Here is a 60,948-nt window from a genome sequence, read left to right as displayed (position 1 = left end):
CGTTGAGGAGGAGCTGGCAGAATGCCCACACCCTGAGGGGAGCAGAGACACAAGCAGCTACTAGGCAGCTCCTGGTGGTCTGGGGCAGCACGTGCCGCAACCTCTAATGGACCTCTCATGACCACGCCTTTCACATTCTCTCTCTCACAACTCCAAGTCCAATGTCAAGAGATCTGCAGCAAGCAAATTGCGAGAGATCCGCAAATACCTAACCTCGACATCAGCTGCCACTTTTTTCCAGGGAAGGAAACCTGAAGGAATTCCTTGAAGGTAGAGTCAGCTGAGTTTTTAAGTTACTGTCAACGTGCCTGTTCTCGTGCCTATCGTGGAAGACAAGCTGGTAACAAGCCCCTAGTCCTGACCACTACTGATTCCCGGTGGTTACCGTGGTAGATTCCCTTGTGACATCTTCCTTCTTGTACAGAAACTTCAAAATTGGAAATCTGATGTTTCCAAATAGGAAGTTAAAAAGAGAAAGGAATTTACACATTTTATGATACATGATTTTATTTACACAACTGAAATTATTCTCTTAGTCACCTTGATTACAAAAACAAATAATATGGTATGGTTTAATACCTTTCATAAATAGATTTTACAAACTTGAATAACTGACAAGTTGCTACTTAATACTGAGTAATACTTAATACTTAGTCACTCTTCACACATGTATACAAAAATTCCATCTGATAGAACTAATAAGTATGCATACTTTTACACCTCAGGGTAGACAATGGGATTATCAGTCAAGGGTTAATTCCCATCACTGGCTCAGCAGTGTAGACCCAGAGTTCTCACCCCACTGACAAACCTGTTGCAGCAATTTGTACTTACTGCGTAGTTTTTAATAATTTGTGAGTTTATCCTCATTTCTGCGTTAAATAAGACTATCATTAAGTGAATCTGAAAACCAAAAGCTTTACCAAGTGTACGGATATTTGCAAAAGAACTTATCACAGCGTACCTGAAAAATGGCCCAAACGACAGCCACGTTCCACATCCAGTAGCATTTTTCCAGTACTCTCTGGGTGTGCACACATGCACACACTCGCACTATGTGGCTCTGTCACATACTCATTCAAGCCTACTTGGCCACATAAAATGCCATAATTGCACTGCTTTTGTGAAATGTCTACAAAATACAGTATTTTAATGAGACTATTTTAAGTTTCATCACAGTGATTTAAGTCTGAAGACCAGGCAGTGTTTTGGTAACCCGACCCTTTCCTGCAAAGCTCCACTGCCGAGACAGCCAGAAGAGCTGCTGGGACTTCCCAAAAGCCACCCCCACAAGACTGGAGGAGTGTCGAGTGTCTGTGACCACAAACAAGCAGTGAAGAATGACCAGAAGCTCGTGAGTCATGGTCAGAATCTAATAAACAAAAACATCTTGCTACAGCAGCATTAATTCACAAACAGGAAGAACTGATACATGTGCCTTTTCACACAAGCTCTATAAGAGCCAAAACATTGCCATTTACAGGTCAGAATTATAATCAGAGGTATAGCAGTCCTTGGTCATTGTCAACGCTTCTCCTAACACAACTAGCTGATCTGTCCCTTGATGAGCAAGCTGATAAGGTACAAATTAGAGTGAGCACCACCCCACCCACTCCTCATGGGTAAGGTGAGTTGCTGCTTTTCCTCATTGGCTGGGTGTGCACCGATGGCTGGCGGGGGGTGGGATTCCCAGCAGCGAGCCTCTGCTGTCAGCAAGCGTGGGACTGCAGGACACTCCATGTCAAATGCCCCCTTTCTTCATACTGTTGTGGTCAGGGGGTGGCAGTCACTCAGTACTGACCCCATGAGGAAGATGCTGTGGGCCCAGTATGAACGAGTGTGTCTTGTGAGCCCTGCTCCCTCACACCACCAACTTACATGGCAAATACGACACCACATCTCTCCATTGTGCTAAATCTAAGAATCATCTTAATCATGATAAAAACTGAATGTCTTCCTAAGAAAAGGTTACATGATTTTTAAAAAGCCATTCTCAGGATCTCGAACGCTGAGCTGAGGCCTGTCCTGAGGTCCCCCTCTTCCCCTCCAGCCCTGGCCGGGCTTTGACACCACCTCCCAGGCCCCACTGGGCTCTCATTCTGAAGAAGGACAGGTCATTTTGGCCAGTTTTTTCCTGCTGCCTTTTTTGGGTGTGTGTGCTTCATGTGTAAATCTTGTTGCCTTGTTGGTGGCAACCAGAAAAATCAAACAGTTCAGGTACAATTTCTTACACAAGGTAGTGAGTGACAGACCCACACACATGAACACAGAGCACGTGGTGGTCACTGATGGATACAGACCGACACTGGGCACTGCAGGTGCTGAAGAGAAAGGAACACGGTACTTAACCACGGAGACTCAGAACTCTCAGCTAGTGTGGCATGTCTGCTAGGAGGGAAAATCACTGGCTATTGCAAGAACAACCACTTTGGAAAGCAGTTACAACAAACTACAGAAAACAAGTCTGCCACCTGGGAACTCGGCTTGGCCAGTGTGATGTGCACAAAGAAAGGGCTGGGGACTTTCCATTCTCAGCATGTTTCTTCCCCTTGTGAGTCCATTACCTTTCACAAAGAAATGTTAACTATCAAACGTGTCCATTAATTTTGCCGCTGAGGGTGAAACCATCCAGTTAGCATATACACTATCATTTGCATATCTTGGAAACCCAGTGTTAGTGCCATCGGCTCTCGTGAGTGGTACAGGACTCTCTCCAGGCCAGTTCGGGTCTGACATGCCTAAAAATGAAAACAGATAATTTGTTCTGCACTGAAGAACCAAAACTTCATGTGCAGACAGTAAGGCCTTGGCAAAACTCCCTTTGATGTTCAAACCAAACTCATGGCTTCTGTGTCAATTACATTATTGGTTTTGTGCTCCAGGTTTCCAAAACACTGTTATAGTTAGGGGAAATAGCACATGCTCGTTTAGTAAATGTAACTTAACAGAAGCTATCAATTTTGACTTTTCTGAGATTCAGACTCTCCAATCTGATACATACTTGTTGAACTGTTTAGCTCTTTCTCTAAGGCATTGTAAAGTATCAGCACATTGCTGTACTAAATGGCTTACTGCAGCAGAAGCATGCTATAAAACATTCTCCAACCTAAGGGAGCCTATTCGTCTGTCGTCCAAGCCTACAACGGAGCAGAGGACCTTCCAAACCAAGGGCACACGCAGGCCGGCCCCACAGCATCGGCAGCACAAATGGAGTGTCACACTAGACCCAAAGTCAGTGAGAAATCGGTAAGTCAGGAGGCATGCGAAAGGAACAATCTCGGCTTGAAAAAGGCTAGAGACACCAAGATTTCAAAACAATCACTGATGAAGTTAGAAACAGAAAAAATCTCAAGTGTTTAATTGAAGACAAAATAAGGAGTTTTGGCAAGAACCGTATTTACTGTCCATTGCAAGACCATAGCACCACAGACTATGTTCTTTCAAAAGTGTTTGCTCCAGCTTTTAGCACTGACTTCTTAGGTGACAACCGTCGAGACGGTGGGAGTATAAAGGATGTGAAAACAGCAGTATGGGTGTGTCCTCCCAGGGCCTGCGGGGCTCCTGCTGTCTCACTGCCCCGATGGTGGACACGCAGCTGGGACTGCGGCCTCCGAGAGGTGTCCGCCCACCCAGGGGCAGTCTGGGGGCCTTGGCTCTGCTCTCAATGCAGGCTGGGTGGTGTTGGACGCTCTTCTCTAAATTAAATACATTCCCAGATTGGGTAAATTTATGCCAGTAGTTAAATAAAAGTACTGTGACTTGATTCCCACCCCAGAGATGACATATCCATCACTTTCTCAATATCCCCTGAGAGTTCTACCCTGATCCATTTCCCCTCTAACATCATAAGTTGCTGGGTGATATGGTAATTACACTTATTTTCACATCCTTTTAGAAAGACAGTTGCAAAAATGCCTGAATGTAAACTGGATGCAAAGTCAGACATTTACAAATAAAAAGGTTCAGAGCAGACTTTGGTTTCGTTCAGACCAGAAACTCTCTTAAAAAGCAGTACAGAGAGTAAAGATAGTGCAGAGGGAACAACGTTGCTAGAATCTAGTAAATGCATGTGAAATTCTACCATAGAGTTTGTTTTCAATCCATGTGGAAGGGAGGGTTCGAGGGAGGGGAGCACTATTACAGTCCACCAGGGGTGTCTCCTCTTCTGAGAGGCCATCGTCATAAAGCAGGGAGTCAGATGGGGTGGACGCGGCAAGGTCCAAGTAATCCTGGAAGAGAGAGATGGCCGGTCACCTAGGCCATGGGCCACTGCTGGACACTTCCCCAGCCCCTTGCCACTTGCGGGACAGAGGTCCTGGCCAGCACTGGGTTCCTGTGGCTCCCGCCTGGCCTGGTCCTGCTCCGAGGTTCTCATTGCTCCCCCTGTGTGTTTTCTATTCTGTCTCTTTCCCTAGAAGGTCACCTACGTGGGAGCAGAAATGTGCTCCCTCAGTGCCCTGTCACCAAGCCCTGGAGAGCAGCAGGTGCCACGCACCACTGGGGGGATGCCACATCCAGCCGAGCCCGGCTGCCCCAGAGAGGAGCACTGGGGAACCAGTCTGTTCACAAACCCTCAGGTGCCGGGCAAGCGTGTGCAGCCACATTACTCATGCAGAAGCAATGCATGCAAGAAGCTGCTGCAATGTGCTGCACAATTCTCAGCTTCCCTCCAAGGGAACCCTGTCATCTAGAACATTCGTCAGAGCTCAGAAATCTGAACACGTCCCTGATGTTGACTTTGCACAGGATGCTGCTACGGGCCTCAGCTCCCAAGCAAGGCCATTCACACGTGCAGCTACTCCCACTGCCTGCTCCAACACGTGCAGCAGGGTCCCGTGCTTTCCCAGCAGTTTCCTAGCACTGTTCTAGGAAGGCCGGCTCTCTGGGCATCAGCTATGACTTCTGCTCAGGACAACCACCACCCAGGGGCAAGGCTGGAATTCCCCAACTCCGGTACTGACTCTGCTCTTAACCATCATCTTCTCCAGGTCTTTGCTGATGTCGGCAAACACCGGCCTCTTGTCCGGTTCCTGCTTCCAGCACTGCAGCATCAGACGGTACCTGGTGGGAAGAGCAGATGGGTGGTTTATGACCTACAGAACAGGGCTGCTCAGGGGTGGGGAGGTAATGGGTGCACCTGCCCCCCACAAGCCCAGTGTGTCAGGGTCAGAAGAAGGCCACCAGAGCAAAGCCCACTCACATCTCCTCACTGCAGTTGTCCGGCCTCTCCATCCGGTGGCCAGTCTTCAGAAGGTTGAAGAGCCGCTCAGGAGGAATCCCAGGGTAGGGGTTGCCCCCGAGGGTTACGATCTCCCACAGCAGGACACCAAAGGACCACCTGTGGCAGGCAAGTGGACCAGTAAGCATCTTCACCTGCCCCCTGTGGCCCCTCTGCAGAGTCCAGAAGTCCACCCCAGCAGCTGACCTATAGGCCCTCAGCACAGACAGCAGCCAGCACTCACAGATGTCAGCCCACGTTTGGCTGCAGAGACGGCCGTGGCATGCAGGTGAAGAAGGCCTGTCTGCCTGGCCCCCACCCCGTGACACTGAAATCCCTGCCCAAGCCTTTGCCATTGGAGCAGCCACAACCACAATGGGACATGCTGCTGGCACTCAAAGGAGCGAGAACCTAGGCAATGGGACTTGGGTGCCCTCTGAAATTCTTCCACCTCCTTTCTGTGTGCTTCGAAATTTTCAGAAAATCTTAGAAGAAATAAAGTTATAGAAAAATATTTAACTGTGAGGGAAAACTTACTGTGAGGTGGGAACAAAATCATATCATAAAACAGCGTGCGATGTGAGCCCACTTACGGCAATAGGGTATAGACATGCACACCATGGAAAGCACTAGAAAGCTACACCTGCCAGGCCGGCAGCTATGTGGGGTGGTGTGATCCAAGTGACTTATGGTCTCTTCATTATGCTTTTCTCTGCATTTTCCAATTGTCCTACAGTCAACTTATGTACCCAGAAAAGTGGTATTAAAAATTGCTCAATAGCTGCCTTTTCACAAGCTCACGTTACTCAAGAGACACATGTCTGTCAGCTGCAGAAAACTTTAGAAGCAGGTGTGCTGTGTTTTATAAAAGATATCAAATCCTGTCATTTGACTTGGAAGAATGGGTTTTGGCTCCCACCTCCGAGTGGTTTAGGGTGCATTAGCCTACAAGCTCACACAAGGCCGCCTCCGGGTGGGCAAGAGTCACGGGTGCCCTGTCTGAGCCCAAGCCCCTGCTCTGGACCCATGGCGGGGGTCACTGCTGGGCTGAGCCTGGGTGTTGCTAAGAGGCCCAAAGACTGGGAGGAAGGTGCGGGGAGCGGCAAGGGGCAGGGATGGTTTTCAGCCACCTGCTTTGGCTCTCACACTTTTCACTGGGGCTCTCAGAACCACTGACTGGGCCCAGCCTTTTGCCAAACAAATACATGAAGGCCCCTCAGTGTGGAGGTCACTGAGGATGGCTGGTGCTGCAGACGGGCGCTCGGTGCCCGTGTGAACACAGATGCCTCTGATACCCCCAGTCTAGGAAGGCAAACCCACACTTACACGTCGCTTTGGGTGGTGTAGATATGGTCGAAAAGGGACTCGATTGCCATCCACTTGACTGGAATTCGACCCTAAAGAGAGGGTGAAGAAAGATGTTAATGTTACTTTGAGGCCCTGGGAATGGGGTGGAGGTCAGCCAAGTCTCTGAGGAGACTGCTGAGTAACCAGCCGGGGCTGCAGCCTGAGCGCACCGTGGAGAGGCCAGAGGCCCACCACAGCCACACGGGCAAGTTTGTCACACGCCTCATCCCTAAGAAAAACCCCAAAGAAGAGACCTAAAACTCTGGAGGAGTCCCAGGCTGCGCTGGGTAGGGCACAGCAGTGCTTCCCAGCCCACAGGCCAAGAACATGGTCCAGCAAGACCTTTCCTGAAGTTCTGAGGGCAAATCTGTTTGGGAAACCAACATCCAGCATTTCCACCTTGGGGATTTCAGATGCCAACGAACACTAAAGGCTCTTTCTTCTGAGAAGTCTTCGGGGAAGAAATCTGTTTACATGCCTTGAGGCCGGCGTTTCTAACATTGTCCTGGGGCCCTTTTAGCATTTCTGAATGACTGCCCCCACCCCCCAAACAGTGCTGGGTCTGATGTAGCAAATCCTTTCCAATACAACTTGAAAAACAACTTTTCAGCAGGTAAGTCTTAAGGTGCAAATCAATTTAAAAAATGCATGCCTTGAATTTTAACATGTTTACTGTAATTTCTTTTTCTTAAAAGTATTCTTTAAGATTTATGCCCTTAATGGCACGTATCTTGGGTTTGTGTTTGTAACAGTGCTGTCTGTAGGGTCCCAGCAGCCATGCTCGGCGGATTGCATGGCTTTTGTGTGTAAATGCCTTGCCCTTCTCCCTGACCATGACACAAGCCCTCCCTGGAGGACAGTGTGTCAACAGGAAGGCTCTGCCCACACCCTCCACAGGGCAGGGGGCGGGGGTGCCAGCCCCACCACTTCCCCTTTGTCAGTTCTGAGACCTGCTGTCGCAATGGAAACCCCAGAAGACACAAAACATGGTCCTCACAGCCGATGCTACACCAATGGCTTCTCCCACTCCCTCGAGCAAAACTGAATTGTATGAGGTTGCTTTTCTGTTTTTTCCTTTTTTGAGCAGGGTCTCCTCTGAATGCCTGGTCAGCGTGACCCTTGGGCAGCCCGCGAATTTGTCCGGCTGGGCTGTTACAGGGAGGCTGCAGGAGAGGGGCTGAGATGAGCCACAAACTGAGAGCATCAAGGCAGTTGTCATGGGAACAGGACAACGTGGGGAATAGCTGACCCCAGAAGGGCGTTGACCACCTGTTTCCTGGACTAGGAGAAAGCTCCTGAGACCCCTGAGCTGTGTTTGATCGCATCTCCAGGGGTTCCCAGGCGCCTCCCAAACTCACCCAGCCCAGGGGTCCCAGTCCCTACCCTAAGGAACCCCCACTGGTAAAGCAATTCACTTCTTTCTGCAAAGAATGGCCACCAAGCTCCTGTTTATCTCATTTCGCTCTCCTTTGAGTAGACTGCTAAGGTTCCACCACAAGGAAGCTGTGACCTTTTCTTCTATAGAAGAAGAATGACTGTGGAGAAGAGGACTGTTATACCTGCAGCATCAGGGGCCTTTGAAAGTGATGGAGATTTAAAGAAAGAAAGACACCCCGTGGGGCCTCAGGTCCGGCTCTGAAGGGGAGGGCACGGCCGGTGTGTCCTCAGGAACTGAAGGAACAGACGTGGAAGAGTCCTGAACTGGGCTTCCAGGGATGCAGGAGTGGGAAGGATTTGGGGCTAGAAATTTAGTGCTCTGTAATCCACTTTACCTTTCCCTGTGGGTGCAGCTGTCACCCCCACCCCAGGAGCTTCTACCCGGCACACCCAGGGAGAGGGTACCTTGCTCCTCTTCACGTAGGAATCCTCTTCGTAAACATCTCGGGACAGCCCAAAATCTGAAATCTTCATCTTGCGCCCCTCAGCTACCAGGATGTTTCTGGCCGCCAGGTCCCGATGGACGAGCTGCCAGAAGAAAAGAGCAGGAGGAGGCGCTCAGGCCCGGGGCGCGGGGGCGCGGGGGGCGCGCGGGGGGCGGCCGGGGGGCGCACCTTCATCTCGGCCAGGTACTGCATGCCCCGGGAGATCTGCCAGGCGAACGAGATGAGGTCGCCCATGGTTAGGGCCCGCTCGTCCGGGTGGTCCAGGGAGCTGGAGTTGCGGCTGCCTCCGCCACCCACGTAGCCGGGGCCCACCTTGCGGCTCTCGCGGAGGAAGCCCCGCAGGGAGCCGTACTTGGCGTACTCCACGATGAGGAGGAGCGGCCCTGCGGGACAGACGGCCGCCGTGGGGGCCCCTTGCTCTCCGCCCCGTGCGCTCGGGGTCAGGGTCGGGCCAGGCCTTCTCCAGGTGCCGGAGGCGGCGGGCGGGCGGCCACGGCGCTCAGCCCGCCCCGGGAGCGCCCCCTGCCGCTGGGACCCCGTGCCTCTGCTGCAGCGCGGGCTGGGGAGGGCTGGTGGAGGCGAGCGGTCTGTTCCCGGTCCCCACCTGCCCTCGGCCCAGCCCCGAGCCCTGCGGGTGCAGACCGTAGTTCCCTGCCCCCTCTGCACCCCTAACACACACGCGCGCACACACGTCAGAGGCCCCTGGGCAGCAGGGCGGTTTGGAAAACCAACAGACCCGGCCGGTCTCCTGTGTCCTTATCTGTGAACTGGTGACAATGATCCTGCCATGCAGAGCCGGGATGGGGTCACCTGAGTTCAGAGCACACCTCATACCCTGTGGGTGCCCAGGATGCACCATCCATTCCTGGAGATCCCCCCAGGGGACTGGCCTGGAATGGGGTGCTGACAACTGGGACATCACACAGGAGACTTCTGAGCTGCCCTGGCATGCCCAGGAAGTGCCACCAGCATGAAGCCCTTGACAGGAAGTGCCAGCTGGGCCAGTGGACACGCTAGAAGCCAGACACAAGCTCCAGGCTGGGGCCAGAACTAGAAGCCTAGGCTTCCCAAAGGAGGGAGAAGGGGAAACAGGAAGGAAAGGACGGAAGAGGAGAAAGGAGCCCTGCCTTACCGTCCTGGCTGCAGGCCCCGTACAGCTTGATGACATGTGGGTGGTTGACCTGCTTCAGGAGGTTGAACTCCGACAGCAGGTCCCTCAGCTCACTCGGGGACGCATTCTCTGAAATGCAACACAGAGAAGGCTACAAGCCATCCCTCCTGGAAGCCCCTTCCATGACCATGCTGGGTCGGAATGACCATCATTTCCTCATAGACACCAGCCCAGGCTCAGACAGGAGGCTTCTCCCAGCCCACAAGGTCATTTGACAGGACCCCAAGGAGCAAGCTTCCAACCAGAGGCTGGATGACCCTGCATCGCCACCTCCAGAAGACCCGAAAGAGACCCCCCTCATTAATCCTTCTGGAAAGGTGAGGGAACTCCCTGATGTCTCCACACAGCCCTTTGAGGGGAGAGGACCTGGAGAAAGGTGGGGAGCCCCCTAGGGAGGATGCACACCCTGGACCACCTCCCTCACTGCCTGTCCCCACGAGACGGCTGGCCCGGAGCCCTGTGGGCATCTCACTGCTTTTGCCGTGCTCCAACACACGGTACCAGTAGCTCATGCTCAGAGAGATGCCACAGAAAACACACCTGAGATAGGGCAGGGTTACCAGTCATGGCACACCCGTGTACTTGGCTTAGGACTTTCTATAAGAACCCGTGTCTGGCGGATATAAAGACAGCAGACTTCACAGTAGTGGCCTGCTGAGCACATGCATCCCGAGGGTGGCCAGAGCCATGCTCAGACTCCTCAAGGTGCCAGCCGTGAAGGTATTTTAAGAGTCAGAAGATGTGGCTAAACAATTCCCTGGCCAACCGCCCCACTGCCCACTGCCCAGCTACACCAGGCCACCTCTTCTGTCCCACGGACATGTCTGGAAGGGAAAGGACAGCTGGGAGGACTGGGTTTTGGGACCCATTGGACTGGGTGTGGATAGCCTGGGGCTGTGCTCAGCTGCACTGGGAATCTGAGGGCCTCACTGTGCCCCCTTAGAGCCTAGGGTCTTACTGCCTTGGATGTGAACCCAGTCTGAGAGTCTGGTTACTTACACTCACCACCACATAGCTGGGTGGCCAGCGGGTGCCAGTACACGGAGCTGGAGCCCAGCTACTGTGGTGGGCCATCTGTCCAGTGCAGTCACCAGCCTCTGCTCAAAGCCATGTGTGAGCATGCAGGCAGATCTAGTCCCAGCAAGGGTGGGGTGGGGGTGGGGCAGGCCCACTGGGGGGTCTCTTTGCCAGGACCCCAACAGATGCTTGGCTGAGAGGAAGAATGCAGCAGACTGGGGTGGGGGCCACTGTCAGCTCAATATCAAAGGGCTTTTTAATTTTTTTAAGCCTTGGGTCTCCACTGACACTGGTGCACAGTCCTCACCCCGCTTCTCCAGGACCACCTGCCCGTGTGTCCATGGTGGGAGTCCCCAGACCAAGAACAGCAATGGGGGCTCTTTTGGAGGTTCCACCGGGGTGCTGTGCATAAGCCTGGACAGGTACCTTTCAGCATCTTCACAGCCACAGTGGTGTACCCCGCGCGGCCCTTCAGACGGAAGGCCGTTGCCTTGACCACTTTTCCAAATTCTCCTTCTCCCAGAGTTTTTCCAAGAACCAAGTTCTTTCGAGGGAATTCCCACTTTGGATCCTCCTACATTGGGGTTAAAGGAAGGTGGAGCAGAGGAGGGGGAAGGAAAGCGTGAGGGCAGCAGAAGAGGACGAAGGTGAGATGTCTCTGTAACAGTGCCCGGGGATGGCTCCAGCAGGAGGAGAACCGGCCATCTCCCAAACCAGAGGCAGCGGTGCCCACCTCCACGGAGGGCAGGGCCCACCGCTGGGCCAGGCCGAGAGCCCCAGTGAAAGGCAGGCGTTGCCACAGAATGTTGTGGACTCAATGCCCGACCCTCACCACCCCGTCTACTGAACGCACCCTCACAAGAGGGGTCCAGGAGCTGTTTGGCACCCATGGGGCTCACAGGGAGCACAGCCTCCTCCACTTTGAGTGCCCAGGCCCAGCAGACGCTGACCGGCCTGCTGTCCAGGTTCCCATCTGCCCTGAGGGCCCCAGAGGACTGAATGGACACCAATGGCCATGGCCCAGCCTGCTCCCAGCCCAGGACCCCCAGTGACCCTGAAAGCATCCAGGGCAACTTCCCTGCGTGGCTGCCCCTGCAAAGAGAGATGATCCTCAGGAAAACACCACCTGAGGTGTGAAAGCAGCTGCCCTCCCACACATGCTGGCTTGCTGTGCCCTCCACTTGGGCTCTGGCCAGTATAACCGCACCCAAGTCCCATCCATAAGTCAGGTCCTCTCACGACCACTCGGGACCCTTCCCAGACCCCAATCCTGGCCCTGTGCACTTGAATTCCGACTGGGCATGCCAAAGCTTGCCAGGAACCCACCTTCCTGTGCCAATCCTGGGGGTCCATGACCCCATGTCTCCCTACAGCTGGGTGTGGGTGTGCAGCCTCAGGTCGGGGTCCTGCTCACAACGGCCCTGCCAGGCTCTCCCAACCTTTGGGATGGCTGGGGACCCTCTGCCCGGGCCAGGGGCCACCCTCTCTGACTTCTGTGTGTGCATGGGGGGATAGCCTACTCTCAGCCATGGCTGTGACACCATCCAGCAAGCCTGGGCCATCCCGCCTTGTCTCCCATTCCTGAGAACCCATGGTTGGGGTCAGCACGGACAACACCATTATTGCCATCCTCCTCTCCTCAGCTCTGTGGCTGGCACTGGAAGCCCATTTACTGTGCACCTGAGACTGCACCATTCATGTACAGATGGCATCAACCTGATCCTCTCTAAAACAGGAGAGGTAATCAGTCTCCCCTTTTGTGTAAAAGAAAATTGAGGCCGAGCGCTTGAGTTGCGTGTCTGAGGGCGTCGGGCCCTGTTCTGGAGCTGACTTAGGGTGAGGGTGGGGCGTGCCCACCAACAGGAGCACCTGGTCAGCACCAGCCTTCCTGCACAGCCTCGCCGCCCACCACCAGGGCTTGTGAAACTGAGTTGCCACCAGGGACGGGGACCACAGGCTAGGAAAGCTCGAGGGAGGCAGCAGCAGCAACATCTGGGAAGGGCCTGCTTGGACCAGACCCTCACACATCAGGCCCCAGGGCCGAGGCCCCAGGCTGAGCTCTCCTGTGGAATGGGGCACCTCCTAGGAACCGCAGGCCACCTCCCAGCCTGAGATGGGGACAGCAGTGCCTGTGGCCACTGGTGCTGAGCTTTCTGCCCAAGTCCCCCGCTGAGGTGGACATGCTACAGCACCCCTGCCCAAGCTCCGTTCACAGGTACCCTCGGCTCTGACCACTTTCCTCAGTTCCTCCTAGCACCCACTTGGCTTCCAGCTCCTCCGATGCAGCTGGCAGAAATGCTGAAGGGGCAGGCCCGCCCAGCAGGAGCTGGCAGAGGCCGCAGCACAGCAGGCCCAGGGAGACCTGGCCAGGATGGGAGGCCCCAGGGCCACCCGCTGTAGCCTGCTGTGAACTGCAGGCCAGGCCCACTACGGGGAAGGGGGCAGCAGGAGTCTTTGGGCTCTGGCTGGTGCCCTTGTGACCCAGGCCACAGGTCCCCCAGCCTGGCTCCTCAGTGCCCCTCCCTCCACACCAGCAGACATCCCCGCCCCACTGCTGCTGCCCTGGCTGGGGACCCCCACTGCCACCTCTTGCCTGGATGGGGACAGCACCTCATCACAGGCTCCCACTGCTGCCCCACCCCACAGACTGTCCCTGCAGAGTGGCCTGTGCAGATGAAGGCACAGCAGCGGCTCTCTGCTCACCTCCACCTTGGGGGCCATACTCTGAGAATGAAATCCACAGGCTTTCTGGGCCTTTGTGACATGGCCTCCCCCAGCCTTTGGGCCTCTGCACTGCGGTCCCCTTCCTGCAGTCCTCATAGCCCCAATCCTAGTCTGTCTAAATCAGCGCCCGCCAGCCTCTGCCCACTGCCCTGGGCAGGGCCGGGTCTGCCCGCGCTGGGTCCATGAGGGCTGAGCCCAGGCTGTGAGTGTGCAGCCCTGTACCCTCTCCCACCCTGCCCCGGCCCGCAGGGAACCTCACCGGGATCTTGAAGGCGTCCACAGAGACCTGGTTCTCCATGGAGTCCAGCGAGGGCCTGCGGGCGCTGGACGAAGAATAGCTGACCGGGAAAGCCTGGGAAGGCCGGCAGAAGGTCATCTCAGCTGAGGCAATGGGCGGCTTGTGGGCGTTCTTGTGGTAGCGGTGGATGCAGAAGGTAGACAGAAGCACCGAGACGATGAAGGAGAAGAGGACGGCCGCTGCGATCACCGTGCGGCACAGCTCATCACACAGCGGGTCTGTGGGCATGGGCGGCCATGAGGCGCAGAGCTCCCAGAGGGCCCCCACCACAGAGTTCTGCAGCCTCACACCCACAGCAGCTGGGGAGCAGCCGCCTGGCTGGGGCTGCTGTCACGAAAGCACACGAAGGCATGAGAAGTCCTGCAAACACGCCGACGGCCCAGACCGGTGCAGGGACTGCATGCACCTTTCCCCCTAGACTATTACCCTCTCACAGATGGAAACAGAGGCACAGAAAGGCTGAGCGGCCCACTTGGATCCTCTGCTGGGAGGGTGGGTCCTGGCTGGACAGTGCCTGGGGCCCAGTGAGGGCCCTGCAGAGCCAGTCGGATCAGACAGTGAGTTATTTGGCAGGAAAACTGCTTTTCTGGCCCGACCCTCATCACAGAACTTGGGGCCAGAAGACACTTTACAGGGAGCCCAGGCCCCTGTCCCAGGCTGAACCAATGGAGGAACTGAGGAAGGAGGACAGTCTTGGGGTTCATTTGTCTTCCTGCAATTTCCTCCCTTGGTGGGACCTAGAAAGTGCTGCCTGAAATCCTCTGTGGGGCCCAGGGGGGTGTGGGAGCCCCAAGAGGAGATCCCAGCCCACCCACTCACCCTGGCTGTCTTCTGGCTCGCAGAAGCACTTCTTCTCCTCAGGGAAGCAGTTGCAGGTGCCGTAGCCGGCTCGAATGCCCCGGCGCTCCCCCGGCTCGTGCCCCCCAACAATGCTTCCCCCTGAGGACAGACGCAGCCCACTCAGCCTCATGGGGCAGCCTGACAACCCAGCGTCCCAGGATCTCAAGGGCAGTGTCCCAGGGAGGCAGGAGGCCCCTCCCCACCTGATGTCAGCAAGCTCAGGCCTGGGAGGGCAACAAACTCAGAAGCCCAGCTCACCCGGGCAGGGGTCTCAGTCATGATGCCCCTGGCCAGTTCCCTGGCCATAGGGGAAGGGAGAGGAGGGAGGAACCCACAGTCTGCCCAGGGCCCTTGCTGAGGTCCCGGAAAATGCCACACGGTTACTGTTACTTTTCAGAAGCAGAGAAGGAGCAGTGGGGTAACCAAAAGGGGAGGTTCAACCCTGAGTCAGCAGAGTGGGCGACACTCCATGAGTCGGCCAGGGTGACGCTGGAGAGTGCGGGTCAGGCCTACAGTTCTGGGGGGCACAGCCCTTTGGTCAAGTGAAATGTGAAGGGAGGCCGGGCTCCATGTGTAACAGCACCCCATGCACTGTTGCGGCGGAGGCACTGGTGGGAGCCCAAGCCCCTGCAGCTAACCGCCCCCACCTGTCCCTGTGCACTGACTAGCACCACCACCACAGGCCGAGCTGCTTACGGAGGCAGTCCTGGGGGCAGATGTTGGGGTTTCTGCTCTCCACAGCGTCACAGTGGCTGTCGGGGCAGGTCTTGGTGCTGGGGGAGCAGGTAGAGAAGTTCCTGGTGATCCCTGCAACATGGCACACAGCAGGCATCACCCCACGGAGCGCCTGCTCCGTCACCCTGCCCCACGGCCTCCCAGGACAACCCTGTCCCCAGGGAGGGCAGACTGAGGCTTGGCACAAAGCCCAGCCAGCAGGAGCATGCCTGAGGAGTTCTAGGTGTGGTCCCGAGGCACAGGCAGCCTTACATCAAGCAGGCCAGACAAGGCTGGGACCCTCTCAAGGCTGTCCCAGGAATGGGACCCCCCTGGCCTGGGACCTGTCGGGGAAGTGCTACTCATCCCCCACACATCCCAACTTTGGCCCAAATCTTCCCAAGCCCAGAGTGAGTCTGGGCGGCAGCTCTGGCCTTAGGCCCTCGGGCCCGCAGGCTGCACTAGCGCCCACGCTCTCGTGCTCTCCCCTTCACGAGCCACATGAGGGAGTGGACGTGGAGCAGGGAGGCCGTCGCAGGACCTACCTTTGCTGTCTCCCTGCCGCCACTCGCACCTGCCTGTCGGAGAGCCCAGGCCACCACACTCCTCACACTCGGGCCGCCTCTTGCTGACCGCACAGGACAGGGGGCAGCCCACCTCCTCAGCCACGTCTGGAGGTGGCAGACAAGCAGGGTCACAGGGGCTGGCCCATAGACAGGGAGCAGCAGTGGCCCAGTGGCCCCTGCACTCGAGGTGACTCAGCACAGGGTGCAGGGCAGTGGGATGGGTACGCGGGACACAAGGTGGGGGCCACTCCCAGGCTGCGGTGAGCATGGAAGGAGGTGAGGGTGGCCAGATTCAGCAAACAATACACAAGACGCCCAGGGAGACCAGGATTTCAGACAAATGACGAGTCCCTGTGTTGCATATGGACGTCCCTAAGTCACGGAGATGCTTACACCAAGAAACGGCCTGTTGTTTACCCAAAAATCAAACTTAACCAGGGTCCTGTGTTTTACCTGGCAGCTCTAAAGCAAGTGCCACATACAGGATATGTGTTGACGGTGGTGACGGGTGGCAACTGCTTACTGCCGGTCGCTTGGGGTTAAGGGGTCCTCATTCTCCCCACGCCACCCTCAGCGGGGCTGTGTGGCATGCTGCTGTTCTCATTCACAGGGAGGGAGGCTTAGGCTCAGGGAAGCCACCAGTCAGTTAGCAGAGCAGTGTCAGGCCCCACCCCATCCCCCCTGGGAGCCCGGTACTCACACGTCCCCTCCACGGTGACGAGCAGCGGGGCCTGCGCCTGTCTGTGGGTCTGCCGGTCAGTGGCCACCACTGTGTACTGCAGCTCGGCACACTCAGGCCGCTGCAGGGCCTCTGTGTCATTCACGAACAGGGTCCCCGAGGTGTCCTCAGCTGAGGTGGCCACCCCTAGGGCGCTGCAGTTGGCGCTGGATGGCAGCAGCTTGTACTGGACATGGATGCCGCTGAACTCCCGGCAGTTTTCCACACAGACTTTCCCAATCTAGGCGGGTGGCACAGGGAACACCTCAGCCAGGAGGCCAGAGAAGCTCCTGGGTTGCTCGAGTCCTGGAACAGTCCCTGACTCTCCTGGGGATGGCAGCCCCCTGAATGCTCGATCCTCCATCCACTGGAACCTGTACACCCAGCCTCTGCCGCAGCCCTGCCCTGCCCATGCGAGCTGGAGCTGCAGGCAGTGGGTGGCTCTGAGGTTTGGTTTAGGAGAAGACCCAAGGCACGCCCTGGGGAGGTGCTGACACCTGTCACTCAACTGAATGCCTCCTATGCACCTCCTGGCCTCCCTGTGCACCCCGCCCCTGGCCACCTACCAGAGCACTGCACCCCACCACATGGCTTGTGTAGCGTGGACATGTGGGACCAAGGGGACTCCCTGGGACTTTGGTTGGAACCCCTGAGAGAGAGGGACCTCTTCTCCCAGCTGTCGCCCTCACTGGGCCCTGGAGCCGGGCAGTGAACGTGCCTTTTTACCCATAATGTGAGTTAGAGCTGTAACTGCAGTGGTTTGAAGTAGTTTGAAACCAACAGCTCAAGCTAGTGGTGGGGGGAGGGGGGTGGGGGGTGGGAGGTCACTGCCTTCAGCTGTGTGGCTGGTCCTAACTCGGCCCGCTCAGGCCCAGAGCAGAGCCAGGCTTCTCTGTCACCCCACACCTGACGCCATACCCACGCCCGCCTCCTTGCTTTCCCATATGCGGCGCACTCACTTCCACATGCTCATGTTGTCACCACAATTGCTCAGGGTCCCTGCCTTGATCTACAGCTATCAAAGCTGAGGGGGCGAGCAACCACAGTAGTCCAAGGCTGTCATCCTGAGTCTGACAGGGTGCAGTGACCCCCTCCAGCAATGCCTGCTCCCACCCTTCCGCCTTTGAGACCCCCTCAGGCCCCTCTGCCCGGTCACTCCCCATGCTTGACCCCTCCCCCATAAAAGGCCTGGGGATGAGTAGGAGGTCAGGGAGCTTGGATGTGTCCAAATTTGGGGTCTCTTGTGTGTTGGATCTGGGTAGCTGCCAGAAGCAGACAAAGGCAGAGAACCAACCTCAGGAACTGGTAAAACCACTGTGACAATAGGAGACAACCCTAAGCATGACCTTCTGAAGAGGACATATCCACATGCTGCTCCAGTAGGGGAGGGCAGTGTGGTAAATCCTGTCCATGCTAACACCGTAAGTAAACATCAAAAAGTTTAACAAAAACATTCAGGAAAGAATTGCACTAAAATACTAGCCACTGGTGGATATAAGGTCAAGGGATCACTCCTCCCTATTCCTCTTTTTTAATGAACACTTACCATTTTTACTTTTTTCCACTACGAGCATTATTTTCCGAAGACAAACACAGCATAAGCTCTCTCAAGCTAGCATCCTTATGGGAATTAAAAAGTGGAACTGCTCCCTGCCATTCCCGCCAGAGGGCGCCACTGTCAACCACCGGCTGCACATTTGCCAATTCCCATCAATGAAGACTTGATTCTGCACAAGTGGAGTCACATGAGACCAACATTTCTGCAAAACACTTTTTCACTCAACCCACCAGGAGCGTCTTTCCAAGCCAGCATGTGTAGGTTCACCCAGTGTTTCTCTTATACTAGTGTAAAAAATGTTTTACAGATCCCAAGAAGGGAGAGAGCAAAAACAGAAGGGGCCAAGCAGCCCCTAGTGCTGTAAGCTGTCTCAGACCTCCCTGGTCACAGCCTCCCCTGGCCCCATGTCCCTGTCTCCACTGGGTAACCCTGCACTGGTGAGGCGAGGGAGGGGGGATCACTCACCCCCAGCCCTGCCTGCAATCTGCTAAACAGTGGTCCCCACACCCCTCCTCAGGCAAGCAGAAGACTGGGCCTCACCTGGGCAAAACGGCGGGCCCTCCTGCTCATGGAGAAGGAGTAGGCAGCAGGCAGGCGCAGGTGGACGGGCAGCACAGTCACATTGAAATGCAGCAGCAGGACACCTTCCCCCGGGCCCTGGAAGTCTGAGTCGTTGACCAGCACAGCCAGCTGCAGGGCACGGCTCTCTGAGATGGGCAGGCTCCGGTTGAGAACCAGCCCTGTGGGTAGGGACATAGCAGTGACCACCAAGCTGCTGTGGGCCGCTTTGCCCATGCCACGGCATGACTTCCACACACACATGTGCAAACACCTACTTTCACACACACGGTGCCCCGATAACAGTAAATGTTGCCGTCATACTGAAATGGAAGCCCAGGCACCCTTCTCAGCTGGGAAGCAGCCCCAGTGTGCGTGGTGTGGGGGATGAATGTGGCAGATGTGAAATATGTTTACATTTCATGTGTATGCAGTGTGTATGTGGGATGTGTGTGTACAGTATAGTGTGCGTATGCATGTGGGGGGCGTAACGAGGAAGGTAAAGATCTTCCGCCACTGAGACCCTGGGAAGAATGTGCTGGAGCCTCCAGACAGTCCCAGAGAATGGCAGAACTCGGCACAGCAGCAGCCCCTGGGGACCCAAACACTCAAGGGCCCTGCCCCTGAAGCTCCCATGTCTGCGCCCCCACAGTGCACTGTGGCTGCAGGTCTAGTTTAGCCAAAGCAGACTGATGGGAGGGATGCCCCTGCACACGTGGCTTTCACAGTGCTGCACAACAAGGCCATCTCCCCTCGGGTGGGGGCTGCAAAGGCATGGTGGGTGGGCCGAGGACTGAAGACTGAACAGGACCAGGCCAGGCAGAAGAAGTGAAGGGCACCCCTGATCCTGGATCCCCCAGAAGGAGAGCCCAAGTATGAGTGGTTTATTTGGAAGGTGATGCTGAGAAACCCAGGCCAGGGTGGAAGCAAGGAGCCAGGCAGGACAGTGGTCTCAGAATCCCCCCAAACCAAGATACAGGCTATTGTAAACCAACCTCTGTTAGTAGAGAGCTGCTAGGTGCAGGGCAACAGCCCCTGGGCACTGAGACCACCTCAGGGGCAGCACAGCAGGTGCCCAGGTGAGAGGAAGGCCTCAGGTGACAGCAAGTGTGTTCTCAATGGAGCCAGGTATGGTGAAGTCAGTGTGAGGTGTGCTGGGACCCCACCAGGGCCAGCTGTGGGGCAGCTTGGGAGGAGGACAGATTCTGAAAACCCACCCGGTGGCTGACAGTGAGCCCAGCAGACCCGAGGGAAGGGTGGGGGCCTGGGGCGGCAGAGGGCCACGCCAGGCATGCATGCGTGTGGCTGCGGCCCGTCCAGGAGGAGCAAGTGCCGGGTTTCCTCTTACTGTAGTCGTGCATGGTGGCACGCACGAAGCTGCCGTTAGCCTGGGCCAAGGTCTCATTGGGCGAATGCTCCACGCGGAAGGTCTGCAGGGCCCAGGCATCCCCAGGGAGCACCGTGCTTGTGTACCGCCTCACGAGCTCCCCAGACGCCGGCACGACATCTGCATCGAAGACGCGCAGTGTGGCCACCACAGTGCCCTGCAGGATGCAGAGGGCACCAGTCAGAGTGGGTGAGAAGGGCCCTGGGAGCCCCAGAAGACCTGGGGAGGCTGCGTGCCCTGGCTCAGTCCACAGATGGGCCAAATGTGTGCTGTTAGAGCCGGCTCTGGGGATGGACTGACTTGGGTTCGAGTCACCATGGGGCCATTTGCCAGCCTAGCCCAGTCATCTTTCCTGAGCCACTGTGCCTCACCTATGCAACAGATATGACAGGCATCTACAGATCTTCTGTAAGGACTATTAAAGCAGATGCCCAGGCACTGTGCTGACAGCTCTTATCCAGGTCCTTGTAGAACAGAACTAGTCATCTCTGCTCTCCCCTGGGAAAGCTGGGCCCCACAGCATGAAGGTTGGCTTAAAGTCACACAGTGACAGATGGTAGGGCCGGGACCCCAGCCCAAGTGTGCACCAGGATGTTCTCCAAGCATGTTCTGTACACCAGGCTGCAGGGGGCTGTGAGCAAGACACGAGGCCCCTGGGATCGCTCTGCTCACCAGGCCCCCTGCTGTCACCCCAAGGCAGCCCGGCCAGGCTCACAGGGCCTCTCCCACAAGGTGTGATTTCCCCTCCCCCCCGCCCCCTACCATACCTGCACTTGGGGTGCCCAGGGAAGCAGGGGAAAGCAACACCACCACTCCCACCCTCTCGTTGCGCCCAGGGCGGGCCGAGCCGGCTGCAGGACCTCCCGCGGCCAGCAGATGTCAGTGTCGCTCCACCTTCGCGAGCCGGAGGGAGGCGGGGCCGGGCCGGGCAGCGAGCAGGGAGATCCCTGCCGGACCCTCCTCCCTGTCTGTCCCCAGTCCCCGCTCTTCTCAAGGACCCCGGTGAAGGGCAGGCGGTGGAGGGAGTGCCCTCCTGGCAGATGTCTCCCGGGCAGCGCCCCGGACACCCCCTCGGGTCTCGTCCGCCAGGTCAGACACAGGCTGGGCACCCAAGGCTCCGGCCTCCCGGGACGCGCCGGCGGGACTGGCCTCCCCCTCCGCCGCCGCCCTGGATGCAGGCAAAGAACCCCGACCAATGGCCGGCTGTGTGCGGACGACACCCAGGGATAAACGGCAGACGGAGACAGACACCAAACGGACGACAGACAGACAAGCACCTCCTTCCGCTTGAACTCCACCTCGGCGGTGGCGGTGTCCACGCCCCCGGGGAAGGTGGGCGCCGAGTCGTCCTCGTCGTACACGGTCACAGGGAAGGACAGCACCACGTCCTCCTCGCGCGCGCCGCTGCGCACCGTGCACACGGCCACCAGCTCGTACTTCTCCCGCTGCTCACGGTCCAGGGCCCGGCGCGTGCTCACCTCCAGGCTGTCGGCGGCGCAGCGGAAGGGCAGACTCTCACCTGCCCACCAAGCAGACCGGGGACGCCGCGTGACCGCCGGGCAGGGGCAGGGCGAACCGCCTTCCTCAGGGACCCAGCGGGAGTGCACGGGAGGGGGCTCTGTGGTCACATGGCGTGCCGGCCACGGGCCCTGCACGTCCCCCTCCTTGGGTCCACAGGGGAGCACAGTGCTCCAAGCACGGGTAGGCAGTGACGTGCGCTCATGCGCTTTGCTGAGGCGCTCACTCCTGATGATGGGGAAGTGGGGACCAGGTGCCCTCATCACCCAGGAGGGCCTGGGGCACCCCTTGCCCACCTAGCCTCCATCTGCAGTGGCTTGTGTGGGCAGGGGTGGCTGCAGGTCCCCTGAGACTGTAGGCCCAGAGAACCAGCTCTGGGCACTGGCTGGCTTTTTAAAAATGTTAGGATTTTTTTTTTTTTAATTATGGAAGCAATATGTGCTCATTTTAGAGAATGTGAGAAATAAATCCACAATTTTACCACTTGAAAACAAGCTCGGTAGACATTTAGTGTATAATTTAACATTAAAACCCAAATATTTCCAACTGCCTGTGTGCATCCCTGCTCCACGCCTCCTGGCTGTGTGGCCCGAGGTTTGTCATTCCACCTCTCGGTGCCTCAGTTTCCTCCCCAGAAGATGGGATGGTGAGGGTGGAAGTGCCTGCTCTGCTCCCGGCACTGCTGCATGTGCTCTGCAGACAATGACCCTCAGCGCCCCGTGAGGGCAGGGTCAGGGACCACAACACACTCTTCAACTCTAGAAATCACCCAGGAAGGGAGAAATGCTGATGGCTGCAGCGTCAACACTGAAGACCCCCACAGCCACCCACAAAGAGGGGAAAGCAACTGCACATGCCGCCTGTCAGAATCACGTTACACATGAATTACACATGTGGGAAATGCTTATCACATAATCTTTTCCTCTATCATTTATGATTACAAAAAACTCGCTAGACAGAATTTAACTATGTAATTTTTATCAAAAAAGGGCAGCATGCAAAACCATGTGCTTTGCCAATCACCAGCTTCAAGGACATCTACTCTCCCTAGGGAGAATGAGGATGTTGCGGAACATGAGAGACGGCTTCTCCTTTGTTTAGCCTTTGACATTGTTTCCATGTCTGTGTGGTGGACCTGGTTGGAATGTGCACAGCTCTGTGCCCTGGCAGAGCCCTAGCTCCTTGGCCTTGAAATGGCTGAATGGCACCTCCAGGTGGCCACCCAGCTGCCTTCTCTACCTCCACTGGGATGCACCTCTCCCTCGGCCTCCCCAGGGTCACCTCCAGGCAAAGCCCGCTGTCCTTGCTGTGGCTCAGGCAGAGTCCCGTTCAACCATGCTTGATCCCCTCCTTCCCGCAACACCCCCATCCAGCCCAGAAGGAAATTCTGTGAGACCTTCCGTTGAGGCATGGCAGGCAGCTGCCTGCTTTTTGTGCCCCTTTGCTGCCACCCTCATCCCAGCCCAGGGGTTCCTTCTGTAGCTCTGATCGTTCTCCTACTGCCACCCTAAACCTTCGCCCCACAATTACGCCTAACACAATAGTCTCACTAATCCTCCGCCATGCCTCCCATGGCTCCCGGTGTCCCTCAAGGTGAAGCCCTGAACATCACTCCTAGACTTGTCCCCTTCCCAGGGACTCCTTGGCCCCCAGGGGCCTTGACTCTCCTAAGCTGCTCACTGCACTTCAGCCACATGGAGGTCCCACCTTGACACCCTCCAGGGGACTACATCTGCATGCCTGGTGTCCTCCCACCTTTGCTCTGGTGCCCCCGCCCCAACCACCCAATTTAAGACATCGTTCGCACCACTGCACGTCCTCCCGGCTTCCCTTCCCACCTAGCTCCTTCCAGAAACCACCCGATTTCCTCAGCACATGCACAGTCGCATCTCCCACGGGAACGGACGCTCCAGGCAGGCAGGACTCCAGCCTATTTTGCTCACTGTTGTACCCTTAGCTCCTAGAATAGTAGCTGGCCGCTGGCAGGCACACAAGAGTATTTCTGGAACACTAAGTGAAAGGAGTAAACCAGGCAGCTCATGTCACGGGCTTGCAGCACCACGCCTGGTGGCCCACGAGGTCGGCACTCACCTCCCAGGAGCCTGTAGGTCACGCTGACGTTGGGGCAGAGGAACTGCACAGGGAGCAGGCGGAACTGGTGGAAGGTGCCCGGGGGCCTGTTCTCCCGAATGCGGAAGGAGAGGCCTGTCTCCGGGAAGCAAAGCTCCTGGGGCTTGAGTGAGCTGCAAGCCGGGAAGGAGGTGTTGATGAAGGAGAAGTACACGCGGGCACAGCCCGGCCACTGGCACTCGCCCTCACGCAGGGACGCGGGAGACAGGAAGACCTGGAGGTAGACGGTGAGCAGGGGCGAGCCACCTTCTGCAGAGAGAGGAGAAGTCGGGCCCTGTGGGGATGTCGGCCACACCTGCCACGTAGTGGGGACTGGGGACAAGCAGGAGCTCCAGGGTTCATCGTGGTCCACAGGGCACCACTGGGCTCTCCAGCTCCTACCCACCATCTCCCCATCCCTGCCACAGGGTCTCAGCTCCAATGTCCCCTTCCTCAGGGAGGTACCCTGGGCACGGGCCTGAGGCTCCCAGCCCTGCAAGTGGACAGCTCCTCCAGGATGGCTCCTGCAGCATGTGGTGCACAGAAACACGCCCTGCCCACCACGCCTGTCCCAGGCAGTTCTGTCATGCTAGAGACAGACCTCCCCAGCACCGAGGGGGCCTTCCCAGCAAGTTCCATCCTCGAGGCACCGCCACCAGTTTGTCGGGGTCTGGGGCTCTTCCTGGGCTCTCTAGCTCGGCCCCAGGCTGGCGCTGCTCCTCACACCTGCTCTTCCTACATCCATCCTACATGTCTCTGCTTCTCACGAGCCTGTCCTTTGTCTCTCCCATCCCGGGCCCGTAGTTACTAATTCTTTTTGCAAACTTTCCCTGCTCAGACGACTGCGGTGCATGAAGCCTCTCTCAAGTTGAGGAAGGCTCAAGCTCTGGGGAAGGCTCAAGCTCCAGGGAAGGCAGGCCTGCAGCAAATCCCACCCAGTCCCCCAGGCACTCTAGTTCCCCGGCCCCCATTGGGGGCTTGGAATGGAAACAGTGGAACTGCATGTGTGAAGCCAAGGCCATCTCAGATGCCACCTCCTCCAGGAACTGTCTGGGCTGCCCTGACTTTATTGGCAGACAGTTGGTAGGTCTGCCCTGGCTGGATAGTGCCATTTGTGCTGCATCCATGGCACATGGCCTGCCTGTCACTGCCAGATGGGGACTCAGGGATGTGGTGCGGGCCAGGCAGAATTACTGGATGTCCCATCACCATTTCATGCCACTAGGTGCCCCACTCCACCCCCACCCCACGTGGTACCAGGGTCATGTGTAGCTTTGACCTAGGCTCTGACCCCTGCTCCATGCAGCTGGCCAATCCTTCCTTCTGCTCCACTCCCCCCTGGACACCCCGGACTAGCCCGAGCCCTCGCAGGCACAGGGTGGCTATGGCTGATGGGGAGACAGGCTACCCCTGGGAACTGCTGCCACTCCAGCTAGTTCAAGGTCATTTGCTGAATCAGAACCTTGGAGCTGATGCCTGGTTAGCCCCACTGAAAAAGACGCCTGGGTGCGGCATGGAGATCACCAAAACTCTCCGAAATCCCCATAGTCTCAGGAAGCTCAGGGGCCACCAGCAACCCCCACACTTGTCCTGGCTCCCTCGGCAGGCTGGACCCAGAGGCAGGCCGGCCTCTCCTCGCTCCTTATGCCCCCACACTCCAGCAGTTATGGGGATGCACCCCCGAGCCTCGGTGGCAGTGGCTGTGATAAGAGCGGCTGAGGACTGGGGATGGGGTGCGGGTGGGGATCAGCGCTGCTCCCTTACTGCGGACGCTGAGCTTCTCCCAGGAGCTGTGGTCCAAGCTTCGGTTAAGGTACAGAAGGCCGGTGTCCTCCTGGATGCAGATCCAGTCATTCTCATGCAGCCGCGTGCGGTAGGTGACATAGAGGTGCTGGCCCAGGCGGAAGCTGGGTACCTCCCCAGGGGTGTCCCGCAGGGCATGGACATAGAGCAGGGGCGTGCCAGCCGGCTGGTCCACGTACAGCTTCTCCCAGTAAGCATCCCTCGAGAAGTAGAGGCCCAGCGGAGCTGCAGAGGCAGAGGAGTGTGTGAGAGGGCTGGGGATGGAGGCTTCTTTGTGGACCAAAAAAAAAAAAATCATTAATTTGAAATTCTGATCTTAGTAGGAATTTTTTATCTCTAGTGCTAAGAACACGAACATACAATTATTTGCATAATAATTATTTGCATAGCTAAACACATAATTATTTGTATAGCTAAACACTGGCTGAAAACAAACTGCTATAAAATAGAAAAAGAAAAAAGAGGAACGAAACAGGTGGCAGTCTAAAACAGTTGCAAAATCATTCTCAGTCACCCAGGTTTGATAAGCACCTCAACCACACAGCAGGGGCCTCACACGGGCTTCTGAACAAATTGCCTGGAGCCCACGTTTTCAAGGGTACGAGATGCAGCCAGAGAAGCAGGGCAGGCAACAGTTGCCCAAAACAAAGAAAGCACTTTATAAGAAAGTGATAATAAACCTTCATCTAAACATACTCCTACCATGCGACCCAGCAATTCCACTTCACTTATCTAAGAGAAATGAAAACATATGTCCATCAAATGACTCAATTGCAAATGGCAGGATTATTCACCACAGCCAAGAGCAGAAATAGCCTAGCAGCCCTTCAACGGGTGGATGGATAAGCAATCGGGGACACGTCCACACTATGGACTCCCACCCAGCAACGAAGAGGGATAAGCAACTGACACACACCGCAGCCTGGATGACCGCCAGACACCACGCCACGTGGAAGCAGCGTGCAGGAAGGAGTACCCATAGCATGGTGCTAGACTAACCTCAGGTGATGAGGCACACTGGTTGCTTGCTGGGTGGGGCTGGGCCAACAGACTGGAGAGGGCAGGAAAGAACTTTCTGGGAATACAGAGGGCCCATATACGATAGGGGTGCAGGTCACTTGGGGTTACCCATTTGTCAACACTGTACAGCTAAGATTCATGCATTCCAACCTACTTAGGAATTTACTTAAATTTTATCTGAAAACTGAAAAACTAATCATCAAGGGGGCTGTATCACTTCCACGAGGAGAGTTGGATATTGACCTTGGCTGTGGCTGGCTGAGTCATGCAGGAGCTCACGGCACTACTCCACTGACTCTGTGTATGTCCAATGTTTTTCACAATAAAAAGTTTTTTAAATACTAAGAATTTTTGGAACTCATGTGCACTGTTGGTGAGAATGCAAAATGATATACTTGCTGTGGAAAGTAGTATGGCAGGTCCTCAAAGAGTTGAACACAGAATTACCATATGATCTAGCAATCCTACCTCTGGGTATAGATCCAAAAGAATTAAAAGCAGGCACTCAAAGAAATATCTGCACACCATGTTCATAGCAGCATTATTTGCAAGAGCCAAAACGTGGGAGCAGTCCCTGGTGTCCATCAACGATGACTGGATCAGCAAAATGTGGTCTCTCCATACCATGGGACATTATTCAGCCTCAAGAAGGAAGGAAATTCTAACACATGCTATAGGATGGATGAACCCTGAGGACCCTAAGAGAAATAAGCTAGCCACAAAAGGACAGATACTGCATGACGCCACTTACATGATGCTCCTAGAGTAGTCAAATTCATAGAAAGTAGAAGGGGGGTGCCAGGGGCTGGGGGAGTGGGGAATGGGGTGTTAGTGGGGATAGAGTTTCAGTTTTACAAGATGAAAAAGTTCTGAAGATGAGTAGTGGTGATGGTTGCACAATAATGTGAATGAATTTAATACCACTGAACTGTACACTTAGAAATGGTTAAGATGGAAAGATTCACATTACATGTATTTTTCCATAATAAAAAAGTAAAATTTTTTTAAAAAGATGGATAAATAGGCAAAAAATGCTTAAAACCCACTAAAAACCTGTAAATATACTCTATACTGCACAAAAAATGCCCACACACAAAGCACACATTAGGAATACTGTGCTGGTATCTGACCAGTTGCTCTTTTCTGTCAGTTTGTCCCCAGATCCTGCTTCCCTGGCAGCTGAGTCTTGCTCCCCCCAGCCACCTGGTCCTCCAGGGAAACAATCAAGAGCAGACTGGAGTCAGGTGATGGGAACCTGCAAGACTGTGTGGGGTTTCAAAGTGGTAAAACAGGAAACTAAAAGGTTTCCTGCACTGTGCAATGTTTCCGAAGGATGACTTGGAAAGGCAGCTGGCTGGGAAGGCCACCTGGAGGGAAGCGAGCATCTGGTCCTTCCGCACCCAGCGTGGGTGCTTCCCTACCCAGCAGAGAGGGACAGAGACAGAGACAGAGACAGAGACTCTGGCCAGAGCCAAAGGATGGAGGACAGTCTCTGGAGAGGGACCCAGAGTGCTCTAGTGCGGGGGAGGGGCGGGCTAGGACCTCCTCCGGGAGCAGGCCTGTACCTGAGCCCTGGCCTGCAGCCTCTGCAGGTGGGATCACCCAGAGTGCCACACTGAAGTGGAGGGGCAGCTAAGAAGCCCCATGAATAAGTCACACTGGGGAATTCTGGGGAGGGAGTCCCAAGAGCAGACAAACCCCTCTGCCCCTTCCAGGGACCATGTGCCACGCATGGCAGAATGCCGCCCTCCTCTCCCCAGTGGCCCAAGAGGACGAAGGCTGCCCTGCAGAGGCACTCAGGTCTGATCTCTTTGGATTCAGTAACTGAACCTGGAAGGGACAGGTGGGCAGCTCAGAGGGCTGTGGCAGCCCCAAGTCCCCAAGGCCAGCTTCCCTAGGACCCTGGCACAAGGCTCATGACCCTCAGCCCCAGGGGAGGCCCCATCAAAGAGCAGCCAGTGGCACCCAGCTCCTTGATGTGTCACGGCTGACAGGTCCCCCACGGGTCTGTCCCTGCAGTCAGGGTCTTCTCCAGAGACTGCCAAGAGAAGCCCCCCCCACCCCCACCCCCAGTCCAGGGGTGCCCAGAGACAGTCCCTAGAGAGGGGGCTCCTCACCGCTCTTGAGACAGAGACAGGAGCACTCCCCATGGGTGTCTCCCGCCTCCCTGCTGCTGCACACCAGGATGCCCACCACTGCCAAGGGGTCCCTGATGGGGCTGTGTGGCCACCTCCCATGAAGCGCCACCTGGCAGAGTAACCTCAGTCCTGCCCCAGTCAGTGGGACCTGCCCTGGTCAATGGGGTCACCCAGCCCTGCTTGGCGCTCACCAAGTGCTACTGGCAAGTCATGAACACCAGCTCCTGTGGACCTTCACAGCATAAGGCAGCGCCCGTCTGTTGAGAACTTGCATTTCTGGCCACAAAGAGGACAAGAGACTAACTCACAGTGGCCTTGCAGGGCATGGCCCTGGGGCAGCCCAGACATGGGAGCTGGGAGCCCCCTCCCCACCCAGCATGGCGTCCAGTGCCGGGCCTGCCCCAGGACCACGAACTCTTGTATACACAGAGGGGTGGGGTCCACGTTCTCACCCCCGAGTACAGGCGAGGGAACGCTAGGACGAGTGAGCTCCAACCTGCTGTGGGAGCAGACCAGCCTGGGAATCCTGCAAGGCATCTCCTCTGGGGTGAGGGGCTTCGTGATGCACATGTGTCTTCAGTGGTCCAGGGGCTAGGAAGTGGCACAGGCCCAAGCTCCCCAAAGCCCCCACCACAGAGACCACATGTGCAGGGGAGCAGGGCCCTCCCGCTCTTGTCTCCCAGAGCCTGGCCCTACGAGATTGCTGCTGCCAAAAGGGATTTGTGGGTCGGGCAGTGATTGTGAACAGAAAGGCTTAAATGCACTTAAAATACCTCCCAGGTGGTCGCTGCAGTAGGGAACAGCTGTCTTAATGCTCCTCCTTGTCACAGACACTTCTAGATGGAAAAACACATGGTCCAAGGCGGGGACTGAGAAGGAGGGTATGGGTCTGGCCTCGGGGGGTGCAGCCTGGGCAATACCCCTAGGCCCCATACTCAGAGGGCTCACACTTGGTTTAATGCTGTGCTACCACCATCTTTGACGTTCTTTATCATTCCAGAACAAGGGGCCCCATAAATAATGTGGACAATGGCGGTGGGTGAATGAGGGTCAGGAAAGAGCTGTTGGTGTCTGGCACCATAGGCTGCGTGGCCTCTGCAGGGCAATGGCCTCAGTTTCTCCATCTGTGAGCCGGGGAGAGCATCTGTGAGCATGCGGAGAGGAGCAGCCAGTACAGGTGCAGACAGGGCCTCACCTCTGCACAGGTGTGTATTGTTACAAGCCTCTCACTGCAGACTCACAACCACCGCATGCAGATCTTTTCACAGTTCCATTTCATGGGTAGGAACACTGAGGCCGGGAGGTCAAACAGCTGGGCTCTTCCTGGCATTTGGTACAATGACCAAGAATGCAACAGTGGGAGGCAGGAAAGGGTAGGCGCCAAGTCCACTGGAAGGCACCCCAGCTCTGGCTCCTCAGGTCAGCCCATGCTCTGGCACCATGCAGGACAGGTGAGGCCACCTGCTCACAGAACAGCTGCCGAAGGCCCGAGTCTCTGCTCACATTCGGAGAGAATGCAGGAGCCTTCATGGCCTGTGTAGTGTGTGTGCACTTGTGTGTGTGACGCATGAGTGCATATCTGTGCATGCACTCTTGCCCACTGGCATGCAGGAGACACACGCAGATGGAGACAGAGACACACCCACCCAAGAGCCATCTGCTCCCACCCTGCTCCATGCAGTGGGGTGAAGTGCTGTCCCTCTGGGGCAGGGCCTCCTCCAAAATCACCTGTTAGCAGGCGCTGATGATGCCATTCAGGGCATGCAGTCACCCAGCTGTGGTTTTGCTTCTCACTTGTGCCTGTTTTTCAGCCTGCCAAGACTGTTTCCAACACTCCACACTTGGCTGGGATGTTCAACTTCTTTGTATTTAATTGGTTAAAATTCATAAATTTATACAATTTATAATTTATTTAGTTTATTCGTATCTGGATGCAGATGGAACCAGTCCTGAGCCCCCTCCTCCCACAGGTGTGCTCACGCACTCTTACACTCCTTGTCACACGCTCTGAAAATGTGCGCACACTCTCGGGTCCACACTGGACCCTGAGCATCCTCCTCTGCAGGCAGCACAGTGCTGAGCTTCCTCGGTGGAGCAGCTGGAAGGATGCTGCAGACAGACCAGGGCTTATTCCTGCTTTGGATGGTTAGTCTTGCCTTTTCTGGCTCTTGCTGCCCAGGCAGCCAGTGGGTAGGGGTGTGGGACACCCAGGGTGCTTTGCCCCAGCTGAAATCCATCAGCACCTGTGCAGCCCATTCCTGAGCCTGGTGGTCAGCTTCCCACAGCCCCCAGATGTGGACCCCTCTGTGTGCCCACCCACAGCCTTGGCTCCCTCTGCCCTAAGGGTTACCTTCTGCCAGCCATGAAGCTGCAGACCAGCTCCGGCCCCAGCAGCCCAGCTCTCCAGTGGGCTCTGACTCCAGCTGGGGAGAAGGCTCCTTCCCAGGTGTCCCCAGCCACAGTGCCCCGCGGAACTCTTGCACAGCTCTGATTGCTCCTCCAGCAGAGCGTAGCACCTCTTGTATTAAGTGCTCCCGTTCCAATGACCGGGGCTGCCTCCTGGTTGGACCCAGACTGACACAAACCTACCATTACACACTACTGTCTCACACTCGTTCTTTCATACACAAGCACACGCATGCTCGACATGTGCTCTCACACTGCCAGTCTTGCTCTGACAGACACACACATTCTTCCACTGCTGCACACTTTCTCATATACTCTTTTGCACACTTGGTGCAGACACACTAAGCATGGCCCGGCCCTGTCCGTGGGCCCTGAGCCTACTGGGCTGCCCCTGAGGCTGGGGCTCCCGTCACCCGCTCTCCAGAGGGTCCTGTCTGCCCCGGCCGCCTGTTGGGAGCCACACCCAGCTCACCCCGGTTCCTTGCACCTCATCACTGTTATTCTGCGGTGGACACACTGCCCTGACCACTCAAGTGCAAGCTGGGGTGGCCCTTCCTGGCTACTGCCCTTGGCTTCTGGCCCCACCTCTGCCGTTCCCCAGCCACTGAGGAGCACTGTGAGGTCACATTCACCTGGCACAAGGAGACCCTGCCAGAAATGCACATGGAGCCTCAGACAACCAAACATCTCCCCAGGACAGCAACATGAAAGCTGGGATTTGGGACTCCTAAGAAGGAAAAAATTCGCAAGAGCCAGAAGGAATTAGCAGCAACACCGGGGCCATGCACAAGGCAGGCCTCTCCCGCTGAGTCCCTCCTGGGCTCCAGCCCTGCGCCTGCCTCTGACAAGTGGCAGATGAGGCAGACAACAGTTTTATTATGGCTCAGCAGGATCTCCCTGACAGACGGTTTCCTTATGCAGTCATCTTCCTGAGAACGGGAAACAGACCCAGCAGCTCCTCCCCAGGGGCTGGGGTGGGAAGACGTGGCCGCCTGCATTAGGCCAGCTGTCCCTGCGGGGGTCCCTCCAGTCCAGGTGGGGGCTCGGCCACCCTGCCACTCCCCTCCCACTTCCCATCCATGCTTTCTTCTCTTCATTGCGGCTGAATATCTGACACAAAGAACCCATCTTACAGAACACTTACATTGAGCGAACACCCACAAGCCACGGCGCAGGTGAACTGGACACTTAGCAAGGCCACTGCCCCATCCCACATCCCACCTTCCCCAGCACCCACACAGCAACGGGAGCCTGGGTCATGCCTTTCTCTTGCCTTGTTGTTGTTTAAACAGCTTCACCTCATCCTTGGGAGGTACTTTTTTGCTGGGAAGACAATTGCGTATGGACAGTTATTTTCTCTCAGCCCCCAAGGACACAGCCCGTCTTTCTGCCTCCGCTGCAGCTGTAGGCGCTCTGTGCGCATCCTACGGCCGCTGCCTGGTGTCCTCCCTCCTATGTCCCTGCCCTTGAGCCCCTCTGTCTTTGGTGGCTTCCAGCATCACTACGACTCTACTAGCTGAGCAAGCTCACCCCTTTGCTGGTTTTTGCCTCGGCCTGTCCTGCAGCTGAGGACCACCACCCCTCCCCACCCAAACCTGCTACCTGTGCACACCTTCCCCACCCTGGCACAGCACTGCCCCACCTAGCTGCTTGGCCACATGCTCAGAGTCACCCTGTGCCCTTCCTCCTCCACCCCTCACAATGGCTACTGACCCCACCGCCAAGCTCCCCACCCACACGACACACCCCTCAACCCATCTCTGGAGCCCACTCTCCACCCACAGCCACCTGCCACAGAGCGGCTAGAGTCAGCAGGCCATGGCAGCCTCTGCGTAGAGCTCTGTATTAACTGTCCCCTGCCTGCAGAATAACACACTGCACGTCCCCAGGGCCTCCAACTCACCTCCTCCCCATGCTCGCCTGGGCACCCACCTCCCAGCTGTATCTGCCAAACTCGCTATCTATGAGCAGAGAGAATGAACGAATGCCTGGAGTAAGGAATGAACCAATGGATGAAGAAACTAACAAATAGATGGTCTCAGGAATAGATCACATTTGGGAAATGGTCAGATTTGGGATAAGAGCAGGGTAGCAGTCAAGCATGGGGGCCAGGTAGGTGGGTGAGACTAGCCCTAGGCGTGGTCTCACAGGCGCTGGGAGCCACAGTGGGCTGTCGGTGGTGGGACGGGACCGTGTGGACACCTCTCCTGTGCTCACAGGCAGTGCCCTATAGTGCACTAGCCACTGGCATTCAGGTGGAGAACAAAACACTCACCTCTAGCTCGGGAAATGATTTACGGTGACTGAGGAGCACTGCCCACTGTTGCTGTCAGCCAGGATGGGCTTGGGCACAGGGGGAGGACCTGCAGTACACCACAGACCCTGTGGTCCCTTGGCTCTGTCCCAATGGGAAACTGCCTTTGCACAGGACTGTAATCTAGTTTTGCTCTTAGGAAAAAAAAGCACAAACCAGGGGGAGCTCTATTGCAAATAACAACTTTAGAGGAGTGTATAAAGGGGGATCCCAGTTTTGAAAAAGTGTTTCAAATTGTGGTAAAATACACACAACACAAAATTGACCATCTAAACCATTTTTAATGCACAGTTCAGTGGTGCCTTGGGTTAAATGTCTCCCCCCAAATTAATCCCCATTGTAACTGTTGAGGGTGGGAAATCCTATTATGGTAATTGAAAGATGTGGCCTTGAGGAGGTGATTGGATTGTAGGACTGTGCAATAGTGAATGGATTAAAAATGGTGGTCAGGGGTGTGGTTCTGAGGGCTTTAAAAGGAGGGTGCATGAGGAACTAGCTCTTTCTCTGTGCTCCGCCATTTTCTGCCATCTGAGACCCCTGGGACACTGTCACTACCACCGAAGCCTTGTCCAAATGTGTTCCCTGGACTTTGGACTTCCCAGCCCCTGAAACTGTAAGCAATAAATTTCGTTTTCTTATAAATCACCCAGTTCCGGGTATTTTGTTATAAGCAACAGAAATGGACTAAGACAAGTGGTATTAAGCACATTCGCACTGTTGTGCAGCCATCACCACCAGCCATCTCCAGAACTTTTTCATCTTCCCAGACTGAAACTCCATATCCATTAAGTGATAACTCTCCATTCCTCCCCTCCCCCCAGCCCCTGGCAACCCCCATTCTACTCTCTGTCCCTAAGAATGTGACTACTCTAAGCAGAATCATACAGTGTATTGTCTTTTTGTGATTGGCTTATTTCACTTAGCATAATGTCCCACAAGTTTCATCCATGCCGTAGTATTTGTTAGAATTTCCTTCCTTTCTGAAGCTGAATAAAATTCCACTTGCACGTTTAAAGCACGTTGTGTTTATCCATTCATCCATCGATGGACATGTGGGTTGCCTCCACTTTTTGGCTACTGTGAACAGCGCTGCTGTGAATGGGGGTGTGCCAGTATTTCTTTAAGATCCTGCTTTCAATTCTTTTGGGTTTTCAATTCCTCTGCTGCTCAGAAACAATACCCAGAGGTGGGATTGCTGGATCATAGGGTAATTCCACATGGAGGAACCACCAGACTGTTTTCCACAGAGGCCACACCATTTTATGTTCCCACCAACAGTGCGCGACAGCTCCAACCTCTCCGTGTCCTCGCCCCTTGCTATTTTGGGTTTTCTGACAGCAGCCACCCTAACAGGCATGAGGTGGTGTCTCACTGCAGTTTCGATTTGCATTTTCCTAATGGTTAGTGGTGCTGAGCATCTTTTCATGTGCTTGCAGCCATTTGAGTGTCTCTTTTGGAGAAATGTCTATTCAAGTACTTTGCCTGTTTTCATTTTCGTGTTTTAAAATTGGAAGGAAAAAAATACATATAGTAATAAGGAATATATGATAATAAAGTGGCCTGGATTATATTTGTCTTCTACCAACATAATTGTAAGATACAATTTGATTTTTGGTCAGGGAGGGGACCCTGGCTCATGATGTGGCCCTGACTGGAAAGTCACGTGGGTGGGTGGTGGGTGCCTGGGCCCCCAGGAGGACCAGGCTCACCACAGGGCCCGCAGCCCTGGGAAAGCAGGGACACACTGAAGCCCAGTGAAGGCAGAGCCCTCCCCTGGCCACACCTCCTCCCCACCTTCCAGGGCCACACTGCCCGGAGAAGCAAGACCAGCCTCTATGTCAGCACTTCCCCAGATGCCCTGCCTGAGAGCCAGAGGAGGGCCATACTGGCCAGCCTGTGGTGACACTGAGCAGGCAGGGCTGACCGTGTGCTTGGTGCCTCCCAGAGCACGTGGTACATCTTGCAACTGCGGCTCCCCGACACAACGTTCTCTGCCCTAGCACAGGGCAGGAGCAGCCTGTAAGTGGACCCCAGCTATACCTCTTAATGTCCCCTGGGATCCCAAGAAGTCTGTTCCCCACGCCTTGGGAGAAGTGACCGCCAGCTGGTCCTGAGCACTCCCCTGAGCAGCAAAGGAAGCAGCCATCCTGGCATCCCCCAAGCCAGGCGGGAAAGACAGACACACCAGTCTTCTAGACACACGCAGGTCCAGGTCATGGACTGAGCACTCGCCAGCCAAGCAAAGAGGCAGCTAGATGGCCCCTTCCTGGAGAGCACTTCCTGTTTGCAGAGAGATGATCACGATGAATCTTGAGGCTGGTGACACTGGGACGCCCACGCACTGTCCCAGCAGGAATGTCAGAAAAGCCAGCTCTGAGGGGGTTCAAGCACATCCTCCCTGGAGCCACCCTGAGCGAGGGATGAGGAGGCAGCACTGGAGAGCCTCGTCAGCTCAGTGGCAGGGCTGGCTTGTCTCATACCTCCCTATCGAGCCGAGCCTGCTGTCCCGGCAGCAAGGGCCTGACCCTTGGTGAAAAGCACACCCAGAGCAGGGCGCTGGACCAGAGGGGGCCGAGGACAGAGGGGAGGGCCCTCTACACAGAGCACCCTTGGGACAAACTCAGAGAGAGAGCAACACCAGGCCTCCTGATGGCCCTGCATGGAGGACACTGCCCTGCAAGGGCACTGGACACCCTTTGCACCTTTTGCACGCAGGCCACTACAGACTCCCAAGGATGCCTGGGCCCCGGGGCCACGTCTCTTGTGCATGTGACATGTGCATCTGCACGGGTGGCTTGAGGGGTGGTGGGCACTCCCCAAAATGCTGGTTCTGTTCAGCACCACTGAGTTAGCTGCTCTGGCACAGTTTAAAAATAATCCTATCCCCCAGGGGCTCAGGCAGACCTAAACTGCCTATTCTGTGGAAATACCTGATGGGGAGGCAGGCGGGAGGGCTGGCTGCTCTGGATGGGCAAATGGAGGGGGTGGCCATTGAGCGGGACATGGTGCCCAGCCAGGACAGAGATGGGAGGAGCCGGTCTGAAGGGCTAGGCCGGGAGGGCAGAGCAGAGTGAACGCAGCAGGAGGCAGGCAGGCAGTCCAGGTGGACAGCAGTGTCAGCGCCAAGCTGGAAGCCGGCAAATGCTGGTGGTAGACAGGAAGTCCAGCTCCGTGAAGACATACAATCATGAACTTGGAAAGCCTGGCAGAAGAAGCAGGCTGAGCCAGCATGTGGATGCCAGGCAGGACTGTGGGCTTGATCTGCAGCAATGCAGAGCACCGTGTGTTTGTGGTGGCAGGGTGAGGGGCACCAGCCTGGACAAGGCACAGATGGTCCTTGTCTCAGTTTTCTCTTCTGTACCCAAGGAGACTAAGAGTTCCCACCTCACAGGGTTGTTGGAGCTAAAATGAGTTAATGCACATGAAGAGCTCAGAACAGCAGATGGAACCTAGTAAATGCTCTCTGAGGCTGGCTACCCTACCGCCATCCCCATGCCCGCCACCTCCTCCACCACCTCCATCATCTCCACCACCACCACCACCCTCATTACTTTGCTGCCATCCTGAGGCTTCCAAACAAGAGCAGAGTTGCCAGTTTTGATCCAGACAAGCTGTGGGAGGAAAGCTGAGCTGTAAAGACCCACAGGGCCAGCTCCATGCTGTCTTGTCCACTGTTGTATCTGGAACCTTGCCTGATGCCTAGTGCAGAGCAGGTGTGAAGCAAAGGCCCAGGGCAGGCTCTAGAAATTTGACAGTCCATGGGAGCCTCACTTTGGGAGCCAGTTGTTTTCACTCACAAGCCAAGGCCACCCTCATGGAAAATGTGACAACTTGTCCCAATCCTGGTGCTCCGAGTTTATGTCTCTGTCTGCAAAACCACAGAGAAGATGCTGACCTCTGCAGATGGATGACAGCTTACTGAATATCTGGGTGTTCAATAAATGCTAGAGGCAGGTACTTCCCAGGCGCCCATAGAGGACACTAGTCACCATTGTGGCAGTGCAGTCTCAGTCCCAGGCTTAAATTCCTTCTTCCCAAAAGGCTGCCAGAAGTCCTCAGTGGACAGCCCATGCCATTGTGGGCCTCATGAGGCCGAGAAGCCTTCCTGGTCTGCTGAGCACAGTGTAAGGGCAGGCTGGCTGAGTCCAGCACACAAGAAAAAGCAAGTGGCTGCCCTGATACACACTGCGTGCCAGGACTTTCCCGAATGAGCTCTGGGGCTCTCCATGCTCCTGCTCCTGAGCGTTCTGTCTAACATAGAGCCCAGGCCTCCTGCTCAAAGCCCCCGTGGCCCATCTGCTCGGGGCTTCAAATGCAGGATGGCTCTCTTTGGGGTGATGACGGCCTTGCCCACCACCACTCTAGCCTGAACTCCCATGGTGGGGAGGGCAGGGGACCAGTGTGAGGTGCACTGTCTCCCAAGATGCCTGTCCTCTTGGGCCCCCATCTGCGCAGAGTAACTGGAGGCCTGGAGGAGCAGCTGGATGGAGGGGGGCAGACGGGGCAGCCCTGGCCTCAAGGCACCACTGTCCTGTGAGGACAGGCACAGCCTGCCTTCCTCATACACCTGGCCTGAGCTCCCACCATGGAACAGCCGTCACTCTCCCCATTCAGTGCTGGAAAACCGCTCACACGCATGGCAGGACTGCAACCAGGGACCCCCGCGCCTCCTGATGCCCGCATGTCATCATGCTGACCCTGCCATGGGTGGGGAAGGGGACAGAAGGGGAGTGAGGTCAGTGACTGGGCACCAGGGCCACCATCTGCCCACAGACCCAGCCTTGTGTCCTGAGGGGCCTGGCCACACCCACCACCACCACACTCCCATGCCCACCCAGACCAGCTGCTGCAGCCTTGCCAAGACGATGGGCACTCCTGCCCAAATGCGATTTCCCAGCTGCTGCAGAGTTAATCACCAGCCCCGCTGGCAGTTCCTTCCGGCAGCTATGCAAAGGAAACTGCCAATTAGCTTACAATTAATTTCTTTCCTAGGGCAAGGCCTGGCTGGAAAAGGACTGGCCACCCAAGTGGCCTGCCAATGATTGTGTGTGGGTCACCAGACCCCCTCAGCTCCAGGACTCTAATGCCCATAACCCAGCTGACTGCAGCGTGCACCAGTCCTGCCTGGAGTGGTGGGGCCAAGAGGTCACCGGCTTTGACCCTTGTGCCTTCGGCCTGGGCAACTGTCTCCCATGCACCCAACAGGGCACTGTGACTCAGAGCATGTCCTCATGCTAATACAAACAAATCTATCACCCCACATGTCTCAAGCTCCTTGAGCTGAGATAATCCCATCTCTGCCCCACTCTTAACAGCTTCCTCACCACCTCCATTGTCATCAGAGAGATTTCCAAGAAGCACTGCTCTAAGCACCTCACATATACTGTCTCACTTAATCAACACAACACCTGTCCGAGATAGGGACTGGTAGGATTCCTGTGTCACAGAGGAGGAAACTGAGACAGAGAGAGGCTAAGCACCTTACCCTGGGCCACACAGGCAGTGAGCTAGTGAGCTAGGGAGTGCCCTTAAGTCAGGGTCTGGCTGGGCTCTTCTGCCTAGTAATGGCTGTGCACACACGTGCAGAGAAGCCGAGGCACCCAAGCCACCCGCCCACTTGCGTGCAGCCCCAGTCTGAAAATGTCAACATAAATAGCCATCCACAATTTCCCTCAGCCTCCTCTAAAAGACGGTGCCCCTAGAAGTTTCCTTGCACAAACTGTTCTTTAACATTTCAGTAAAATGTGGTTGGGGAGGAGTCCTGAAATGGGGCAGAGGCCCAGGAAGGAAAGACCTGGCGGGAGCTTGCTCAGGCAGCGCCCATCAGCTATGGGTTGGCACAGTAGTGGTCACCTTTATGGACGGAGCACTAGCTAGATACCCACCTGATACTAGGGGCCTCCCACGTCCATCCCTGCTGGACACAGGAGAACCACCTGAGCCTTAAGAGGTCCTGCCCTCTGCCCTTGCCAGGTCCTGGTGCCACTAAACACTTAAAATGGTGGATGCTGCAAAGCCATGCGAGCCTCTACATGCCCACGGTGACACACATGAGTTGCACCTCTGGTGTGGGGGGTCGGGACAGCCCCCAGGGGAAGCAGCTCCCACGTGTGGCTCCCCTGCAATGACTAGGTCAGCTGCATCTCCACATGCAGCTTGTGTGCAGCTGGAAGGCCAGCTTGTGGTCTGGAAGTGTCCTTCTCATTCCAGGCTGAGAGGAAGGGCAGGGCAGGGTGGCCGGCAGGGCCACCTCAGGTCACTCTGCCTACATCTGGACGCTGTTATCAAGCCCCTGGGCACAAAGACTCAACTTCAAGAGTAAAAAGGAACCCAAACCCAGGGCTGAAGCGGTCATACAGAGGAACAGACACCCAGGGTCATGGCACCAAGTCCTTAACTGATGCCACCTCGATGTGTGACAACTCATGCCTCCCTCTGGTGTTCAGTTTCCCCATCTGTAAAATGAAAGGGTTGCACCTGATGCTAAGGTTCCTCTTGGCTCGAATGCTGACCCCTTGAGTCTGTGTGACATCTGTGCAGGCATTCACCATATGAACCCCCTGACCGGGGCCAAGAGGCAGGACAGTTGTCCAGTGGAAATAAGGCGGGCTCTGCCCAGGTGGCCCCGAGAGTGGAGGCACATGGGGCCAGAGCAGGATTAGGATGGAAAATGTCCTCCTAGGCCACTGATAAGGCAAGGAGACATGAGCTTACATCCAAAGGAGAGATTTCAGTGTGACACGAGGGAGCAGAAAGACTGGGCAGAGTGGGTACACACTCCTCCACTGCCAAGCCTGTGGCCTGGCTCATGTTCAGCCTCTCTGGCTCTGTCCCCAGCTGTGAATGGGACAGGAACTCCTCCCTGGAAGGACTGCTGGGGCAGCCTGGGCACAGAGCACCTGTCAGCAAATGGCAGTTCTCTGTCCTTCCCCTCATAATCTGGAATCAGATTTGCAGGGGTCCACAAAGGCTTCCTGCCACCCCTCAGTCAAGGCCTTCCTGCCTTCATGCCAGCCTCCAGAGCAAAAAGGAGGCCACTGCCTCGGCATGCACCAGCATCCCAGGAAACAGTCCCAGGGCCCAGCAGCAGGACCTCACACCGCTGCAGTTACAGTGATCACCTTACGCCAGACCTGCCTGGTTAGTTGAAGCATCTGGATTAAGGCTGAGCAAAAGAGGGCAGCCCCCATTCCCCGGCTGCTGAGTCCTTCCTTGTCTGGCATGCGGGGGGCACTGGTTCCCAGCACGCCCCCCCCTTCGCCCATCCTTCAGGGAGGCTCTCAGGCTGGCTTCTCCCATGGGAGCTGTGATGCCTGTGCTTCTGAGGCGTTTACATTCAATGTGGCTGTATAGTCCAGGTCTCCCAAGAATGTCCTCAGGGTCCCAGTGGGTGGTGGTGACTCAATGCCCACATGAGGACATCGGATGAATCTATGTCCTCCTCTCAAGGGACCTGGGGCTCATGCACAGATAGATGTATCACTGGACGGAGCTATTCTCAACGATACATGGTGGAGATCAAACAACAGCAGGAAGATGACCACCCAGTTATACAACAGGCCGAGCACCTGGAGAGAGACTTCTCCAAAGAAGATACACCAATGACCACAAGCACATGGAAAGACACTCAACATCACTAGTCATTAGGGAAACACAAACCAAAACCACAAGATACTGCTTTGTACCCACGGGGGTGTTTAGAGTTAACAACAACAACAACAGAAAATAACAAGTGTTGGTGAGGATGTGGATACATTGGAACCCTTGTGCACTGCTGCTGGGGGTGTAAAATGATCAGACACTGTGGAAAACAAATGTTCCTTAAAAAATAAGACAGAATTACCTAGCAACTTCACTCCTACGGGTATACCTAAGAGAACTGAAAACTGGGACTCAGACAGATATTTGTACACAAACATTCATAGTAATATTATTCACAATAGCCAAAAGGTGGAAAACACCCAATGTCCATCAACAGACGAAGGGATAAGTAAATGTGGTGCACCCATACAATGGAATATTATTCGTCCTTGGAGAGGAAAGACGTACTGACACATGCTACAATGTGGATAAAGCCTGAAAATGTTATAAGTGAAAGAAGCCAGACACAAAGGCCCATTTATATGAAATATCCAGAATAGGCAAATCCACAGAGACAGAACGTGGATTGGTGGTTACCGGGGCTGAGGGGAGAGGGAATGTGGAGCAGCTGCTTAGTAGATATGATTTCCTTTTGGAGTGATAGAAGTGTTCTGGAACTACACAGAGGTGATGTCTGTGCAACATGGTGAATGTGCTAAATGCCACTGAATTGTTCACTTAGAAATGGTTCATTTTATTTTATATGCGAATTGTACCTCAATAAAAAAAAAGTGAACTGTAATAATTTGCCACGCTGCCCCTCCCCACCACAGGCCTGACCAGGAGAGGCCAGCCTGGAGGAGCTGGTGAGCAGGGACAAAAGTCTGGAGACCCCTGGGATCGTGCAGGCTCAGCCCAGTGTGTGTTCTCTCCACCTGGTGTTCTCTGTACTCCAGGCCACCCTTGCAGTAAGTACCATGTGACAGGATCCCAACTGTAGAACACAAGTGGAGGCAGGCCCCCTCCAGGCCTGGCCTCTCAGCGCTCTGTGCCCTCCAGTGCACACAGCTGGGTGCACAGGCCAGAGGTGGAGCTGCTGGCGGAAGGTGGCCGCTCCCAGGGCCTGGAGGACGTGCCAGACTGTGCCATGAGCAGGACACAGATGGACTGTGTTAAGCCACCGAGACTGCGGGTTTTCTGTCACCAAGGACAGTCTCGCCTGCCCTCACAGATACAGGTAGGAGGCGCTCATCAGTCGGGTTGTTCCAAGGCTCTGTGGGACCTGTGCACAAGTCTCCTGCATAGACCACCTGCAGGCTGCCCACCTATCGTGGGCCACACAACGCAGGTGAACCTCTCTGTGCATCCCCAGCTCACCCCCCACCCTCATGTCCTCATACCCTAAGTGCACATCTGCCCCAGAATTTTCTAGGTCATCCTTTAAATTTTGGGAAGTTACATTTTTTATTTTTCCCTTTCTGGAATACAAGGGTGAGAACTTCCTGGAATCACAGAGGCTCATGGGAGACTGGAAAGTTTTGATGACCTTTGTCCTGCCCCCCACCACCCCCTGCTCTGGGGCCACACTGCTCCTTAGGCACTCCCCTGGAGCCCTGGTGTTCTGCAGACCCAGACACCAGCACCCCACATCACAGAGGAGCGAAGTGGCAGCACGCAAGTCTGGGAGGGGGCTCAGGTCCCCCAGGACCTGGGTCTGCAGGGCCACTGGCGTCTCCCCTGAGCAGGTCCCAGAACTGGGCCTGGCCTGTCTCAGAGGCCCAGCCCCAGCCTAACCAGGTATCACTGGTATCAGGAATATCAGGAAAGCCTGTACCAGCTGGCCCACCATACCTGTCCAGGTGCACAGGTCACCAGGTGCACAGGTGACCTTTTTGTAATGGTGCTCAGCCTGCTGTACTTTGCGAAGCCACCCATGAGGCAAAAGCAAACAGAGGTGTTTGCTTGGGGCTGGCCACCTGCTCTCCTCCAGGGCCCAGGTGCAGATGGACAGGAAGAGATGGACCGCTCTTCCCATCCCTCCCCTGCAGCCCATGGCCAGGGCACCCTCCCTTCCTGGCTGCCCACTGCCCACTCCCACCCTAAACTCGCTGTCTGCCTGTCCCACTCCTATCTGAAATCTCGCACAGGCAGGTGAGATAAGTTACCTAGTGTTTCCTTTACTGCTCATCCCTGCAAAGCCACAGCTTGTGAGGCTAAAGGGCCCTTCTGTTGTCTTCCCAAGCGCACCTCTCTTGGAGAGTATTTGCGGGCTGATCATTGCTACTGTTACCATTACTACTGTTACTATTCAGTCACTGGCACACAACAACAATTGCGGAAAATGAAGCGGAGGAGAGCCCATGGCCGGGGTGGAGAGCAGGGCCTGGACTCACCGGCAGGGCGGCACCAACGGGAAGGGTCCTCCCACACACCCACAGGTGGGGGCTTCCTCAGTGCAAATGCAGCCACTCCCACAGGACGGCAGGATGTGCTAATGAGCGGGGAGGGAGGCTGGCTGCCTCTCCAACTCTGTCCTTTTTTCTTGGGCACCCACTTGGGTGTTTTCTTCTCCCAGTGAGTCCTGGGGCACAAGGAAACACAGTTGCAAGCAAAGCTCCTGAAGCCCAGCCTCCTGGCCCCAGCACCCTCTTCAGCAAAGTAGCTTCTGTCCGATGCCAGGACCTCAGGCAGACGCTGGGTGCAAGGGCTGCATCTGTCTGTCCTGGACACCCCCTGCACCACCACAGCACAGAGGTCTTTCTGCCGTGCCTGGAGCACACGTGCCCCTTCCCTCGAGCCACTCTGACAGGCCCTGTCTGGTGCTGGCCCCCACACCCACCAGACTCCCAGACATCAGCTAAATCAACGGCCCATCTGAGAAACCAGCTGAGACCCAGATGCTCCTGTTTTAGGCATCTTGAGCAGGCATCACACCTCACTTCCATATCTGGGCCAGGCTGTCCCCAAAGCACCTGGAGCTCCAGGTAGGTGACTCCCCAGTGGGCGGGCAGGTTCAGGACCCCTCCTCAGCCCCACCCCTGGTACCCACCACCCCTGGTCCAGAGAAGGGGCTTGCTGAAAGCCAGAGGCCCAGGGGTGGGAGGTTCCTAAGTCCTCTCCATAGGCTCCAGAGTCCACAGGCTATGGAAGCCTCAGTTTCCTCACCTGTGAAATGGGAAAAAAAAGGCCACGACCCTTGCAGGGTTGTCTGGAGAATAAAGTGAGCTAGCAAACAGGCACAGCACAGGACCGGCACTCTGTCAGCCCCTGGTGGGTGGCAATTGCTGGTATCAGCCATATCCGGTTCAGATAAGGGGACCTAGAGGGTCCTCTGTCAGGATGCAGGGGGGATGTCCCCAAGGGGAGGTAGCAGCTTCCAGGCCCTCCCTTCTCCTTGGCACCCTAGGCTCCTTTTTAACAGATACCATCATTTTTAATTAGTTTTCTCCTCCCCTGGCTAAAAGGCCATTAGCTCCCCATTAGGTGGATGCATCCCATTTTCTTCACACCACCAAGGAAACAGTGATTTACTTAGCTAGTCCCTAAAGCAATTCTGCAGAATAAAGGCAATTTAGCGAATGGGCTCAATAAACTTCCCCATTTGCTCTCTGTTTGCAGGCCCCACCCTCAGGAGCCCACCAGCTGGCCCAGCCCACCAGTAAAGGGAGCAGACAGCTCCTGGAGGCCAGAGGGGCTTGGGGCTGAGTGCAGGAGAAAGAGGCCAGGGCCCAGTTGAGCATGGGGAAGCAGTGCCAGTCTTCCCTGGCCCCCAGCCAAAGAGTGGGGAGGGGACAAAAGAGAACCGAAGAAGTAGGCAGAGCTGTGTCCACCTGGCCCAAGGTGTCCACTCTGACACCTGGTGGTGTGGGGATGGGCCCTGTCAAGTCATGGAGCAGGGAGCAGAAGGTCTGGGATCCGTAGGCAGAGAGGGCAGGTATTCCTGCAGCTAGAGGTGCTGAGTGAACGGAACCCAAGAAGCCAGGCCAGGAAGAAGAGAGACAAGAGGCTTGCCAAAGAGCTGCAGGAGTCATGACACGTTGGCCATGACCCAGATGCTGGAACTCAGTTTCCTCATCCATGCAATGGGGATAGCCGTACCTGTGCTGAACAGCGAAAGGCCAGAAACGTGTAGGAACTACTCTTAGATGGAGGTTCCCTAGCTCTGGTTTCAGGATACCCAGGGCTGGTGGGCTGTGCCCCATGTGTAAGAAGAGGTGAGGGGCATGTGTTCCTGTGTGTACATGCAGGGTGCCAGTGTGTGTGTGAGTGGTAAAAGAGGGATGGGTTTCCCGTGGGTGCCTGGGTGAGGGTGGTGGGGGGGGTGTTAAGGAGTACGTGTGTGGCCGCAGGCCTCATGAGCAGGTCTTTGTAAGGAAGGGCAGGACTGTGTCTTGGTGATGACCAAACATGAGTGTGAGTGTGAGTGTGAGCTGGGGAGAGACCTTCACTCTCTAGAGACCCAGCCCATCTCCCAGGCGAGTCCGCAAGGGGGCGCTCGAGGCCGAGCTGCTCCTGCCGGGGTGGGTCCGGGAGCAGAGCTGGGGCTCACTAATGGCAGCCTGCAGCAGCCCAATGAGAGCAGGGCTTGGCAGTTCCAGGGTTGCTGCACCAGGTAAAGAGCCCCTGCAGGACTCTGCAAAGGTCCCAGCTGTTTCCTCCAGGGCGTGGGGCTGCCTCTCCACTCCCAGTGCCACCAACTGTGGCTTCTCGGTCATCCCAGGGGATGGGGATGGGGGATGGGGGCTCACCTCCCCTGGATTGGGGATGCTGTCTGCTGCCACCCAACTCTGTAGGCCAGCAGACTCAGCACGGAAAGCTACCTGCATTCCTACCAAGTGCCACAGGCTGGCTCCAGGATCCTGGTCCTTGAAGCCTGGCTGGGCAGAGCTAAGCACAGGCTGTGTGAAGGTGTGGGGATGTCCTCTGCAGGCTGACCAGCACGTGGGCTTCAGGCTCGCACCGAGCCACATGCCCACAACTGCAAAGCTGCAACCCAGAGTCACCAGAGAGCTTCAGAACACATTGCTGACCTCTACTCTGTGTACAGCTCCTACCTGTCTCCCCGTGAAGCATTGTGACCCCAGAGTCTCGACACTGGGAACAGACTACTCACCTTCATTCTAGCCGGTCACACAAACGAAGCCTTGCACAGGTCCCTGAAACCAAAGTCTGTGCAGGACCCGGGACTAGAGGCAGAGTGACCATGGCCTCTTCTGTTCCCAAAGTCTCCAGGGAGAGAAAGCGGCTTTGTAGGGAGTGGGTGAGGATGGCCGGGTCTCTGTCCCTCTCAGAGAGAAACTCGGGTCATACCTAAGTACTCAGTAGGGGATCTAGTCAGGGCCACTCGACTTGCGCAGCGGGGTGGGGGGTGGGGGAGTGGTTCTACAGCCCTGAGGTTCATTCTGCCAGGGTTTGAGGGTGGGGACGGTGTCCAGTCTTTGCAAGGCCACACCTAATGCTGGGATCCTACAGCACCCGCGGTTTCTCAGCGCCGAGCCGGAGGCACATCCTCCTACCCCAACCCTAGCTGGTCAAAAGCGCTCGGTAAATGTTGGCTCTGAGCCGACTTGTGGCCCCCAAAACCGCATCCTCAGGTGCCCGCAGCAACGCACGGCTCCAAGGCTGCCGGGTGGGACTCAGACCACGGCGGGCCCTCGAGGGGAACTACCCAAGAAACCACAGGTCTTTAGGTTTTCCAGACCAGGGCGGCAAAAACGCACAGGGGAAAAACAACCTTTTATTGAAAGAGCCTCCGCACCCGTCGGCTGGTCAAGGCAGCACGAGCTGGAGGGGGAAATCACGGCCGCAGAGCGCGGAAAGGAAACCAGGACGGAGCAGTCTTCTGCAGAAACAGAACTCCCCGCGCAAGTCGTGGGCTCTCGGGGGCTACCTGACCCGTCCGCCCACCCAGCGCCGAAACGCAGCAACGCGGTCCAGTGTGCTCCAGGACGCGGCATCGGCGCAAGGCGCGGCCAGGCTGGGACGCGCAGCTGCGGCTTGGGCTCTGGGCACCGACCCGGGCGTCCTGCGTCCAGCTCCGGCCCGAGACCCGCCCTGCCCGCGGCCCGCCGCAGCCGCCACGCTCCCTGCCAAGGTCCGGCGGCCGGCAGCGCGCAGCCCGCAGCTCGCCGCAAACAGAATCTGAACGCCTCTGCTCCGCCGCCGCTCGGCGCGCGGCACCAACTTCTCCTCTGCCTCTCCGGGGACCGACAGCACGGCAGGACTCACCTTCACCGAGCAGCGGCAGCAGCAGCAGCAGCAGCCGCAGCCCCGCGGCGCCGGACGTGGCCGTCGCCTTCGCCATCGCCCGTGCGCTCCGAGGCGGGGTTCGGCGGCGGGCGGGGTGCGGCGCTCAGCCGGGCCGCCCCATGCCCGCCCAGGGCGCGGCGGACACTGCGGGCGCGGCGCGTCGGGGCGCGGGCTCCCGGACACTCGGCGATGCTGCGCGCCCTGCTCCGGCCGCGGGACTGAGGCGAGCCCAGCGCGGGCTGCGCGGAGGAACGGGCGGGGGCGGGGCGGGCCTGGGGGCGGGCCGGGCGGGGCCGGGGGCGGGGTCCGGGGACCGGCCGGGGCGGCGCGGGGCGCGGCCCGGCGGCGTGTGCGGTGCTGGCCGGGTCGGGCGCGGGCAGAGGGGCGGTGGGCCGGCCGTAGTCCGGGTCCGCGCGCCCCCGCACTCTCTCACCTCCTGCGCCCGCTTGCGCTCCCTGCGTTTCTCCGTTTCCGCTGCTCGGAGAAGGCAGGAGAGCTCCGCGGGGACACAGGGTCTGGCCGGCCGGGGTGCGCCCGGCGGACGCGGAGCGCGGCGCCCCGCCCCCAGGCTCTCGGCGCGGAGCGCATCCTCCGCCATTTCTCAGCGGGGGAGGCGCGAGGACAGGGAAGAGCCTGGGCAGGGGACGGCGGTCAGGAGAGCCCTCTGCGCCCTGCTGGGGCGAGCCCGGCTTGCAGCTTACAATATCCGCGGTCGCGCGCCGGTGCGGAGGGTGCGGGTCCTGCCGCGGTAGTTTGTGATCCGCTCTTTCTAGGACGGGGACAACCAATGGGAACAGGAAACCTGCCCTGGGGACACACCTTTCAAAGAGATCTGGTGCTGGTGGCCTAATGGGTGCTTGGAGCGTGAGTGCCCTTCCCACCTCCACACAGAACTCTTAGAATGTGGGCCGGACGGTAGGAGATCGAGTAGCAGGGAGTAACGAAGCCGAAAGAGTCTAGTTTTTCCTCACGGAAGTGGTGCCTATAGACACATTCCCTCCTCCCTAAAAAGGGGAAGGCTTTGCACCTGTGACGGAGGAGGGGGGTCCTGGGGTGGGGTTGGATGTGGATTCCAGGCCTCTGTGGGGAAAGTCCGCTCTTCTCCCCCCAGCTGCCTTTTGAGGTCTGGCCTCCACCTAGTGCAGAGAGATGGAGTAATGGAAGCGCATGGGGCCCTGGGGGGAAGGGTCCAGGGACCTGGGCCAGCTGCCCCTGTTCCTGCTGTGTGCAGAGCCCCGCCCTCTTGCCTGACTGGGCTTAGGGCTGAATAAGCGATCTGCACATCACTCTGCAGATATGAAGTCAAAGTGAAGTCACCCTCACAGGCGGGAGGAGGAGCTGCCGAGACAGAGGCTGACTCGGACTCGGCCAACCGAGATATCCAGAGCTGGCCTCCTGACGGGCAGGCGGCCAGGGCACAGGCCTGCCAGCCCGAGGAGAGCCCCCGTGCTGCCACTGGGCCCAGTGCTGCCTGCCACACTCCCAGGGTTTATGGAGCTGGAGTCGTCCATGGGGACCCCACCTCTGATGCTAGCAGCTACCAACGCTGCACACTCAGGCCTACGCCCAGGAAGGGAACCTGGTGGGAAGGCAGAGGCGGGGGAGGGGGAGGTTCTCTCAGGTGTACCCTGGTGCACACGGGTACATGCACGCGTGCATACGGTGGTGTTTGTGTATGTGGGCACACATGCACAGGTGCATACATTACCCCATGTGTACTCCCAGGGACCTGACCAGAGGGGTGTTCAGTAGAGGGCAGAGGTGAATCCCTTGGCACGCTGGCTCCAGGGACCACAGGGAGGGGAGTGACTCAGCCCTGCCTGGGTCAGGACATTGGTTCAGGATCCAGAACATCAGAGTAGCAGGAAGGGGACCTCCTCATCCAGTGGAGAGGAAATGGATGCCACCCCGTGAGGTACCAAAAGGGGAGGTCAGACACTGAGCTGGGGTAGAATGCAAAGGTACCAGCCTGTGATTCCCTGGGAAGCCTTGACCCTTGCTTCTCTTCATCCAGGAAATGGGGGAGGGTCTGCAGAAGGGTCTGTCTCCTCTTGACTCCCCTTAGTCATCTCTTTCTGAGCCTCAGTTTCCCCAACTGTAAACATCTCCCTCTCAGAAGGAGAGGTGAAGATAAAAGAAGGGGTGCGTGTGAGGTGGAGCCCGGTGCCAAGCACACAGCAAGTATTCAATAAGTCATCACCGTTGTCTTGCCCAGGCTCCCCTAGGACTTGGCTCTGCATCCTTACCCCACCATCCTTTTGAGGGGTTCAGACTCTCTGGGAGCCACAAAAAAATAAATAAATAAATAAAATCCGCAAGAGGTTTTGATGCGGGCTTCTATTTTGGAGTGGTCAGACCTGAGTTTGAATTTTGCCACTTATAGACGCATGACATTGCACGAGTCACTTTACCTTTCTTAGCCTCACTTTTGTCATCTGTCAAATGGGGGCTGAAATAGTGTCACCCTCATGGTGGCTGTAAGGATTGATTAAGATGGTGTTTGCGAGGCCCTGTCCCCAGCACAGGGTAAGGTGCTCAGTGGCTGGAGGCTCACACCTTTTCCCTGCAGCAGTGGAAACTTAAGTCATTCATTGCTTCTGAGCAGGTGAGGACTACCTGGAAACCTTCAGGTCTGGCCCCAAAACAGCACAGGGAAAGGAGGGTGGAGGCCAAGCCCAGCATGGACAGGCAGGCCCCGGTGGGAAGAGCTGCTGCTGGAGCAGGGCCAGGGTGGGACACTGGGCCCTGGGATTAGGTTGACATGGGGGTGTCCAGCGGTGCTGACAAGGCTGGCCGTGTGGAGTGTGGTTGGACACAGAAACAGGAAGCTCTGGCCCTAGGGGTCTTGCAGGGAGGGGAAACACTCCTCAGGGCACTGGAAGGCGGGAGAGCGTTCCTGGAACTGCTGATGGAGGCCTCTCAGAATGGGCGTGGGCAGTGTTGGAAGCACAGATTCTGAGGCTGGCTCTTAGCAAACTGCTCAGTGTCTCAGTTTCCCTGTCTGCACACCACTGCACTCTGCTCCTCCAGTTGGGTGTTGGGGCTGGGGGCAGGTCTATCGCTCCCCCACAGTTCACCTCCCTGGCCCTGCTGTTGGCCCCCCTCCAGGGAAGCTGCAAGGAGGACAGTGCCCACCAGCTGGCTCTGAGGGTACCCAGCGGGGGCTCCTCAGCCAGCCCACCCCCATGTTAAATATGCTATCCTCTTTCACATACTCTCATGGCATCCGGCTTGGGCTCACAGGGTGTGGTAAAGGGACAGGTTTTACCTAACTCTGCAGAGGTCCTGCCTCCCTGCCTCAGGGCTCCCAGCAGGTGTTTGCAGACAGGGTCTCAGCCTGACAAGGAGCTGGGTGCCTGAGGCCTGAGCCCCTGAGCACAGCAAAGCCCTTCCACACAGCTGACCTGTCCGCATCTCCCTGCCCACCTCACCCCTCCATGCACCTGCCCCTCCCAACTTGGTTTTCTCTTTTGAGCCCCCCAGCCCCCCTTCTCTTGAGGGAATTTCATCTCCATTTCTTTCCCAGCACAAAAACCAGGCCAGCTGCATTACTCAGCAGCTTCTGTCATCCTTCCTGGGCCTTGGTTTCTCCATCTGTAATGTTGGGATAATACGGTACCTACCTTGCAGTGCTGTTTTGAGAATAAAACCCAATGACATGTCCACAGGCTCAGCAGACAACGGATGCTTTTCTAGTTCCTCTTCCAGGAGTCTCTCAGTCCAGGAAACTGTCTGGGTATTAGGCCTGGGGCCATGGCATGGTGTGAAGGTCATGGGTGGGCTCAGAAATGTGTCGTGGCCCTGCCTCTTGCCTACATGACTCTGGGCCCCAGTGGCCCTTCCTTCTGCCCTTGTTGCCTGAAGATCAAGACAGTGAGGCCACATAGAGCCCTCAGACCAGGGCCCCACGGCAGTCAGTGGGAGCTGTTGTTATTATGGTTTATTTCCACCAGCTGTAAAGCTGAGGTCCTGACACCACAGAGGTCAGTGCATATTGCTTAGGTAGGTGACCCAGAAACCCAAACAGTCTGCTTCCTCTGTTCTGGCTTTCCCACCTGTAATAGGTAACAGCTCACACCTGTGTGCTGTATGGGGCTGGTAGCCAAACTCAAGAGTGGCCCGTCCCAGCCAACACCTATCTTCTGCAATCCCCCTACCCCTCAACTCGCAGCCTCTTCCATGCTAGTAGGAGAAACAGCCCTAGGACCCCAGAGTCCTCTTTGCCGCAGCAGATTCCTTATCTGACCTTGTAACTGTACACTCGGGAGTGGTGGGCTGATTCATGCCTGTGCCCACCCGGGCTCCTGGGGGCGGAGTGTGACAGGGCCTCAGGTCCGGCAGGGAGCATTATCTGGAGCCCTGGCAAAGCCTAGGCTGCTTCACAAACAAGCCCTAGAGAGAGCTGGAGCTTGGGCTGGCAAGTCCGGCAGATACGGCCTGAATGCTTTTTAGACAAAACATCTCCCAAGGCAGTTCCACAATCTGCCTTGTAGTGCAGATTTAGACAACTTTTTACGAATGCACTTTTTAAAATAGGTCTTAATGGATCCTTTGCAGTAGTTACAGTCCATTGTGTAAATGCAAACAGAAGGCTTTTTGAAAACATGTATTATTGATCAGAAAGGCAGCAGCAATTAGCAGTGTGTCCTATTGTTCAATAGACACTTCCTATACAGCCCGCTCTTACTTACAACTTTCTGACAAATTATCCTGTCACTAGAAAGCCCTTCCTTTTCCTTTTGCTTCTGGAGTGAACGAGGGCCTCCCCATCCGTTATTAGCCGAGGCAAATGAAAAATTAAGCTCACCTCTGCCATCACAAAACCTACTTACGACTTCTCCTCGGGTTTCAGACTAAAACGGCAAACCTTCAGGTAAGATGGATGATGCTTCTCGATTTGGTCTGTGGCGCACAGTGGAGAGAGCAATGCCGACAGGGTGGCAGTGTGCCGCGGGCGGTGGTCGCAGAGCTCGGGAGGCTGCGCCAGGGGGCAGGGCAGTGGCTGGAGGGGAGGGCAGGGTGCATCTGGCCGGGTCCCCTTCTCAGTCAGGACACCTAAAATGATCAACTGAGGGTAAAGTTGAGACTTTTTGCTCAAAAAAGTATACATGAGTTTATATTTCAGCTAATCTGCACTTTTCCACTTGCCCCTTTTCTTGAGAAGTTCATTTATTTAACAGACGTTTACTGGGCACTTGCTGTGTTCCAGGCACCATGTTCAGAATCGGAGACACTGCAGTGAGCAGAACAGAGACCCTCCATTTGCAGAGCTTCTCACAGACGAGGACTCAAACACGGGACACGCACACAGTGCATCTGGGACGGGAAGGGACTCGGGCAGGGGCTGTCAGGCACCCTGGGGAGCCAACTTTGGGCAAAGAGGACGGTGCTGGGGACTGTGATTGCTGGAGCCACGGGCCTTGGGATTCCCCTCCTGGCTCAGCAGGGACAGGAGGCTCTGTTCATCTTCCCAGAAGAGCAGGATCTGTAAAGCACCTATGCTGGCCCTAGAGGTCTTTTGGAGCCAAAAAAAATCTGCTGTGCTTTTGGAATGCTGACAGATAGGAAGTCCATTGACTTAATGCCTGTAAATGGCTCCTACAGGCTGCCCTTGCCCATGGTGGAGGTGGGTTGTGCTCTGGGGCATGCCATGCACCTTCAAGGGAGGGGGAGGAGGCCACAAACTGCCTGTGGGTACAGACTGCAGGGCACAGCCTGGGTGATCCCAGTCCCCTGTGTTTGCAGACAGGCCCAGGAGCAGGGCACGTACTCCCCCCAACCCCCGCAGCAGCCCTGTAGACCTCATGGACTGTTTTGGAAGCCCTGGGGCTGGTCGCAGTGGATCTTGGGAGCCCCCACTGCTTCCTTCCCAGCACCAGCACTGCCCCGAGGAGGCTCCCCAGCCAAGGCCTGCCTGCCGCACCACAGACCCCTCGCCCAGGCCAGATGGGGCCCTTTCCTGCTTGCTCTGTCCAGTGGAATGTTCTGTGGTGATGGACGTGTTCCATTCTGCTGTCCTTGAGCACTTGAAATGTGGCTAGTGCGATGGGGGAACTAAATTTTTAATTTTATTGAATTTAAAATAATGTAAAATTTAATAGCCATATGTGGTTACTATACTTATAAGGCATCCCAGTTCTGAAAAACACCTCCTCAGCCTCTCTCTGGGGTGCTTGGAGGGGGCTGGGCTCCCGGCACAGCGCCCCCCACTGGAACAAAGCAGAGAAGCCACCGGCTGAGAGCCCACAGCAGCACTGTGGGTGCCTGTGTGGCCCTAGGGGCCTCTGCTCCAGCAGCTTTAGCTCTGTGGTGACTTCCTGGTGGCTTGGAGATACCATAGCAGTAGGGCAGCACTGCGGTGATACACCCTGGGCAGCCACCCACCTGGGAGTCTTCCATTCCCCTCCAGGCAGCCCAGCCTCACCAGGCCTCCCGAAATATCTCTGCTGCAGACAGAACAGCACAGCCCAGCCTCTCAGGGCCCTGCTCTGAGGGGCCGCTTTGGAGAGGGGCTGGTGAGCTCAGTGCATATTTAGATGCGGTGATGAAAGGCCATTAGGGGACTCTGTGCTGCAGCCTGAGGCCTGAGGGCCTGCTTGCTGATGCTGGGATCTCAACACCTGGCCCTCCTCTCACCCCTCCTGGTCATCCCTCGGGCTCCCCAGGTGCTCCCTGGCCATGGGGCCCCCACCCGTCTGGAATGCTCTTCCTTGCTCCTCCCTGGCCCTTCTGTTTCCTGTCTCCTGCCCATCACTCAGAAGTCACCCCTGCTCAGAAGCTCTGTGCAGACCCCACATGGGGACCAGTGAACCTCCTGGGTGAGTTTGCCAGATGCCTTTGTGGGCCTGGAGGGTGGCGGGCAACCTTGCAGTTCCTGTGGCCCCCATGCTCTCATGTCATCGAGTGTCCACTCCCTGTTCTGTCTGGTCTGCCTGCCTGCGGTGGGGACAGTGGCTTGTTGACTGCTGAAGTCTCAGCATCTGGTGGAGCTGGGGACCTAGGAGGCTTCACAGCTGCAGGTCAATTGTCTGCTGTGCCAGTGGCCCTCCAGGCGGACAGCACAGCTGGGCACAGGCAGGGGGCTGTGCTCAGGCAGCAGGTGGGGCACGGGGCGCCTCTGCAGGCCCCTACTCCACACTTGCTTGCTGCTCTGAGCCCCTTCTTCCTCGGGGCTGCCTCCCTCAGTGCAGATGGAAGCTGTCTGTAAACATCAGCGGAAGGAGAGATGGGATGGGGCTGAGCTGAAAACAACTGTGGGGAGAGAACAAGGCCCCCAAATAAATCACCTGGGGCCCGACATTTGGAGCATTTGTGTTGGAGACCAAACACAGATGCCCTTTAGATAAATACATTTTGAGAAGCATTCTGCGGAAGTTTATGACTTTAATAGGTTTTTAGTGTCAGACAAGCATCAGGAAGTGTTTTGTGGAGACTTTCTCTAAAAAGCTCAGAAAACGGGAAAGGGAAAGCTCTTCTCCCTCTGGCCCTTTAAACCTATGGAAGGGATGATCCCAGCAAGGGGAGGCGCCTCCTTCTCCAGGTTGCCTTGGGATTCTCCCTGGGCTGGGATTACTCAACGGGAAGGTTCTGAAGACCTTAGTGCTCCAGGCCAGCAGGGTGGGGGTGGGGTGGGGTGGGGGCTGGGCCTGTGGGGGACCTGACTGACAAGCTTAGGAGCATCCTTCTCACTCAGAGCAGCTCCCCTCCCCACCTCATCCCCCGAGGAGCCTGAACAGGTGGTCCTCAGGGAGAGGGGCTCTGTGTGGAGGATGAGGGTCCTCTCCAGGTTTCCAGAGGTTAGCAATTTTCTGTGGATTGGAAACTTTACAAAGTTCCCCACCACGAAGCCCAGGCGTGCGGAGCTGAGCTCACCATGGGCCCCGCGCCAGAGAGAGGAGACCCAAGGAGAAGGTCAGATGCGATCATGTCTGGAAGCTTCTCCTGTCCGGCTTAGAGATGAGCCCCCACCTGCTGATGCTGGGCTCTGCCTGGGTCCTGAGCTGCCCTCTGCCCAGCTCAGGCCTGGCTACCAAGCGGCATGTGGGCTGTTCCACACCTGTGTGCTGCTCTGTTCTGCTCGGAGCACATCCCACCCCGACTGCATTGTGAGAGGTGGGTGCCCTCCTCAAGTCTGTACCCAAATTGCACCTCACCCTCGAATAAGGCCAGCGCCAGATCGTCTGTGCTGTGGCTCTGGGCCACTTCAGGGGTGGTCTTGGCCAGGTGAGGCCAGCCGCAGGCTTGTCTGCACAGTACAGTGCATGTGAGTGGGGTGGGGACATGGAGCCCAGGCAGGAGGGGCGCACCATGGTGTCAGGACCCAGCTCGCAGATGGCAGTGAGAGATGAGAGAAAACCCAGGTGGGCTTCGTGGTGCTGGGGTCTCTGAGGGCACAGGGCTGTGGCTGGGGTTGGATGGGGAACGGGAGAGAAGGGACAGTTGCGTCTGCACAGTTTTCTGGGACCTTCTCCTCCAAGGGAGGCAGAAATGTTCCAAGACTCCATGCTGATGGCAGGGAGAGCCCCATGAAGCTCTTGTTCTGCCCAGGTGACTCTGTGCACACCTGGGACCATGTCTTCAACAGCTCCAGCGGCTGTGACCACGACAAAGTTGGCTTCAGGTCTTTGGTTTCTGTGGATATACGGCCTTCCCAGCCCTGGCCCTAGGAGCTGTCTCAGACCCTCACCTTGCCTCAGCCCCTGACTCCTAACTGAGGACCTTGGCACCTTCCTGGACAGGGGGTTGTGCATAAATGGGGTCATGTATTGTCAACGGTCTTAGGTCATTTTGTCCTGGGATATACCGGCAGTAAACGAGGCTGTGGATGCTGAGAGGCCAGGATGGAGCCAGGACCTTGGTGCCTCCTCCCCAGGGCTGGCCCCTTCTCCTCTCCCCTCTTGGGGCCCCAAACTCACCTACTCAGCCCCTGTGACTTGCCAAGGACCTCAGCAGGAGACCGTCTAACAGATGGGCAAGAACTGTTTGGAGGAAGCACCAGCAATTTTCGTTCCTCCCTAATACTTTATTTCCTTGTGGAATCCAGACACTAGGACGCAGGTGATTTCTTAGCCACTACTCACAACAGCCTTTTTTGTCTTTTCTCAGTTGTGTTTTGGAAGCAGCTTCCAACAAATTAGAAGCAGCTCTGCAAATGACATATCATCCTGGGGCTCTTGTGACCTGCGTAAGAGGTGGGAGGAAATGATCTCTGTTTTATTCCCAGAGCTGATACCCAGCCTGATGGGGGATGCCTGGATACCCATTTGCATTTGTAATTTATTAGCATTCTTCAACTCCTAAAGGTTTGGGGTTTATTTATGCATGTCTGGCCCCTGGGAGAAAGCCCAGTGAGGTTGCTTTGAGGTAAACCCCTAGGGCCTGAATCATCTCTTCTAGAAAAAGAGGTGGGCACAGGTGAGGGCGGCTGGTGGAGGACCTGCCTACCGCGTGGTCGTGTGAGTAACCCAGGACTGGAGCCCCCAACCCACGCAGTATCACAGCATCCCGGGGGTAATAGCACCCCCATTTTACAGGTGAAATAACTGAGGTACAAGCCCAGGTGTTCTTTCTCTGGATCCCTTGCTCTGTGCTGCTCATGGTTCTCAAAAGATAGAGAAGGGCTGGTCAGAACGCCCCCTAGGTTTAGATCCTTGGTGTGGCATAGGTCTAGAGCATGCTCCTGCTTCTGGACCTGCATTTGGGATCTACTGCTTCAGAGCAAGGTGGGTTGGGAGAGAGTCCTGTGAGAGTCTCCACCCACCTTCCCGTCCACCAGCCCAGCCTCCCAGCACATCCAGCAAGGCCAGACATCCCCAGTGGGGCTGAGTGGCCTCTCCTCCTCACAGTAGCTCCACTCAGTTCCCAACCTCAATCCCTCTGACTTATGCCTAGGCCCTGGCTTTGCTTGGAGGCCATGCAGAACACACCTGCCTTGCAGGCACCTGCATTTCCAGACAGCTCTCTATCTTCCTAATGTCCCCTTCTCCAGCTACGTCCCTCGTGAGAGGCTCAGGACCCTTGGAAGCCACCAGTCCTGTGCCTACACCACAATGGCAAAGAGGGTGGTCATTTCTGTGACCTGGGCCCAGATCCCACCTGAGACCCATGACCCTGTACATGGACATCTACAGCAAGTGCATTTCCCTCATCTGCAAAATGGCTGCAGAGACAGTCCCACCTTGTCTCTGAAGAGGGCACCAATTCAGTGAGATGTGCGAGGGGAGGGCCTAGCCCAGATCAAGGACTGGGGGACCTTCTGCCAAGCGTGGTCCCTTGGCTGGTAGAGACTCAGAACTGCTGACTCAGAACCTGAGTATATAGGCTAACACTGGGCCTGGGGAGGCTGAGGGGGAGGGGAGGACAGGGGTGCAAGGGACCCTGCATCCATAGTTAGGGGATTCCAGGCAACTCCAGACCCCATGCACGGGTGGCGGTGGTGGTGGCAGTGACTCCAGACAGCTTGTGCATTGTTATTTCCAAAGACTGAATCTTTGGAGCAAAGGAATTTTCATTCTTTAATGAAAACCGTGCAGCTAGGGGAGGCACCTACTAAATGACTGATGTTCAACGAGATATGCACTTCTCAGAAATGTCTCCTAGTCAATGAAGAAGAGATAACAGTCAGTGGAATAAAAATTAATCTGGTCACTATAGGAATTAATATAAAAACATCAGATGCAGGACTTATAAGGGATGCCAGCTCCAACTGACCCTTCCCAGTTTAAATACCCCAGGGATGCTGATTTACATTCTGTGCCGCAGGTCTCTGCCACCAGAATCGATAGGGATGAGAAATGAGGCCTGCGGTGCCTGCCCACCGCCTGCAAGGCTGCTAGAGGCTTCCCACCCCTCCCTCTGCCTCAGAGAGAGGCTGCCAACCTCTGTCACTAGGCCTCTCTGGGGGCTTTGGGAGGCGGCCAGGGGAGAAGACAGGGTGAGCTGGGCCAGGTGCTGCCTGAGCCCGACACAGTGAAGTCTCCTCCAAGGACCTGGGCTCCGGCGAGCCTGTGGACATTGACTAGTCACCCACCCCATCTTCAGTCTGTGAGGATTATGGTTCTCACTCTGGCTCAGGTGAAGCTGGCACCTGTCCGTTCCCAAGCTCCCCAGTCTAGGCTCTGCTATCTCCTTCAAGGTAACAGCAGTGCAAGCCCTCGCTGGGCTGCTTCTATGCCTTAACCTGCAGGGAGCTGCAGCTGGGTGGTTGATGGGCCTCACCACAGCTGTGGGGTCCTCCACTGTGAGGGCCACACTTGGGCGGGGGGGACAGCAGGGTGCAGGAGCTGGTGTCGGGAGGTGTCTACCCCCAGCCGGCTCCCTGCGTTTTACTCTTCTCAGACTTGCTCCTGGGGGCAGAGGAGCATGTTGTCACCTGTCCCTCGACCTGGAGGCCCTGGGGGAGACCAGTGAGGGAAGTGCAGCTGTCCATCCCCTAACCCCTCCCTGCCAAGGTCCCAGCTTTGCTCGGGATGACTCTCCCTCAGCCATGACTCTCTTCCAGGTCCCGAGGTCCAGCAGCTGCCCTTCCCCTGAACCTTCAGGAGGAAGCTGAGGGTAACAGCTCCTGTGGTGCCAGTCCCTCACCGCACCCTGCTGGTTCAGCATCCTGCCCATGCCTCACTCCTACATTAAACCCTAGTTGTTGCCCCATTGGGTGTGCCCTCTGCCTCTGCCAGGTTCTGACCATGTGGCCCTGAGCACATCTTGCAGGGCCAGACGGCGCAGGGAGGGTCAGTTCTTTGTTCCTGATGGCAGCAGAACGTGGCCCTTCCCAGCCAGGCTCTGAGGATGCCTCCTTTGTGTGCCTGCCCTGAGCAGCCTGTGTGACCCGAAACCCAGGGCAGGCCCCCACACATCTTTCATGGCCTAAAGCCAAGGACAAGGTGACCCCCAAGCAATGTCAAGGGTAGAAAGGCCCTGAGGGACCACCCAATCAATGCCCATCATAGAGCTGGAGAAACTGGGGCCCCAGAAAGACTGGCTGCCCTCTCCCTGCCCTGGCCTGGATGCTGGTCACCTACAATGTGGCCCAGGCTATGACAGAGTTGTCCTGAATCTTCCTGAGAAGATAAACATAAACCCAAACATTATCCTTTGTACTGTGTGATGGACTGAATTGTGTCCCTCGAAATTCATGTGTTGAAGCCCTAGGCCGCAGCACCTCAGAAAGTGACTGTAGTTGGAGACAGGGCCCTTAAATAGGTGATTAAGTTAAAATGAGGTCATTGGGGTGGACCCCGATCCAGTATGACTGGTGTCCTTTTAAAAGGGAAATTTGGACACAGGCAGACATGCCTGGGCGGGGGTGGGGGGTGGGGGGGGTGGAAGATGCAGAGAGAAGACAGTTGTCCACAGGCAAGGAGAGACCTGGAACAGACACTCCCTAGCACTGTCAGAAGGAGTGTGGCCCTGCCCACACCCAGACCTCGGACTCCCAGCCTCCAGACCGGGAGACCATAACTTCGGTTGGGTAAGCGACCCAGTGTGTGGCACTTTGTATGGCAGCCCAGGGAAACTCATACACATTGCAAAGGAATTCATTTAATGAACTATTAGTTTTGTTTTTTATTTCTTGGGAGAGTTGGTATCTTAGGTAGTTTTTGTACTTTTAATTTGTTTTGTTTTAATGGCTCCACAAATTGGAATTTATTTATTAACAATCAGAGCTTTAAAAGGAGCTGCTGGTGGGGAAGGCTGCTGGTGCTGTCCACAGTGCAGAGATATGGGGCTGCAGGAGCACAGAGCGGAGGGCCACACTGCTGGCCTGTCACCGTCCTGGACCAACTGGGCACCAGCCTCCAGCTAGAGAGACCGAGGGAGCGGCTGTGAGTGCCTGCTGTCTCTTCACATAATAGCAGGTCAATGCTATTCTAATGGAAAGGATTTGTGAGCTTTATTGTTTAGGGACAATCATCAGAATGTATTTTAAATAAAATTGAAGACCTGGTGAAACCTAGCCCAGAGGATTTCCACGTGTTGCTTAACATTCCCTTGACCCTCCCTGATCACGGCCAATTTTTGCTTTTGCAGCCTCCCACTCCTGCTGCTTTTATAGTGGAGACTTAAAAAATGTACTTTCTCTAGAGGACAGAGCACAGTTTGCTGCAGATACCCAGGAGGGAGGCAGAGACCTCACAACCTTCAAGAAAATGACCAGATATCTAATTCTGAATGCTAATGCCTAACTTTTTACTATTATGAAAACATTTCCCATTAAATAGAAAACCACAGACCAGGCTTCCCATGGCTCTCCCCTCCTCAGCCTCCCCGGCAGGCCCCAGTGACCACGGGCCCCTCCTGGTGCTGTGAATGTGCCTCTGAGAGGCCTGGGCTCCAGATCCCAAGGGCTGCTCTTGACCAGTCAAAGCTTGCCCAGGAGGCAGAGACATCACTACCGTCAGGCCCCGGCCCTCTGCCCACTCAGGATCCTTACGCAGTTAGCAGCAGACGTAGAATTCCCAGGAAAGGCTGAGGAATCACCTCGAGTGCTCCTCTCCTTGTCTGTGACATCCACAAACTGAACGTCTTAAAACAATGCCCTTGCCTCCTTTGCTCTTGTGTCTGCAATTTGGGCAGCACTCAGTCTGGGGCTGGGTGGGGGGGCTCTCCTCTGCTCCACTTCTGCACGTGGACGTGTTCCCGAGGATGCCACCGGGACCCTCGCTCGGCCCACACCCCCGCTGCGCAGCTGCCTGCCCTCTGTGGTCTGCCTTGCAGGTGCAGCGGCTTCTCAGCTCTCGTGCACGTGTGACAAGCTTCTTCTCACTGCCACTCTTCCCCCAAATCCTGCCACCCTCTGTTCCCCATCTTAG

At 56.3% G+C, this 60,948-nt stretch overlaps 1 protein-coding gene across 1 annotated transcript; it reads right to left on the bottom strand.

Moving 5' to 3' along the window:
- Positions 1–1,183: 1,183 nt before the first annotated feature.
- Positions 1,184–47,201, bottom strand: RET (ret proto-oncogene). The gene is made up of 20 exons (XM_063083341.1): positions 47,117–47,201; positions 25,391–25,654; positions 23,609–23,896; positions 21,277–21,518; positions 19,961–20,156; positions 18,595–18,794; positions 16,479–16,737; positions 15,758–15,883; positions 15,195–15,305; positions 14,478–14,597; positions 13,620–13,876; positions 11,063–11,210; positions 9,581–9,688; positions 8,617–8,831; positions 8,408–8,530; positions 6,545–6,615; positions 5,201–5,338; positions 4,962–5,061; positions 4,082–4,229; positions 1,184–1,314 (listed from the first exon to the last, which is right to left on the bottom strand). Exons 1-20 carry the CDS (start codon positions 47,190–47,192, stop codon positions 1,184–1,186), a joined length of 3,321 nt encoding a protein of 1,106 aa, XP_062939411.1. The 5' UTR covers positions 47,193–47,201.
- Between the last annotated feature and the right edge of the window lie 13,747 nt (positions 47,202–60,948).

Source organism: Cynocephalus volans, chromosome 2 (assembly GCF_027409185.1).
Source record: "Cynocephalus volans isolate mCynVol1 chromosome 2, mCynVol1.pri, whole genome shotgun sequence".
Classification (NCBI taxonomy): Eukaryota; Metazoa; Chordata; class Mammalia; order Dermoptera; family Cynocephalidae; genus Cynocephalus; species Cynocephalus volans.
The sequence above is the reverse complement of the archived record's forward strand: the minus strand, read 5'-3'. Positions and strand labels throughout refer to the sequence as shown.

Bases quoted from the DNA above. Each gene is read 5' to 3' on its own strand.
- RET (XM_063083341.1), bottom strand. From the start codon at position 47,192: ATGGCGAAGGCGACGGCCACGTCCGGCGCCGCGGGGCTGCGGCTGCTG. The intron at 8,832-9,580 runs GTAAGGCAGGGC...TCTGTCCCGCAG, and splicing joins CGGGGCCTGCAGCCAGGACG to GGCCGCTCCTCCTCATCGTG. The intron at 6,616-8,407 runs GTACCCTCTCCC...CCCTCTCTTTAG, and splicing joins CCTACGTGAAGAGGAGCAAG to GGTCGAATTCCAGTCAAGTG.